The 72,089-nt window shown below is 40.2% G+C and overlaps 1 long non-coding RNA gene across 2 annotated transcripts; it reads left to right on the top strand.

Annotated features, from left to right (window-relative positions):
• The first annotated feature begins 15,289 nt into the window (after window positions 1-15,289).
• LOC141585042 (uncharacterized) lies at window positions 15,290-69,510 on the top strand. Of its 2 annotated transcripts, XR_012518311.1 has the most exons (8): window positions 15,290-15,558; window positions 26,774-26,957; window positions 37,427-37,533; window positions 38,330-38,380; window positions 40,049-40,188; window positions 56,357-56,500; window positions 66,155-66,204; window positions 66,427-69,510. It is a non-coding gene; the product is annotated as an uncharacterized LOC141585042 (long non-coding RNA). The 2 variants fall into 2 exon arrangements; XR_012518312.1 differs by lacking the exon at window positions 26,774-26,957.
• Window positions 69,511-72,089: the final 2,579 nt, after the last annotated feature.

The raw sequence follows: 72,089 nt of genomic DNA, 5'->3' as shown, positions 1-72,089 counted from the left end.
GTACAGCCTGGTCTTGAGCTCCTGGACTCAAGCAATCCCAAGCCATGGGGGGCCATTATTCTGACACACTTACCTAAACTGCCTGTGATACTCAAGCTGGGCAGCGTATCTGAGCTGCCTGAGCTTAAATTCAGGGATAAACTTGGCTCTGAAACCCAGAGATGTCTGGGATGATTTTCTGCAGTCAAAACTCATTGGTAAAGAGAAAGTATGAGCTGCGTTATTGTAAACAGCTTGCCCAGGTTAGCTAGGTCATCATGATATAAGGACCTCCATTATGCCTTGACCACATGGGCCATTTAACAGGTCTGCCAACAAGGACAGAGGAGAGAAACATGGCTGGTCACTGATGTCATCTGGAGGCCCACTGCAGTTTTTCAGCCATGGAACTGGGGTGGGGTGAGACCAGCGTCATGCAGATCCTGTGGTCTGAACCTGGGAAAGTCTCAGAAAATATTGATTCTCTTACCAGAAAGGGGAATTGGATTGATCCTCGGCAGGGACAGACCACAGATAATCACCTGTTACCAAGACTTTGCAGGGACCACTTTGGTCTTGAGCATACTATATGTCTCCTTATGGATGCAGAAATATCCCATGGCTTCATGAGATTTTTGCCTCCTACTGATTCTCTGTGTTTCTAACCACACTTCCCCATCTTCATAAGCTTTCTGTAAGCAGTCACCATTTCCTCTCCCCTCACTCTGTGCTAAGGCTTTGTGGCTCTAAGTGCAGTCTTCTCTGCAATGGTCACTGCTATTGATGTTTTTCTGTTTTGTTTTGTTTTGTTTTGTTTTGGGGCTAGAGTGCAATGGTACAATCTCGACTCACTGCATCCTCCACTGCCCATGTTCAAGTGATTCTCCTGCCTCATCCTCCCTAGTAGCTGGGATTACAGGCGTCCACTCCCACGCCTGGCTAATTTTTGTATTTTTAGTAGAGACTGGGTTTCACCATGTTGGTCAGAATGGTCTCAAACTCCTGCCCTCGTGATCTGTCCACCTCTGCCTCCCAAAGTGCTGGGATTACAGGTGTGAGCCCCCATGTCTGGCTGCTCTTGATGTTCTATGGACAACAAGCCCCGTGTTTCTCCTCTCATTCTGCACTATTGAATGCCACATTTAAATTTCCTGGCCTGGTTTATAAGTATTATTATTTATTGTCTTATATACTGTTATATCTCTACACTGTACACATCAGAGGTTTTAAATAAATATTTTTGAATTAGTCAAAAACTTGTAGTTGTGCTGGACAACTCCTTTCTGATCTATGCTTTCTCTAGGGGCACCTGTCTCGTAAAGACAGACCTGAGGCCGCCTGGACATCTGTGGGTCATTCCCCTCCAGAGGGCCTCCAGTTGACCTCACTGGTGGTGTTTCCCTCTGCTGTCCCTGTTGATCGTCCTGCTAAATGGCTCACATGGCCAGGGCATAATGATGATCCTTATGTCATGCTGGCGTCACTGCGACTGCTCTGACTCAGCACTTCTGCATCATTAATAGCAAGCTGCAGTTTCCTCATTCCCCACTCAGCATCTCATCTTTCTAAGTGAATGCACCCGACTATATATAAAGCACTGGTCAAGGAATGAAGGACAAACCATGTAGCTTCCGGTATGGATTGCCACATGGAAAGCATTATTTTTCTATTTCCATAGCTTGGTCCAGACTAGGATGAATTTGTGCCAGAGTGCCATGGGAAGGCCATTTTCCTGTGAACACAAGAAAGGTGGAGGGGGAGTGTTATGGACTAAATTGTGTCTCTTCAAAATTTATGTCTTGATGTCCTAATGCCAAGCATCTCAGACTGTGATTGTGTTTAGACATAGGATCTTTGCAGAGGTAAAGAAAATAGGGCTATTAGCATGGGCGACAATCCATCCCCTTTCTTTTCTTTCTTTTCTTTCTTTCTTTCTGTCTTTCTTTCTTTCTTTCTTTCTTGCTTGCTTGCTTGCTTTCTTTCTTTCTTCCTTTCTTTTTCTCTCTTTCTTTCTCTCTTTCTTTCTTTGATAGGATCTTGCTCTGTCTCAAAAAAGCCTGGAGTGTAGTGGTATCATCACAGCTCACTGCAACCTTGAACTCTGAGGCTGAAGCAATCTCAGCCTCCTGAGTAGATGGCACTACAGTTATGCATCACTACACCCAGCTACTTATTTTTATTATTTCATAGAGACAGGAGTCTCACTATGTGGCACAGGCTGGTCTCCAACTCCTGGGCTCAAGCAATTCTCCTATGCCAACATCTCAAAGTTTTGGGATTATAGGCACGAGCCACCACGTCCATCCACAATCCAGTCTTACTGGTGTCTTTTCTAGAACAGGTCAAGGTACACAGAGAGCCACGGGCAGTGAGTGCACAGAGGACGGGCCACGTGAGAACACAGCAAAAAGGCCACATCTGCTCTCCAAGGAGACAGCCCTCAAGAGAAATCAAAGGTGCTGACACCTCGATTTTGAACTTCCACCCTCCAGAGCTGTGAGAAGGAAACTTCTGCTGCTCTAGGCACCCCCATCTGTAGCATTTCCTTATGGCAGCCCTAACAAACTAGTACTGCTTGGTACATATTTCTCCCTCGTTTGTACTGCTAGGTCTACCCTGCTCTACAGAAAAACAAAAGCATGGCATATATTTTTTTAAAGGAAAACATTAATAAAAGGTAAGGGTATGATTCCACCTTCAGTTTTCTAGGGAGATGGTGTTTACATGCTCAAAACAGAGAATCCAGAGCAAGCAAGAGGATAGAGCAAGAGAAAAGCTGCTGTGCTCTGCCTTTGAGTCTAAACTCTGCTTTAGTGATGAGAATTCTCTCAGAGTGAAAAGACGCTTTTGATGGAAACCCTTATGCCCATCACTTTCTAGAAAATAATCTTGTCTCCTTTTAATCTTTTCTGTATAAAGGTGATTCTGATAGATATGAGTCACTTATGATTGTTTTCTATGCCATGGGTCTCTTGCATTTCTGTATGAATTTTTTTGTTTGTTTGTTTGTTGAGATGGAGTCTCACTCCGTTGCCCAGGCTGGAGTGCAGTGGCACAATCTTGGCTCACTGCAACCTCCGCCTCCTGGGTTCAAATGATTCTCCTGCCTCAGCCTCCTGGGTAGCTGTGACTACAGGCACACACCACTATACCCAGCTAACATTTTGTATTTTTAGTAGAGACAGGGTTTCACGGTGTTAGCCAGGATGGTTTCAATCTCCTGACCTCGTCATCCGCCTGCCTCAGCCTCCCGAAGTGCTGGGATTACAGGCGTGAGCCACTGCGCCAGGCCATTTCTGTGTGAATATTATAACGGTGGTCTCTCCAACCAAACCAACTGGAATTTTAATAAAGATCACATTGATCTGTAGATCAATTTGAGGATCAATTTCAGGGTTACTCTCTCAGTAATATTAAGGTCTTCTTATCCACTCACATGCACTTTTCCATGTATTTATGCCATCTTTCACTATGTTCAATGTTTCCTAGTTTTCAGTGCAATAATTGTATTCATCTTTTACTAGATTTATTGCTATTTTTGATGATATAATAAGTAGAATTGCTTTCTTCACTTCATTTTGGAATACGCATTGCTAACTGTAGAAATGCATTTGAATTTTGTATATTATCTTGTATTCTGAAATTTTACGGAACTCATTCATCAATTTGAGGTAGCTCACCTGCGAATTGGTTAAGATTTTTATATACATACAACATCATGTCATCTACAAATAAACATACTCAGTAATTATTTATTCCGCTGATGATTATTCCATCTGCACTATGCACTGGGCATTGTGTTAGGCACTGTCAGCAAGGAAGACAAAGTCTTGGCACACATGGAGCTAACACTCTGGAGAAAGACAGAAAATCAGTAAATGGATGCATAACCAACAGAGTGAGTTAATAATGTGTGCTATGCCCATAATCCCAGCACTTTGGGAAGCCAAGGTGGGCAGATCACAAGGTTAGGAGATAGAGACCATCCTGGCTAACATGGTGAAATGCATCTCTACAAAAATACAAAAAAAAAAAAAAAAAATTAGCCAGGAGTAGTGGTACGTGCCTGTAGTCCCAGCTATTCAGGAGGCTGAGACAGGGGGATCACTTGAACCCGGGAGGCTGAGATTGCAGTGAGCCAGGATCACACCACTGCACTCCAGCCTGGCAACAGAGTGGGACTCCATCTCAAAAAAATAAAATAATGTGTGGTATGAAGAAAATAAAAGAGTCATGTTGTAGAGAGTGGCTGAGGATAGAATTGGGGCACAATTATAAGTTGAGCATCAAGGAAGGCCACTTCAGGAGTTGAGACTTAGGAAAACTGATTTGCTATGAGTGCACCTGGGTGGGGTGTGACGTGGGGGCTGCTCTAAGACATCTGCAAGCAATGGCAACGTTTCCAGACCATAAATAACCGTGACTTGTTGTAGAGACAGACAGAATTATTGGCTCAAGTGGAGAGAAAGGGAGAAGATAAGAGATGACCTCAGTGGGGATTTCCCATTGGAGAGAGACGCGTAACTACCTTGTCCTGTGAGTTACCTGGTGTGGTCTACTTCCTACAGATCAGCCACCTGAGACTTGTTAAAGGGAAAGTTTCTTAACAACAGCTCAGCAATAACTATTAAGCTTTAATGTACATCCTTCGACTCAGCCTGTCTCTGTTTACATTAATTCCACAGATAATATAGGAAATGGTTCAACGAAGCACTTGTTCAGGGATACAGGTTACCTCATTATTTGTAGCAGGAACAGATTGCAAACAATGTAAATGTTCACCAGTAGGAGTTGCCTGGGTAGAATATGGAGAAGCCAGTTCTAAAACAGAGGACCAAAGAGTCATTTTAAAAATTCTATATCTATCTATCTATCTGTCTATCTATCTATCTCTCATCTATCTGTCTGTCTATCTATCTGTACTGATACTTGCCAAGAAAGTTTAAGTACAAAAAGCAAGTGTAGAACACTATAAAATTGGAAAGCATTTATGTTAAAAATGGGAGATATTAGTATGTGTGCATTTTTATGCATGAATCTCTCTCTTATCTGTAAACAAATGAGGAGGTAAATTGTTATAAATTTATCATATAAATTATATAATACTGGATTCAAGAGTAATAATAAGATTTTCATACATACATGCATGCATACATATATACCTATTACACCCCACATAAACATATATGATGATATACATACAGAAAGAAATGAGAGCAAAATAAATACACATTTTCTTACAACCTAGCTTAAGAACTAGGATATCACCATCGTGAGCCTATTTTTTATGGGATGATTGCTAGCGCTTTTATTTTTTTCAGCATATATATACATTACCTTTCAAGAATTCAAACATCAAGAAATAAAAAGAAGATAATATGAGACTTTGTAATAGAAGGCTATGTCCCTTAAAACAAAAACAAAATAAAAATTCAAACATACATGATATTTTAAGATGACGAGTATCAGAAACGTATTTCGGACCTGCCTCTGTGGCACGAGACTCAGCTGTGTTTCCACCGCTCGTGTTGCTGGCTTGAGGAGGCCAGGCGCCTTCTTGTGTCAACAGCTCTTCAGACCTCTGGGGTAGATGCTTCATCCTGATGTTCATCCTGGAATGAACATCACTGTTGAAAAGTATCGGTCAGGCAATGACCACCCGTCTAGTAAAGCTGCTGGTTGAAGACATGTGTTAGAATACCTTTGCAGGTTTTACTTTTGATTCAATGATGAAAGAACAGATGAGTGAGAGAGAGAAAAAAAAATCCTGAAAAAGCCTGTGTATTCTGAAAATGTAACAGCATATTTGAGCAGGGTGAGCAAGGTCTGTCCTGGCCAGTACCTCTCTGGGAAGTTCCAGCAGGAAGGTAGGTAAGGATGGGAAATGGTGCATCATAATTTTTGATATGCTTTAAGTCAGCTCTTTGTGTTCAATTAAACATGATTTCTGTATGTAGCACATAGATGTATAGAAACCCAGACAGAAATGTCTGTAGGGGAAACAGCAGCTTCTACTTTAATACTTAGCAGGTGCACTGCCAGCATGAGCTGCCTCAAGCTCAGTTATTCCATCACTGGCTGTTTCCTTGTGCTGAAGGCAAAGAAAGGCAGATTACAAAATGGATCATCCTGCCTGCTGCTGCTGAGAACTGGATGAAGGCTTCTGGTCCAGTTGCCACTCTGGCTATCGTCTGCCTCTGAGCAGAGGAGGTTGAAGAATAAACATGCTGGAGGAAAAGAAGGAGACCACTGTTAAGAAAATTATATCGTAATTTATGACAATCTAGATCGAAAGGAGGCCAAGTCAAGGAGATGAGGTTTGAGAAAGGAAGCATGACATGTCTTTGACGACACTTGAGCTCCAGGATCCAGCTGTTCCTGAAACTGGCACTGTTTCAGACATTTTCAGTTATCCAAGATGCTAAGTGTTGTTTTTTGCTTCGGCTTTCTTGACTTGGTGCTCTATCACTTGCAAACTCTTCAGCTCCCTAATCCTGACTATTGCAACCCCACTACCCTGCCAGACTCCCATTTGCCCTAAGTCAGGAACATTTAATTAAGGGCAAATATAATCAAAGGCCTATATTTGGCAATCTTTTACATCCACCCCTATCTCAGAGTGAGTTTATTCATGTTAATGAACTGTGGAATCCGTGCAGCCCTGCACTGAAGTAAGAAATGGGTGGGGTGGAGTTTGATGTCTCTCTAGTCTAGGGTCCATTGGGCTGTATCCAGGACACATTTCACTTTACAGAAATGTAAAGTGAACTGAAAGTTCAATAGGGCAACTTACCCAAGCCATATTATCACATTTAATTTTTTTATGACAATATTTGCATGTATTAGCCATATTCATGGCATTGAAGGACACAATTTTAATCTTGGAGCCAGAATTTCACAAATCTATATAAGGTAAAAGAGTAATACAAAGGCAAAAATCAATACAAGCAATAGCCTGTGGGCACATAAATCAGAAGAGAAAATTACAGTTTTACGGAACTCCAGCCTATTAGCCCAAAGCCAAGAGCAATGGACTTTCAGAGAAACCTTGTCCTCAGGTGCAGTGGAAATAGTTCAGGGGATAGAATTCAGGAAATTCAGGACTTAATAACTCAGCTGTGTGGTATTAGGGAATTCACATACACTGGCTCTCATATTCTGATGTGTACGTGGAGGCAAGCATACCAATCTTTACACGTTTTCTAGGGTTTCATAAATATTACAATGAGATATTACAATATTTGAAAGTTCTCTGACACATCGTCAGTTTGCTATAGAAATATTGCATAATGTATAAAGTAAATTTGCATTTAAATAATGCCATCAGTGTTCTGGAAAGACCTTTACAATTTATCAAGTAGGTTTGACCCACAGTAAGAAGTGTATTTTATATTATCCATCAGTTAACACTCATTTAATATTAGAATACAATTAAGTAGTAAAGAAACATGCTAACAGTTATTATCTAGGGAAGCACTCTTCTGGTTGATTGTTTTCTGCTTTGTTTTTCCATTCTACTGTTGTCTTATTTTATGCCATTCTTATATTGCCAAGGTAAGCTAAATGATGCTGTATTAATAAACCTCCCAGTGTCTCAGTCAGATAAACAACAGCTTTATTCCTCACTTGTGCTGATGTCTGTCACAGGTGGCTGGGGCTGTGCTTAGCATTGTCGTCCTTCTAGAAGCTTCAGGACCATTCTGGAAACTTCAGCCAGAGTGTCAACAGTTGTTGTACCAGAATGTGAGAGAGCTCTCCCTAGGCATACTGGCATGTGAATGTTCTGGTCTGGAAACGAATCCCGTTATTTCTTTATCCATTCTTCAGCCAGTTTTAGTCATGTGATTCTACCCAACCCTAAAGTGATCAGTAAGTGGCGTCAGCCACGTGGCCTGATGTGAACTGAAAATGCCTGGCTCCTAATGACCATGCCTGGTGATCACCACCTCTCCATTCTGAGTTAAGGAAGGTTCTTTTTTAGGGCTAACGTTGATCTCATTACTCACTAATGGTTGTAATCTATGGCATTCCATTTCTTCTCTGTGTCAACCTGACTTTTAAGCTAAAACTGAACTGCTGAGAAGATAATCTTTTGTGAGACAGAAAGTACCCGTGAGAGTGGGAGCAGGTGTGTGAGAACCCAGAGACAGACAAAGGACTTGGCACATGCCAGAAACCACAGAAAAATGGAGTGGGAACTGGGCAAAGTCATTGGAAATTAGATTGCAGAGACAGGCAGGATCTCAAGCAGTCAACAATATTCTCCTAGGGTAAAATTACTGAAGGTTTTTGTGTATTGTATATATTTAAAGTACACAACAGATTACTTGTTGATACATTTGTACTTACACACTAAAAAGGTTACTACAGCCAAGAAAATTAGCATGCCCATCATTTCACTCTGTTACCTTTTTTTTTTTTTTTAATGGTAAGAGCACATAAAATCTGCTCTCATCAGTTTTGTTTCTTTTCATTTTTTTTGAGATGGAGTCTGGCTCTGTTGCCCAGGCTGGAGTGCAGTGGCACAATCTCAGCTCACTATAACTTCCACCTCCTGGATTCAAGTAATTCTCCTGCCTCAACCTCCCGAGTAGCTGGGATTAGAGAGAGGCATGCACCACCATGCCTGCCTAATTTTTGTATTTTAGTATAGACAGGGTTTCACCATGTTGGCCAGGCTGGTCTCAAACTCCTGACCTCAGGTGATCCACCCCACCTCAACCTCCCAAAGTGCTGGAATTACAGATGACATGAGCCACCATTCCCAGCCTTCTCAGAAAATTTTTAGTACACAGTATAATACTCTATTACTAACCATAGTCCTTACACGATACATTAGATGTCTAGATTTATTCATCCTACATAACTGCATCTTTCTACCCTTTGAATTACATCTCTCCTCCCTTCCCCACCCCTGGTGACCACTTTTATATTGTTTTTAAATATTCAACTTTTTAAAAAAGATTCCACATGTGAGTAAGATTATGCAGTATTTTTCTTTCTGTGTCTGGCCTATTTTACTACTTTTAAGTAGGGGAGAAGCATGTTCTGATATATATTTACGAAAAGTGATTGGGGCTGGGTGCCATGGCTCATACCTGTAATCTCAGTGCTTTGGAAGTATGAGGAGGAAGGATTGCTTGAAGCCAGGGGTTCAAGACTAGCCTGGGCAACAAATCAAGACTCTGTCTCTACAAAAAATTTGCAAAATTAGTTGGACACTGTGGCGAGCTCCTGTAGTACGTGGGAGGCTGAGGCAGGAGGATCACTGGAGCCCATGAGTTTGGAGGCTGCAGTAAGCTATGATTGTGCTACTGTACTCCAACTACAGCCTGAGTGATACAGCAAAACCCTGTCTCTAAAAAAATAAAAATTAACAAAAAAAGAAAAAAAAATTGGACACCTGGTAGATGTGTGGGGAATAGAATGGAGATTGCAAGGGAGGCTGGGGTAACCATTCAGGTGAGAGATGAAGCTGCCTGTTGGAGGAGGAGGCAGGGGAAGTGTCAACAGGGCAAATGCTAAGAGCCCTTCTTAAGGCACTAGTTCACATCTTGCTGTAACCTCAGTTGACATGAGAGTAAAGCCTTTATAGACTTCAGATTAAACTGTAATTAGAAATAAAGCACCATTGGTCTGTTATGTTTATATTGAGGATTCCCTCTGTGTTTGTCCAATTTCATTCTGCTGATAATGACATATCTGAAACTGGGTATTTTGTAAAGAAAAAGAGGTTTAATGGACTCATAGTTCTGTGTGTCGGGGGAGAGGCCTCACAATTATGGTGGAAGGCAAAAGGCACTTCTTACATGGCAGCGGCAAGAGAGAATGAGAATCAAGCAAAAGGGGTTTCTCTTATAAAACCTTCAGATCGCGTGAGACTTAAAACCACAAGAAGAGTATGGGGGAACCACCCCCATGATCCACAATTATCTCCCTGGGTCCCTCCCACAACACGTGGGAATTATGGGAGCTACAATTCAAAATGAGATTTGGGTGGGGACACAGCCAGACCATATCACCCTCTATAGCTGCCTTCAGCCAACAGGACATGGTTAGTCCCAGGGACGATTCTTTCAAAAACCCTCCTAAGATACATATGGAAACTCACTGCATAAAACACATTTTGGTAGCTGTTGTGACATATTATTTATCATTTTGAGTCTTTAACAAAAATGCTTGTCATGATAACAAGCCGTCTGCTGAAACGGTTGCCAAGAAATGTTAAGGTTAACCTCCTTTATTAATGAAGAGAAGTGCTTCTCTGTGTGCCTGCCTCCCTCCATCTGTGACAGTACAGCTGAGGAAGTTCAGAATCTCAGAACCACCCAAGAGCAAGCGTCTTCCTTTCAGATCCCGAAACTCTAGCCATTTGGTAAATCCTTTCAGATAAGCAGAGTTCCATCAACTGTAGAATAAGAACAGACAGAATAGGGAGAGAAAAACAATCGCATGAATAGAGTTATAGAAGAGCTTAGGGGAATTCTTAGAAGAGATCTTAGACGTTAATTTCAAGTGCATTTTGGGAGCACTTATTTACATATCCCTAAATGGACTTCAATTTTGTCACAGTCAATTCTCGTTTAATCCTGCTTGATTTAAACAAAACACTCAGGTCTTTAGCGAGCTCTATTTTAAATGCGTACAAGACGACCATTCTTTAAGGTGATTTAAGGTATTACAAGAATTTAGAAGAAGAACCACTCCATTTAAAAATATCTGTTAATGCAACATGTTGGCTTTCAGAATTGAGTGAACTGTAGAATCACCAGATGAGCTAATTTTGCATGCAGATTCCTGGACTATCAACTCCTAGAGAGTGATTTACGAAGTCTGTGTATGTCCTTGAAATCTTGCATGGTGTTAAAACACCCCAGGTGAGTCTGATAGAGGGCTTTCCAGAACCAGAACGAACACACTCTGAAAACAATAATTTAGATTCACAATTGGTTAGTGTTTACTCAAAACATTATTGGTGCTATTATCCTCATATTGTTACTCTGTGGCTAAAAAAAAAAAAAATACAGACAGATGATAAAGAAAGGAAGCAAATCCATCTCTATTAATTTCAAATCCCACGTCCTTTCCATAAAACTCCAGTTTTTTTCTCTATGAAGGGACCATTTTTCCATCTCTATCATTACATAAGTGAAGAGGGAATCATTTATTCAAGTAAAATAATTTCATTCTTCAAAACAAATATTTTAATTGGAAAATAGATGCCAATCCATTGCTAAAATTGGTTAAATGCAGATAAGCACATAGAAGATAATAATTTTTACTTAATATCCTATTACCTAGAGATAATCGCTGTTAACTCTATTATAAAGTAATAATAGGTTGTATCTGTGAGGTTAAAATGGAATGAGCAATTTCTACACTAAGGAGACAGTAGAAATGTGACCTTCTACAGAGAACGTTGGCCATGTGTAGCAAAAGCCTTAGAACACTCATGAGTTGTTACACCTTTACCTCCAGCTTTTCTCTGTGTCCATTCCTTTATTAACAAGATGAAATTCTGGTATATCTGCTACTTTTAAACATGATGGTTTTTTTTTTCTTTCAATTTACAGTACCTTGTTCACTTTCTCCATGTTACTCAATTGTCTCCTAAAAAAGATTTATTTTATTACTATTATTATTATTATTTTTTGAGATGGAGTTTCACTGCACTGCTGGAGTGCAGTGGTGTGATCTCAGCTCACAGCAGCCTCCACCTTCTGGGGTCAAGCAATTCTCCTGCCTCAACCTCCCAAGTAGCTGGGATTACAGGTATGTGCCACTATGCCCAGCTACTTTTGTGTATTTTTAGTAGAGACGGTTTTCACCATGTTGGTCAGGCTGGTCTTGAACTCCTGACCTCTGGCTTTGAACACGTGGCCTCAGGTGATCCACCCGCCTTGGCATCCCAAAGTGCTGGGATTACAGATGTGAGCTACTGCACCCGGCCTATTATTACTATTATTATAATTACTATCACTTAGAGACAGTATCTCACTCTGTCACCCAGGCTGGAGTGCAGTGGTACAATCATCGTTCATTGCAGCCTTAAACTCCCGGGCTCAAGTGAGCCTCCCACCTCAGCCTCCCAAGTAGCTGGGACTGCAGATGTGCACCACCACGCCCAGCTAATTTTTAAACTTTTTGTGGAGACAGGGTCTTCCTATGTTGCCCAAACTGGTCTCACACTCCTGGACTCAAGGGATCCTGCTACCTTGACCTCCCAACGTGTTGCAATTACCGGCATGAGACACTGCACCTGACCTCCCTTCTGTGTCTTCCTGCGTGAAGAAGTAACTCACATCTTCTCTCCAGAGCTACTCCACAGGTCTTGTCACTTGAGAGTGGATACGAATATCCAAGCTCTTTCAGAAACACTGTTTGATCCAATAGTTTGTATGATTTACTTCCCAGCCAGAAAAGTAAAAGCAATGATTGCAGTATTCGATAATGGCATTTGTAGCCAAATGTATAACCTCCCAGTGAGAATGCTGAGAGTTATTCACTTCCCAGGGAGACTCAGATGAGACAGGCACCCAGCTGGTGTCTCTCCCCAGGGGACTTCAGGCTTCTCAGCGTCTGCAGGCAGGGGTGCCAGTGGGGAACTGGATGTTTCCTCAGTACAGAGTGAGAGGTCTCTCCATGTCCGATGCGGGGAAGGTTGGAAGCAGGCGAGGGTAGCACCACCTTTTTACCTGCTGGCTCACTGTCATGTCATAGCAGCAGTAAAATTCAGAGCTGCAATCTAGGTCAGGCATCCATCAGCAAGCTACTGCTCCCGAGCCAGGTCCTGGCAGGTCCATTTGTACAGTATCCTCTGTGGCTGCTTTTGCAAAACAGAGGCAGAGCTGAGTAGGTGTGGCTGAGATTACATGACCCCAAAAGCATAAAATATTTTTTATTGTACTTTAGATTCTGGGGTACGTGTGCAGATCACGCAAGATTGCTGTATAGGTACATTCATGGCAAGGTGGTTTGCTGCCTCCAGCCTCCCATCTCCTATACCTGACATTTTTCCCCTCTTTATCCCTCCCCGCCCTTCCTCCCACTTCCTTCCCCTAGTGCCCTGCAAGGGACCCCAGTGTGTGATGCTCCCCTCTCTGTGTCCAAGTGTTCTCATTGTTCAACACCAGCCTGTGAGTGAGAACACGCGGTGTTTCTGTTCTTGTGTCAGTTTGCTGAGAATGATGGTTTCCAGGTTCATCCACATCCCTACAAAGGACACGAACTCATTGTTTTTTTATGGCTGTACAGTGTTCCATGGTGTATATGTGCCATATTTTCTTTGTCCAGTCTATCACTGATGGGCATTTGGGTTGGTTCCAAGTCTTTGCTATTATAAACAGTGCCTCACTAAACATACACATGCGTGTGTCTTTATAATAGAACGATTTATAGTCCTTTGGGTGTATACCCAGTAATGGGATTGCTGGGTCAAATGGAATTTCTATTTCTAGATCCTTGAGGAATTGCCACACTGTCTTCCACAATGGTTGAACTAATCTTTTTTAAAGCATAAAATATTTACTATGTGGCCCTTTATATTAAGTAAGTTTAATGTAAATTTAAAGTAACGTCGTGTTTCTTGACCTCTGATCTAGACAAAATAATGTCCCTAAGCCACAGAGATTTGGGGTGTCATAGAACAGAATCAGAAGGGAAACGCCAAAAGTCACCCATCCAAAACCACCACACCTCCCTCCCAAATCCCTCCCCGTGGCCACAGAGGCCTCTGTGGGAGAGTTTCCTCCCTTCCCTGAACTCCTTTTACTGACAAAGTTGCAGACTCATTTCTCTGCAAGATTTCCGTGGGCCTGCTTTCAGACTTGGCATACCGTTACAATAGAAATTATTTTCTAGTTTATTAGTTTCATTGATTTATTTGCTCTATGTTGTGTGCTATTTTTGTAGATTTAGAATCTGAAATTTATCAGGAGATGAAGCTCCCTGGATATTGCAAGGGTCACAGTGGGTACAGCACAGAATGAGTGGCCACTGGAGGCTACGTGAATTTTTCACGTAGGTTGGAGCAGAGGATTCCCCTTGGGCAAAGTATGTCTAATAAAAGGTCAGTCGAAGGCCACAGAGTACAAACGTTCAACTGAGCACCAGCCCCCGCTCCCACCAGGTGGGTGCCCAGTCAGTAGGTGGCTGAACACACTCAGGGCTGCTGAGAACAGTTGAATATGTGGGGCAATGCAAGATACTCCCTATCCTGTAGCAGAGACCATAGACTTATGTACTCAGTAGGATGCTGTTACAGCAGATGGCAATAAAGTATCTGTTTAAACCAGTCAGTCACTTTTAATCATTTTCTATTAAGTGGAAACAAAGTATTTTGAGACAGAGGTATCTTTTGCTAATATGCACAAGAATATATTGGTACTAGTTTGCGAATGGATGACTACCTGAGTTGGCCCAAGTAATAATTCATACAATAATATTTAGCATGCGTTTTCTGTGCATCTACTATGTGCCAGTAACTCAGCAAGGCTGTTGGAAGACAGTGGAGAAAAAGCAACAAAACACTCATCCCTGAAAGGGGTGAGTCGGGGGCGTCTGGCATGGATGGGTCAGGGGAGATAGAGTATGATCATGAAAATTCATAAAGGTTTGGCTGAGGAGTATGAACTTGATCTTAGAGTCCCGTGTTTCCCAAAGTGGAGGATGTGCATCTCTGGTGCTATGGTGATTTCCGATAGGATGAGAGCACAGTGCTAATTAGTACTGAGCAGTGCGGGGAGAAAGACAGTCCCTTTGCAGACCTCTTTTACTCTTTTGGATAAGTCAACTAGAGGATCTCCCTTGGGTGTTCCAGTACCTTGACTAACCCTCTAATGTTTGCAATCACCTCCTTGTAACAGAGAAATAGCAGCCCTTAGGCCCAGGGCTTTGGCAGAGGGAAGTATCTACCTACAATTAAAAGTCCGTAACAACAAGAGTGTGTGTATGTGGGTTTACATGTTAAATATATTTAATTAAAATATTTAATTAATACAAATGTTCATTAAAGTGTGATCTGCTTTAATAAAACAAATGAATACGATAAAATGAAGGTGACACAAGGTTATGGGGAAAAATGGGTGAGCTTCATGTGTGAATGATTGCAGCTGGGGGAACAGTACCAAAGGTTATTTTCAGTGCGCAGGTGTGATGAAGCTCCTTGAAGTTCTGCCTGTCTGGAAATCCAGGCATCTCTCCCCTGAGCTCTTCTCCAGGAGCTCCCAGCAGGGCCACATCTAAGCTACATCCAGGGACATCTGTTTTCTGGCTCTAAGATTTAATTCTCCAGCTTCCTGCTCTGGAAATGCAGTGCACATTGCTGCTCTGAGCTCCACCTGCCAGCTGCTCAGCCTGGTTTTAGCTCAAGTGGGAAAAGACGTTCAGGATTTATGATGTTCCGAGAGAACATTGAGAGCCAAAATCTTCACTTGCCGGAGGGCTGTGGTGGAATGATGGAGATGAGAGATTCTCTCCTGAGAAGGAGTGCCTTGCTTAGCAGAGGAATTTCCAACGGTCTGAGAGTGTCCAGCGCATGAGGGAGGTGTTGCTTTCCATGCACACGGAGAGGGGCAGCAGGTGAGTAACTTTTCCTCTTTTAGCTAATCTTCACGGTCACACACCTTCTCCAAGACTATTTGAGCCCCAGGAAGCAGGTGGAGGAGGCTGCCTGTCATTTTCTTACTTTACCTGCCTTATTATCCTGGGCAAATCCTGCCTTTTCTTTGGGTCTCAAGTCCTGATCATATAAAATGGAGAGGTTGGACAGATGCGTCTTTTTGTTTTGTTTCTTCAGTGGCTGTTCTTTTTTTTTTTTTTTCTTTTCCTCTGCCTCCTTCTCTCACTCACTTTTATACTCCCACCCTCTATATCTCCCACATTTTCCTCTCTCAGTCTATTTATGTATGTATGTATCTAGCTAGCTAGCTCTATATCTATTTATCCAATGTATCTAACATCTGTCTATATCTATCAATCTATCTGCCATCTATCAGTCTATCTATTATCTATCTGCCTATCTGTGTATATCTATCCATCTTCCTATCTATCTATATCTATCATTTATTTATCTGTCTTTCTACCTATCTACATCTATCAGTCATCATCATCTATCTGTCTCTATCTATCACCTATCTATATATATATCTATCTATGTCTCTCTATATGTCTACATCTATCTATTTATCATCTTTCATCTATCTATATCTATCTGTATCTATCTATCTATATCTATCTATTATCTATCTGTCTCTATATGTCTATGTCTATCTATCATCTATCTATCCGTATCTATCTATCTATATCTGTCTATCTATATCTATCTATCTATCTATCTATCTATCTATCTATCTATTATCTATCTGTCTCTCTATATGTCTATATCTATCTATTTAACACCTATCTATCTATCTATATTTATCTATCTATATCTATCTATCTATATCTGTCTATCTATATCTATCTATGTATCTATCTATCTATCTATTGAGTTTAGGGATCTGGGCCACCAAGAGGGCCCTGCAGGTAGCATTTGCCATTCCTGGAACCTGCACCAGGAGCTGACCTTGTGTGTTCCATGAGTCACACTAGAAGGTTGCAGCCTGCTCAGGCGTGGTCTCTGACCTGCCTTTCCTGCCCTACAGCCTGCAGCCTTCTCAGAGAGCACTCCACAGAGAAGAAAGCCCTATGAAGCCAAAGAAACCCCATATATAACCTCAGCTGACCCCTGTAATTTTCTTAATTGCAGGTCAGATGGCTCCTCCTTTTAGGGGTCATTAAATCTCATCAGGCTTCTCAATTCACAGGATCCATTGAAGAATTAGCTGGCAGAGCCTTGGGGGGAGAGGAAGCTGTGCACTGTGCACAGTGTCTTTGCGTTTTGATAAGATTAGAGTTTATCAAAGCGCAATAAGTATCCATGCCTGGTGGCTTATGTGGACAACTTCAGGTGATGCATAGGAAAGTGGATTCTGATATTTAGTTGGAAGTCTATGTGAATGCAAGGCAAAGTCTAGATGTAGGCAAGCAAGCCATTAGGGTACAAAATTACACATGGTTTCCACTTCCCACATGTGTAACCCTGAGCATGAGTAGAATGAGCGTCGCCTTAGATCCTGAGCCATGGTCCTCACCCTGCCTCACTCTGTGAATGTGTGTGTCCATGTATGTGTGTGTGCATGTGTCTAAGTGTGTGCGTGCATGAGTGTACGTGTGTATGCATTTGTGTGCATGTGCATGTGCGTATGTGTGCAAGTGTGTTTGCGTCTGCATGTGTGTGTGTCTGCATGTGTGTGCATTGCGTGTGTGTCTCTGTGTGTGTGCATGTGTGTGTCCACTGGCATAACTAATTAGTTATTCCAGCTCTATGAAGTCCATAACTAGTACATCAGCATTTTGTGAATATCACTCTTATTACTTAGGAAGGTGGAAAGACCAGAGTTTTGATTTAAAGAAAATTATTAAGTAATAACATCTGAAGACTTCTTAGGTAGAGAAAATTACAGATGCACAGTGAGGGGGTTGGGAAGCAATATGCTGAGTGGCATGTTTCCTGCAGACTCGAAGGGCGGTGCAGCCTCCCTGGCACGATGGCATCTTTTTTTTTCCTTAACGGACTCCTATCTAATCCCAAATCACAGGAATTCTGTTACTCAAAAATAGCCCTACAGTGCCATCCCACTGTGCCTGAGAGGTCTGGAACCTTTTTTTAAAGGCAGGAGGAGAGATGAATGTGTCAAAGGATGTTTTCTTTTTCTCTCAAGTACATCTGTTCTCGTTGAAAACAAAAGACTTCCTCCTCTGGCAGTGGACCTTCAAATACAAGCTGTTTCTTTACAAGTTATACATTTAAATGATCTTCAACTACCCCAGACTTTTGACTTTGTCACTGAAAACTAAAGAGGCAGCATTTTGGCTGGAGGTCAGAGGACTGAAGATGATGGCCGAGATCACTGTCGTCGGCAGTAGTGATGTGATTCTTGAGATTCGTGCTGAAAAGCATTAGCGGAAACGTGCTCATCTGCTGCTGAAACTGTGTCCCTGTCATTTTAGAGAAAGACTGGGAGAAAAACAAGTGATTACCACATCCCTTTTGGGAGGGTACACTAGAAAAATGGTATCAGGCAAGATAAAGGGCAGCGATTACTTCACAGGCGTCAGTTCAAGCACAGGAATCCACTGCACTTGAGTAGGATGATAATTTAGAAGGCATAATATACGGTAGATTTTTTCTGATGCTTAATATTTTCTTTAAAATAAGAAATAGCATGGGACAGGTACTAGGAAGGGACCAAAGAGATCCAGACAAGTATTAAGATACCAGGCACTTCTGAAAATTACAGGTACCTGGCGTCACATACAAAATTGATAGCAATCTGCTGTCTCTTTTCTGCTATCAAAAGAACATCAGAATCTTTGACTGCAGCTTATTTCAAGTACTTGAAAATCTATTACAATTTGAAGTACGAAGACTGTACAATCAGGATTTTTACACGAGCTGACAAACTTAGTGTATGTATTTATCATTAGGGGTCTCATAAATATAGTAGTGTTTTTTAAAAAAATGTTCCTTTTACCACCACTTCTGTAAACATTTCCAAAATGTTCCTCTTACCAATTCTTAGTTGGCAACTGACTTACCTCTCATTTTCTCTACCATTGTGCTATGTCACAAAAGGCTAATGTTAAATTGCTTCAGGTTTCTTGGCTGCCTGATTCTGGGCTTCATCGAGCTCCAGAAACATGGCGTCCATTGTGTGTTTTGTCTTGGCCTATGAATAGCATATACACATTTGAAATATCTTCCCTGCACTAAAAGAATATTCAGGCACAGTTACTCGAATAGATAGTTTATTATTCTTACAGGCTAAGGTTGCCTGCTGATAGACATGAGAGCCAGGGTCTCTGGGATATTTTTGTCATGTGCTCAAATACTACCTCATGGGGACAAGATGGCTGCAGTGGGCGCATCACCGCTCTATGCCACCCCAGTGGAAAGCTGATCAAAAAGCAATGGTTGAAGGGCCTTTCTCACACCAAGCTTCCACTGAAATGAGTTATGGAATACAGTTCCTAAAACAGAGCTTATCACAAGGTAAATGCTTTAAAGTATGACATATTACAATCACACAAATAAACATGACTACGCCTACGCACGTTTTAGCTAACCTTTAAACTTCAACATTTTCAGAAATGTAAATGCTATACATTTCCAAAACCTATCATTCAAACTTACTCTTTTACCTTCCTAGTATACTTACTTAGTTTTGAAAGTTTTGAAGAGTCATTTTCCAATTTCACATTCTATTTTCATCAACATTCACTTTCTGAAATCAGAGGAAATTGTATGTGTGTGTGTGTGTGTGTATGTGTGTTCACGTGTAAATGCATGTGTGTGAGAGATTATATAGACGTACACAGACCTTTATCCATCCCTGGGAAGAATAAAGCCTTCCCAGAACCTGGTTTCCTCATTACCTGTGTGTGAGAGAGATTATGTGTTATTTTATGTTCTTTTATTTTTTTTTCTCCATAAGATACTAATCAATCACAAGTTCTTAGCTGAAGAATATGAAGATCAGAAAAGGATGCCTTCCTTGCTGGGATTTACTCATTTATTCAAGAGATATTTATGGAGCCGACATCAGACCAGACCCTCCTGGCCCTTGCTGGCAGGTGTGGAAAGCACACATAGGCAGATAGTTCAAAGTATGCACAGAAACAGTCCCTTCATTGATAAGTGCCATTGTAACTCAGCTCAGGCCAGGCTGCTCTCAACTTGCAAAGAATATCCCAGAGGCAATTCGTGGTGAAGGAAAAGCAGCTTTATTATTCAAGTGCCAGCAGTGGAGGAGAATGGCCAGACTCGAGTCTCAAAGAAACATCTCAACTCTTTCAGCTGAGTGAGGGGGTTTAAGAAGAGAGACTTGGTGTGGGAGACACGCAGGAGTGCTGCAGAATGCTGGGTCCGTGGGTCTTGTTCCAATGGCTATCTTGAGTAATGGCTCTTCCAGAGGTCCGCTTGTTAATACCTCAACCTGGGCCTGGTGGTGGTAGACTAATCATTCACGAGTGTGTGATGGGGAAGCCTGTGTAGGGGTATTCTGCAGCTGGGTTTCTAGGCCTGGTTTGTTTCAAAATTAGCCCCTAGAATTTCCAAGCAAGCATATAAGTAAATAAATGAGCACAGTGTAAGGGAATGCCTGGTGGGAAAGGGAGGGAAATAAAGGGTTCGGAAGTCTATTTCAAGACTGTAGTCTGGGATTCAGAAAGAAAGTGGGAAAAAACTTCTAAGATGCATTTCAAGGCTGAGATACCGGGTTATACTGTAAAATAAACAAGCAAGATTGAGAAAGAAAGCATGGCCGGATGGATGCTCGTTCAGCAGGTGGGTGGCTCAGGAGAGCTGATCTATTGTATGATGTCTGAACGATGATCTAAACGGGGGTGATGTCAGAAGGAGTGGGCTAGGACCATTGATAAAAGATCTCTGTCAAAGTGGCCTGCAGTCAGATATAAACTGTGGACTCTGGTTCCTGACAATGAATGACCAAGGTCAATTTATGGACGCTGTGAACCGAGACAACTGGAGACAGGTCTCAGTTAATTTAGAAAGTTGATTTTGTCAAGGTTGAGGATAGATGTCCATGACACAGCCTCAGGAGGTCCTGACGACATGTCCCAAGGTGGTCACAGCACAGTTTGGTTTTATACATTTCAGGGAGACATGAGACATCAATCAATATGTGTAAAATGAACATTGGTTTGGTCTGGAAAGGTGGGACTTCTCCAAGCAGGAAGGGGGATTCCAGGTCACAGGTAGGTAGGAGACAAGTAGTGGCATTCTTTTGATTAGCCTTTCCAGAGGAGGAGATCAGATATGTATTCATCTCAGTGAGCAGAGGAATGATTGAATGATTGAATAGAGTAGGAGTCAGGTTTGACCTAAGCAATTCTCTGCTTGACTTTTCCTTTTAGTTTAGTGATTAGAGGTCCCAAGATATTTTCCTTTTACAATAGGATAGGTGGCAAATGATTGATTCTATCTGATATTAGGGTCCAATACCCTCGCCTCTCTATTTTTTGGAGGAAAAATGTTATCAGCCTTTTTACCTGTGCTTTTCGTATCTCACTGGATTTGGCATTGGAGGCTGTCAAAGACCCACGGACCTGCTAAGTGAACTGGGGCCATGCGTTTCTTTCTTTTTGCTCTGCTCGGCTGCAGAAAACTCAGTGGTCAGTTGTATTCTGTCCTCCTCTCAAGAAACCTAATAGGATAGTCTAGAGTTGAAAAAACTGATGTTTTCTATAAAGTCTGTGATATTGATAGAACTAGACAGTCTGACCTGAGGCAGAACTAACACTCAGAAAATAAACGTGATTTGAGTTCTTACAAGAGGATTTCATCAACCAGTTGGAATCTAGCTTGTTTGAGAATAGGGATTGGACAATTAAGATATTATTGTCTGCAGAAGTGTCTAAGATCTTGTCAACCACATTCACAGCTATACTAATTTTTTGAAGTCAGATCTTTGTGACATGGGGAAGTGAAAATACAAATATTATACCTAATAGTCACGGAAAACTCCATGTATTTCCACAGTCCAGATGTGGTCATTGATTTATCAAAGTGCTTGGAGAATTGTCAAAAGGATTTTGTATTGTTCTGTGGTTTTGGTTTGATGTTTTAATGTTTTCAGCAGCATATCAATCCATCTAAATTTCATATCTAAGGAAGATGAAAAAGAGAAGGACTCTTTAGTTGTCCTTACAGAAAGTGATGATTAGAAGAGCCAGAATTTTCATGTTTAAGGTACTTCGTTGTTAGAAGAACTTGGTGTTAACATCAAGTTATTGAAGACACCAAAAAAAAAACAACAACAACAACAAAAATAAAACAAAAAAAAAAAACCAAAAAACAATTAGTTCATCTACTGAGTGACCCATTTGTAGATTTAATTATCCATCAACCCATACATTCAATTATCCATTCATCCACCCACCTATCCATCCATCTATCCACACCTGCATCCATCCATCTATGCATCTACCTGTGCATTCACCCACCTATGCATCCATTTATCTATGCATCTACTGATGTGTCCAAGCCTCCATGTGTTGAGATTCATGTGTGGTGGCTGGCAAACAACACAGCCTAATTTTAATAACAAAAGAAGGGGGAGATGTTGGAATTCACTTGGGGTGGCTGGCAAAATATTAAGGAAATATCAGGGAAAGTTATAGATTATAGTCTCAAACATTTTGGGAGGCCAAAAGGTTTTATTGTGACAGGCCAAAGACAGCCATCCATTAAGTTAGGGAGAAGATAGAGATGATAAAAGTCTTTCCCAGTTTAGCTCTGTTTACCCTATGTCCCTTTGTCTCTACTCTGTTTACTCACATAAACTTTGTGCTGGATAGTCTTCTCAGGGGGATATCAAAAGGGGCACCACCTGTGACCTCGATCACATCGGGATCACCACATGAGACATTTATCAACACCTGTGGAGGTCTGGCCTGCAGACCCTGACTCAATGATGGATGAATAAAAATACTATTACACCTGGTTCAGTGATTCAAGTGGGCTGGACCGCTTTTTGAATTTTATCCACACACTCACCAACATCTGCTATTTTTATAGACTCTGGATATTAGACTTGGTCGAATGCATAGTTTGTGAAAAATTTCTCCCATTCTGTAGGTTGTCTGTTTTCTCCCTTGTTTCTCTTACTTTGTAAAAACTTTTTAGTTTAATTAGGTATTAAAAATTTTTTTTCTGTTGCAATTGCTTTTGAGGGCTTCAGTCATAAATTGTTTGTCAACGTCAATATTGAGATGGCTATTTCCCAGGATTTCTTCTAAGATTTTTACATTTTAACATCTTAAATTTAAGTTTTAATTTTTCCTGAGTTAATTTTTGTATATGCTAATAAGTAAGAGTCTTGTTTCATTCTTCTACATATGGCTACCCAGCTATCCCAGTACCATTTACTGAATAGGGAGTCTTCTCCCCATTGCTTATTTTTGTCAAGTCAAAGATCAGATGGTTGTAGGCATCCAGCTTTATTTCTGAGTTATTTATCCTGGTTCATTGTTCTGTCTGTCCATTTTTGTACTAGTGTCATGCTGTTTTGGTTACTGTAGCCTTATATTATAGTTTGAAGTCAGATAATGTGGTACTTCTGGGTTTGTTCTTTTTACTTAGCATTGTTTTGACTATTTGGGCTCTTTTATGGTTCCATTTGAATATTAGCACTTTTATTCTAAATCTTTGAAAAAACAACTTGATAGTTTGGTAGGAATGGCGCTGAATATGTAAATTACTTTTCCTAGTATTATTAAAATAATATTTTAATAATATTGATTCTTCCAATCCATGGGCACGGAATATTTTTTCATTTATTTGTGTCATCTCTTGATTTCTTTCAGCAGTGTTCTGTAGTTCTTCTGACATAGATGTTTCACCTCCTTGGTTATCTATATTCCTATGTATATTATTATTATTTGTTCTAAGTATTGTAATGGGGATTACATTCTTGATTTGTCTCTCATTTTAAGCATAATTGACATATAGAAATGCTACTGATTTTTGTACATTGATTTTCTTATCTATTAGTTCTACGAGTCTTTTGGTGAAGTCTTCAGGGTTTTCAAGGTGCAGAATCATATCAACAGTGAAGAGAAATAGTTTAACTTCTTTTCGTATGTGACAGCCTTTTCTTTCTCTTGCGTGATTGCTGTGGCTAGGATTTCCAGTACTATGCTGAATAGGAGTGGTGAGAGTGGGCATCCTTGTCTTGTTCCAGTTCTCAATAGGAATGGTTCCCTCTGTTGTCCAGTATGATGTTGGCTTTGGATTTTTCATTAGTGACACTTAATTGTTTTGAAACATGTTTCTTTGATGCCTAGTTTGTTGAGGATTTTTAGCATGAAAGGATGTTGGATCTTATCAAAAGTGTTTTCTGCATCTGTTGAGATGATCATATGGTTTATATCTTTAATTCTGTTTAAGTAGTGATTAACATTTATTGATATGTATATGAACCAACCTTGCATCCCATGAATAAGCTTTCTTAATCATGATGAATTAACTTTTTGATATGCAACTGGATTTTGTTTGTTAGTATTTTGTTGAGAATTTTTGTGTCTGTGTTCATCAAGAACAATGGCCTAAAGTTTTCTTTTTGGAGACAGAGTTTCGCTCTTGTCATCCAGGCTGGAGTGCAATGTCACAATCTTGGCTCACTACAATCCTACCTCCCACGTTCAGCCTCAGCCTCTGGAGTAGCTGGGATTACAGGCACTCATTGTGTCTCTGCCAGATTTTGCTATCAAGCTGATGCTGGCTTCATAGAATGAGTGAAGAAGGAGTCCCTCTTCCTCATTTTTTGAGAATAGTTTCAATAGCATTGGTGTCAGTTCTTTGTATGCCTGGTGGAATTTGGCTGTGAATCCATCTTTTCCAGGGCTTCTTTGGTTGGTTGGTTTTTACTACTGATTCAGTTTTGGAACTTGTTATTGGCCTGCTTGGGCTTTCACTTTTTTCATGCTTCAATCTTGGGAGATTGTATGTTTCTAGAAACATATACATTTCCTCTAGATTTCTAATTTCTGTACATAAAAGTGTTTGTAGTAGTCACTGAGGATCTTTTGTATTCCTGTGAGGTCAGTTGTAATGTCACCTTTGTCATTTCTAATTGTGTTTATTTGGATTTTCTCTTTTTCTTTACAAAGCTGGTAGGCTACCACTCTTTTTTATTCTTTCAATAAATCAACTTTTGGTTTCATGGATCTTTTGTATGGATTTTTACCTATCGATTTAACTCAGCTGTTCTCTTATTGTAGTTATTTATTTTCCTCTGTTACCTTTGTGGTTGTTGCTGTTGTGTTTGTTTTTCTAGTTCCTCTGGGTACAATGTTAGAATTAGTTTTTTATTGTGTATGTACTACATTTTCTTTTTCTAATCTGTCATTTATAAGCATTTAGGTTGATCATGAATCTAATCTAATCTCTATGTTCATTTGTCTTGATGGAATTTGAAATAGATTTCAGCAGTGGTGTTAAAAAATGCTGATAGTTGTATATCCCACAGAGAGAGAAATGACAGGGTGGCTTATTATTTTAGCATGGGGACATGGTGTACACTAGATGACTATGGTCAGGTTGGACAAGCCCCACCCCCAAATAAAAGATTTGAGATCTTTTTAAGTACTTGTTACAGGCATTTAGCACTATAAACTTCCCTCATAACACTGCTTTTGTTGCATCTCAACGATTTTGACATGTTTATTTTCTATTTTCATTAATTTCTTAGAAGTTTTTGATTTCTGCCTTAATTTCATTGTTCACCAAGTCATTCAGGAACACATTGTTTAATTTCCATGTAATTATGTGGTTTTAAAAGATCTCTGTCATATTAATTTCTATGTTTATTGTGCTATGATCCAAGAGAGTGCTTGATATAATTATACTTTAAAAAATGGTATTGAGAATTGCTGTACAGCTGAGCATGTGGTTGATCTCAGAATATGTTCTGTGTGAAGGTGAGAAGAATTTCTATTTCATGTACATCAGACAGAGTATTCTGTAGATGTCTCTTAGGTCCCATTGGTCTGGTGTTTTGTCTACTCCAGAATTTCTTAGTTTTCTGCCTCAGTGATCTGTCTAATGCTGTCGGTGGGGCATTGAAGTATCCTACTTTTATTGTGTGACTGTCTAACTCTTTTTGTAGGTCAATAAGAGTTTGTTTTATGAATCTGGGTGCTCCAATATTGGATATGTATATATTAAATATGTATCTGTGTATGACAGTTATGTCTTTGCAGAAGGGTTTTTAAATGACGATGAAGGTGATTGATTGGGGAAGAATAGATGGAGGGTATGCGGGGATTTGCAGAATTATTCCTAACATGCTATGTGACTGACTAAGCCTGGTGACCTCTCTGAACCTCAAGGACCTCATCTAGTAAAGGTCAATATTGTTTTTCCTGCCTACCTTCCAGGGTTGTTGTGGGACCCACAGATGTGAAGGAGGTTTGAAAGGTGTGATGTGTTGTAGGAACAAAGGAGAATTTTTATAAGAAGTAGGAGAAGATTGGCAGCATAAATAGGTTAGGAAATGGATCACAACAGTTTGTGTATGCCGGCATGTTGGTTATCCACAGCAAGCTCAATGAGGTGTTCTTGTTTGTACGTGAAACTGAGTTTCTGATGGAAGATTTCATTTTAAATTAGGCAGTGATTGAATTGAAGCCAGTGCTCATTACATTTTTTCTTGTACCTAGTGGTAACTTCAGTAAGAGGCTGACAAAATTGGTTTCCATGGTATTTGGAGACATTGGAAAAAATATGGAGCCCATCAGAAGCTGAATCTCAGCCTTAACACTCTCTGGCTGGGATTATCCCAGAGGTTGATTGGCCTTAGGTCTGAATTCCATGCTCTACTTCAGGAACTGGTCAGTGGTGGGAAGCCCCTGAGACTGAAGCAAGTCAGAGCATATTTGAGGACAGGACGTGTATAACCTGACCACAGTCATCTAGGTGTAGACAATGGCTCCATCCTGAAATAATAAACTAAACTGTCATTTTTCTCTCTGTAGGGTATATGACTATCAGCATTTTCAGCACCACTGTTGAAATCTATTTCCAAATTTCATCAGGACAAATGAATATAGAAAGTAGATTTATGATCAACCTAAATGCTCATAAATGACAGATTAGAGAAAGAAAATGTGTACATACGCACCATGGAATAATATACAGTCATCAAAAAGAATGAAATCATGTCTTTTGCAGGAAAATGGATGAAGATGGAAGCCATTATCCTCAGCAAACTAATGCAGGAACAGAAAAGCAAACACTATATGTTCTCACTTCTAAGTGGACATAAAATAATGAGAACTCATAAACATAAAGGGAACAACAGGCATTGGGCTCTACTTGAAGGTTCAGGGTAAGAGGAGGCAGAGAAGAAAAAAAGGTAACTCTTGGGTACTGGGCTTAATACCTGGGTGATGAAATGATCTGTACAACAAAGCCCCTCTGCAGGAGTTCACCTATGTAACAAACCTTCACATGTACTCCTAAACCTAAAATAAAAGTTAGAATCATATCAAATAAAAAAAATTTTTAAAGAGACTAGATTCACTAAGGGTGTCTGAGAGATTTCAGAGCATCACACAGCTTAAATTCCCTGATACTGTGACTTCATCTCATTTCTTCAGATACCTTTTACTCACCTTTTCAGCTCCTTAAATTGAAATATCAAGGGAGGGGATTTAATTCCTTTTTCTTACTCTCTGACAGCAGTATAAATTTAACTCAAGTATTTACAACTGCCTTTCTTCGCCTCCCCTTTTAATTGAAATTTAGTGTTTATGTCGACGAGCTTCAAATCTCACATCTTAAAAGCAACAAAATCATTAAGCATTATTTGCTAATCTGATCTCATCTAACCATAAATATTCTTATTTTCCTTCTCCCCAGGAGTTGGCAGAGTTAATATTCCTATAATTAAATACTGTTTAGTAATTGTCTCTCTTCCTCTATATACAGTACTATTAGAACATTGTAAAGCAGGTCTCTCAAACTAGAATTTTTTTTTTTGACCACTGAATCCCAGGGGTGGAATATATTAGAGATGTGTGTATAATTGGAAGCATTTGAGGAAACAGAAGTACTATGTGGGAAGAGATAAGTTGACAATTCTTTGCTCTCATAGGTATAGACAAGCATCAGCACCTGGATAGATCCTTTGAAAGCAAAATTGAAACTTTAAGATGCCCTGAAAAAAGGTACCAAATTTCAGTAAGACAAGAGGAACACGTTTTTGAGATCTGTTGCACAGCATGGTGACTAGAGTTAATAAGAATGTATGTTTCAAAATTGCTAAGGGTGTACATTTCAAATTTTCTCATCACAATAATGATATGAGGTGGTGGATATATTAATCAGTTTAATTTAATTATTCCACAAGGTATACATATATCAAAACATTACATTTTAGCCCATAAATATATGCAGTTGTTATTTGTCAAGTAAAAGTGTTAAAAAAATGCCCTGTGTGTGGGGGGGTCGTTGAATATTATGATTTCAAAGTACAAATAAGGAGTCTCAGATGATGAAATACTGTTTTACAATGTAATCGTTTTTGTAAAAAAAAAAAAAAAAGGAAAAACAAATTATTTGTCTAAATTAGTAAGGTACTTGTGAAAGATAAGGAAGATTAAAGTTTTCTCTTAATAATGTTGAGTGCTATAGAATTTACTTTTGGTTTTTCTAGCAATATAATAGTCAGGGACTTTTTATATCTTGTCTTGCTTTATGTAGCCATGCAAAAGAGTCCACTTGTGTGATTGAAGGCATAGATCATAAAACAATAGAGTTGAATGTCTTATAATATGGAAGAAATATCTTTGGAGAAACCAGCTATATATATAATCCTGAAATGCTATTCATAAATATTGGACTGCACATCAGAATTGTTTTTATTATAATAATATAATAGACTACCTAATTCATAATTTAAGCTGAATTAATGAACTTATATCACCTGATTTATTTGCCTGAAGAAAGACATGGTGAAAAATGTGTGAAATAAAGTAACAATAAGCTAAAAATTAAAATCATGTTATCAGCTTAAATTCACACTTTGTAATTGAAGGATTAGAAGGATAGATATTCACAAGCTCTGCTGTAGCATCGCTGTGTGTTCTTGGAGGATTTGTGTGGAGAAAAATTGCTAGAAATAGGCAAGTACGTTGTACAGAATTCTATTTCTTGCTACCTTTTGTCTGCCTTCTCTGATGCATAGTAATTACAAAGGTTTTAAGGAGAAGGGAGAAGCATTATTATTTTCTCTTTCCTGTCAGATTTTCCCATAAGGACATAAAGCCTTTATTTTGTTATATGTGCATGTATATGGAAGTTTTGAAACTAGCCGACCTGAGTGCTAGCTTGGGGGTGGGGGATAGAATTTTGGAGGTCCAGGTTCAAGGACCCCGAGATGCATTCCGAATCTGTCTTTCCAAACTCGTGTCTTCATCCTCCTCTACCCCTAAACTCACTTGACAGTTAAGCAAGACCACCCCGTCCAGCCTATAAGAGTTTCCCAATAGTTTAGAGTGTATTCATTAATCCATGCACCCTCTGTTTCATGCATTGTAAGAGGGTTCCACACACAAAATAAACTTAGATTCCTTCCTTGCACACAAGGAGATCTCAGTATAGCACAGAGACCGATCTCTTATACTGCATTTATGCTGCAAACCAGATGAGAACATCACTAAGGAAGCTACTCACCTGCCTAGGGCAGAAGGTGTGTTTTTGTTTTTAAGATACAACCTCACTCTCTTGCTCATCCTAAAGTGCCATCACAGCTCACTGCAGCCTCAAACTCTGAGGCTCAGGTGATTTCTTTCACCTCAGCCTCTTGAGTAGCTGGGACTACAGGTGCAAGCCATCATGTCTGGATAACTTTTTGCATTGCTTTTAGAGATGGGTTTTTACCATGTTGCCCAGGCTGGTCTCAAACTCCTGGGCTCAAGTGATCCACCTGCCTTGGCCTCCCAAAGTCCTGGGATTACAGGCATGAGGCATCACACTCAGTCTGGGAGTGAGGTTTTAAATAAGAAGTAGAAATTTGCCAGGAACAAATACAGGTAAAAGTAAGAAACCTGTATATGGAGTAGCTGCCATATGCCAGCCCCTGTCAACCTTCATTTCATTATTTGATTCTATGGATGTGACTATTTTAGATATCTCATATAAGGGGAATTACACAGTATCTGTTCTTCCATTACTGACTTATTTTGCTTACTATAATGTTCTCCAGTTCACCCATGTTGTTGCAAATGTCAGAATTTTCTTTCTTCTTAAAAATTAAATCCTATTCCATTGTATAAATGAAGCACAGTTTCTTTATTCAGTCATCAGTTGGCAGACACGTAGGTTGTTTCTGCATCCTGACTATTGGTAATAGTGCTGCAGTGAACATCAAACATGGGGATGCTAATATCTTTTTGAGATCCCAAGTTTTATCTTTTTGTATAAACACATAGAAGCAGGATTGCTGGACCACGTGGTACTTCTATTTTTAAGGTTTTGAGGAACTTGGACATTGTTTTCCATAGAGGCTGCCCTGTTTTGCATTCCCACCAATTGTGTGCAAAAGTTGCAATTTCTCCACTTCCTCACCAACCCATACTGCCACCGCACACACACATGCAACATGCACACACATCTAATCTATCTATCTATCTATCTATCTATCTATCTATCTATCTATCGATTGATCGATCGATCTATGTATCTATCTATCTATTCATGTTTATTTGCATATATATTAGCCATCCTAACAGGTATGAGATGATTCCTCATTGTAGTTTTGATTTGCATTTCTCCAATAATTAGGGACATTGATCACCTTTTTATATACCTGTTGGCTATGTGTATGCCTTATTTGAAGAAATGTCTATTCATGTCTTTGGCCCATTGTAAGAAATTAGATCGTTAGTTTATTTTACTTAGTTGAATTAGTTAGTTTGTTTTTTCTATTTATAATTTTCTCAAGCTTCTAAGCAAGTAGCCAAGGCTCTCACTGCTCATTTTAGTCACTAGCACCCACCTGCCAATTCACAGTAACCACACAGGAGGGTGAAATCATATTTCAAACTCATTATTCAGCTTGGATTTTAATAGTTTTATACTTTTTCTCCAGAGTATCCATCTCAGTAGAGCTAGCTAATCAGGTTTAGGTTTTAATTAAACAGCTGTCATTTGCTTGCCAGCTCTGTGGCAACTTGATGTTTTATTAAATTTTAATTTAGCCTAGGCTGGATAGAAAGTATATTTTAAACAACAAAGAACCACTGTTAGCAGGTTACAGTTGTAATTAAGCAGAGGCTGACTGACATACCGATAGATTCACACACAGAGGAATGATTAGGGATAAACACATAAAATCATTATTCGGTCTTGCAGCCTCGTTGTGGGAATAAGCAGGACACAGCTGAGTTGATAGAAGCTGAGGGCGGAAGAGGACAAAATAACTACTAGACCTTCAGTGTTTGTCTCCGCTTCTTTTGTTTAATCCCCTCTCTTCTTCTGAAAATCAATCTACATATACATCAGGATGCTTGAAGTGGCCCCGAATCTCAACCATGTCCTCTTCCTCCTCCTCCTTCTCCTCCTTCTGTTTCCCTCCTCCTCCTTCTCCTCCTCCTCCTCCTGTTTCCCTCCTCCTCCTCCTCCTCCTTCTGTTTCCCTCCTCCTCCTCCTCCTTCTGTTTCCCTCCTCCTCCTCCTCCTCCCCCTTCTGTCTTCCTCCTCCTCCTCCTCCTTTGGTTTCCCTCCTCCTCCTCCTCCTCCTGTTTCCCTCCTCCTCCTCCTCCTCCTCCTGTTTCCCTCCTCCTCCTCCTCCTCCTCCTGTTTCCCTCCTCCTCCTCCTCCTCCTCCTCCTCCTTCTCCTCCTTCTGTTTCCCTCCTCCTCCTCCTCCTCCTCCTGTTTCCCTCCTCCTCCTCCTCCTCCTCCTCCTGTTTCCCTCCTCCTGCTCCTCCTCCTCCTCCTCCTCCTTCTGTTTCCCTCCTCCTCCTCCTCCTCCTCCTGTTTCCCTCCTCCTCCTCCTCCTCCTGTTTCCCTCCTCCTCCTCCTCCTCCTCCTGTTTCCCTCCTCCTCCTCCTCCTCCTCCTCCTGTTTCCCTCCTCCTCCTCCTCCTCCTCCTCCTCCTCCTGTTTCCCTCCTCCTCCTCCTTCTGTTTCCCTCCTCCTCCTCCTCCTCCTCCTCCTCCTCCTCCTCCTCCTCCTGTTTCCCTCCTCCTCCTCCTCCTCCTCCTCCTCCTTTCTCTTCTTCCCCTTTTGTCCTCCTCCTCCTCCTGTTTCCCTCCTCCTCCTCCTCCTCCTCCTCCTCCTCCTCCTCCTCCTGTTTCCCTCCTCCTCCTCCTCCTCCTCCTCCTCCTCCTCCTCCTCCTCCTCCTCCTCCTCCTCCTCCGCCTCCTGGCTTCCTATTCTCCTCCTCGCCTCTGTTTTCTCTCTCTTTCTATTTCATTTTATCCTCCTCCTTCTACTCTTTGCCATTGCCATAATCTTTAAATTCTTTACTATTTTGTTTCATTTTAAATTGTTTCTATTGATGTGTCTTCAATTTTACTACACATTATATACATTTATATGAAATTTACATAAAATTATGTAAATGTACCATAAATTATATAATGCTTTCTGTGTTACCTAATCTGTTGTTAATCCTAGATACTTTTATCTCATATATTATAGTTTTTACCTCTGGAATCTTGATTTGTCTTTTTGTTTCTCTTCGTGTTTCCATTTAATTTTTAAAACATTTAAAATAAAATTATAATAACTATTTTAATGTCCTTGTGTGCCATTTCCTTCATCTGTGTAAGTTCTGGGTGGACTTTTAAAAATTTTTCTAAATTTTAGCTTTTATTTTAGATTCAGAGGGTCCATAAAGAATTGGTCCATGGGAAAATTGTGTGATGCTGAGATTTAGATATGGGCCCTAACATCCAGATAGTGAGTTCAGTATCTGACAAGTAGTTTCTTTAGACCATCTTGCTTACACCCTCTAGTAGTCCACGGCACCTATTTTTCCCATATTTTATGTCCATGTGTGCTTTTTACATCCACTTCTCAGTGAGAAAATGCACGACTTTGTTTTCTGTTTCTGCCATAATTTGTTTAGGATTATGGCCCCCAGCTACACCTATGTTGCTGTAAAGGACATCATTTTATTCTTGATCATTCATGACCTTGACATACAGCAACCTCCACCTCTCTGATTCAAGTGATTCTCCCACCTCAGCCCCCACCCCAAAGTAGCTGGGACAGCAATACACACCACTATGACTGGCTCGTTTTGCATTTTTTTTAAATAGGGACAGGGTTTCACTATGTTAACCGGGCTGGTCTTAAGTGCCTAAGATCAAGCAATCCATCCACCATGGCCTCCCAAAGTGCTGAGACTAGAGGCGTGAGCCACTGTGCTTGGTCAGTTTCATTCTTTTTTATTGCTGCATAGTATGCCATGGTGCATATGTTTCGTATTTTCTTTATCCAACCTACCATTGATGGGCACCTGGGTTAATTCTATTTCTTTGCTCTTGTGAGTAGTATAGTGATGAACATACAGGTGCATGTGTGTTTTGGTAGAATGATTTATTTTCTTGTGGGTATATACAAGGTAATGGGATTGCTGGGTTGAATGGTAACTCTGTTTTAAGTTCCTTGAGAAATCTCCAGACTGCTTTCCACAGTGGCTGAACTAATTTGCATTCCCACCAATAGTGTATAACCATTCCCTTTTCTCTTTAGCCTCATCAACATAGGTTGGCTTTTGGCTTTTTAATAACAGGTATTCTGACAGTGTGAGATGATATCTCATAGTGGCTTTGATTCACATTTCCCTGATGATTAGTGATGGCAAGTGTTTTTTAATATTTGTTGGCCACTTGAATGTCTTCCTTTTAGACATATCTGTTCATGTCCTTTGCTCATTTTTAATTGAATCTTTTTTAATTGTTGCTTTGTTTAAGTTTCTTATAAATGCTGAATATTAGACCTTTGTTGGATGCATGGTTTGCAAATATCAGCTCCCATTCTGTAGATTGTCTGTTTGCTCTGTTGATAGTTGCTGTTGCTGTGCAGAGGCCCATTAGTTTAATTAGATCTCACTCATCTATTGCTGTTTTTATTGCAGTGCCTTAGGTGACGTAGTCAAAAATTCTTTGCCAAGGCCAATGTTGAGAAGAGTATTTCCCAGTTTGTCCTCTGAGATTTTTACAATTTTATGTCTTACATTTAAATCTTTAATCCATATTGAGTTAATTTTCTGTATGGTAAGATGCAGGGCATCCAGCTTCAGTCTTCTGCATCTGGCTATCAGCACCATTTATTATTCAGCAATAGGGAGTCTTGACCCCATTGCTTGTTTTGGCCAGTTCTGTCAAAGATCAGGTAATTGTAGACGTACAACTTTATTTCTGAGTTTTGTATTCTTATCCATTGGTCCATGTGTCTGTTTTTATGCCACTACCATGCTGTTTTTATTACTGTGGCTTCATAATATAGTTTGAAGTCAAATAGTGTGACACTTTTGGCTTTGTTCTTTTTGCTTAGAATTGCTTTGGCTCTTTGCATTCTGTTTTGATTACATATACGTTTTAGAGTAGTTTCTGCTAATTCTGTGAAATATGGCATTGGTAGTTTCATAGAAATAGCATTTAATCTAAAAATTGCTTGGGCATTATGGCTACTGTAATGATACTGATTCTTCCAGTCTATGGACAAGGAATGATTTTCCATTTATTTGTAATGACTCTGATTTCTTTCAGCAGTGTTTTGTAGCTCTCCTTGTAGAGATCATTTATCTCCTTAACTAGGTGTATACCCAGGGCTTTTATGTTCTGTAATTGTAAGTTAGATTAGATTCTTGGTTGTGCTCTCAGCTTAAATCTTGTTAGTGTATACAAGTGCTACTGATTTTTTACATTGACTTTATATCCTGAAGCTTTACTAAAGTTACTTATAAATTATAGGAGCCTTTTGGCAGACTCTTTAGTATTTTCCAGGAATATAATTATATTGTCAGCAAAGAGAGATAGTTTTATATTTGCCTTTTATCCCTTATTCTTGTCCTATCACTCTAGCGAGGACTTCCAGTACTATGTTGAATAGAAGTGGTAAGAATGGGCATTCTTGTCTTATTCTAGTTCTTAGTGGGAATGGTTCCAGGTTTTGTCCATTTAGTATGATGAATGGTCTGGGTTTGTCATGAATGGACCTATTAGTTTGAGGTATGTTCCTTTGATACCTGGTCTGTTGGGAGATTTTATCATAAAGAGATGTTTGATCTTATTGAAAGCTTTTTTATGTGTCTATTGAGATGATTATATGGTTTTTGCTTTTTATTCTGTTTATGTAGTGAATGGTATTTATGGATTTGTGTATGTTGAACCAGCCTTGCATCCCAGGAATAAAGTCTACTTGGTTGTGATATATTAACATTTTGATGTGCTGCTGGATTTGGTTTGCTAGTATTTTGGTGAGGATTTGTGTGTCTATGTTCATGAGGAATTTTTTAATATTGATTTGAAGTTTTCTTTTTTACTCTGTGTTTGTTAGATTTTAGTATCAGGGTGATCCTGATTTCATAAAATGAGTCATTGTGGAGCCTTTCCTCTGATTTTCTGCAATGCTTTCAGTAGGATTGGTATCAGTTATTTTTACATTTAGTAGAATTCAGCTGTGAATCCATATGGTTCAGTGCTTTTTTTGGTTTGTAGGTTATCTATTATTGAATCAACTTTACAGGTTGACACTGGTGTATTTAAGATTCAATCTCTTCCTGATTCAATTTTGAAATATTGTGTGCTTCCAGAAATTTATCCTTTTTCTCTAGATTTTCTTATTTGTGTGCACAGTTATTCATAGTAGTCTCTAAAAATCTTATTTTATTTCTGTAAAATCAGTTGTAATGTTGCCTTTGTTGTTTCTTGTTGTGCTTATTTGAATCTTTTCTTTCTTTTTATTTGTTAATCTAGCTATTAATCTTATTTATTTTTTCAAATAACCAACTCTTAGTTTTATTCATCTTTTATATAGATTTTTGCATCTCTATTTCATTAGGTTCTCTAATTTTAGGAATTTCTTTTATTCCGACAGCTCTGGTGTTAGTTTGTTCTTTTTTTATAGTCCCTTTAGGTGCAGAGGTAGAGTTCTTATTTGATAACTTTCTAACTTCTTAATGAAGGCATTTAGGGCTATGAAGTTTCTTCTTAACACTACTTTGGCTGCATCCCAGAGATTTTGATAAGTTGTGTCCTTATTTTTGTTAATTTCAAATAACATTTTTCCTGTCTTAATTTAAATCTCCATTCAGGAATTATTCATGAGTAAGTTATTTTGTTTTCATGTAGTTGTGTGGTTTTGAGAGATCTTCTTGGTATTTTCTATTTTTATTGCTGTGTCATTCAAGTGTGTGCTTGATATGCTTTCAATTTTTAAATTTATTGAGGCTTGCTTTAAGACTGATCATGTGGTTTATGTCAAACTATGCTCTCTTCTTCAGATGAGAAGAATATATATTATATTGTTGTTGGGTGGAGTGTTCTGTAGATGTCTATTAGGTCCAATTTTTCAAATGTCAAGTTTAAGTCCAGCGTTTTTGTTTTTTGTTAGTTTTTTGCCTCAGTGATCTGACTAACGCCATCAGTGGTGTGTTAGAGATTTCCACTATTCTTATCTGGTTGTCTAAGTTATTCATAGGCCAAGAAGTTGTTTTAGGAATCTTGGTGCTCTAATGGTGGCAATCATGAGTGTATATATACACACACACACTCTAATGGTGGCAATCATGAGTGTATATATACACACACACATATATATGTATGTATACATATATATGTGTGTGTGTATATATACATATATATATATATATATACATATATAAAATATATATATTTAGGACAATTAAGGCTTCTTTTTGGATTATACTCTTTATGTAATTCCTTTCATTATCCTTCTTAATTTTTACTGGCTTAAAATCTGTTTTATCTACTATAACAATAGTAACTTCTGTTCTTTTCTGTTTTCTGTCTTCATAATACATCTTACGCCACCATTTTACTTTTAGCCTGTTGGTGCCACTATATGTGAGATAGGTCTCTTGAAGATAATTGGGTCTTGTCTCTTTATGCTACCTGATGCTCTATGCCTTTTAAGTGGAAATGTTTAGCCCTTTTACATTGAAGTTTAGTATTGGTACTGCCATGTGTAATTTTAATCCTATCATGTTGTTAGTTGGGTTTTACATAGACTTGATCATATAGTTGCTTTATCGTGCCTGTGGCTATATGCTTAAGCACACTTTTGTGGTAGCAGGTGTCATTCTTTCAAATCCATGTTCAGCACTCCATTAAAGATTTCTTGTAAGGTTGGTCTAGTTGAAATGTGTTCCCTAAGCATTTACCTACCAGAGGAGGATTTTATTTGTCCTTCACTTATAAAACTTAGTTTCTTTGTGTATCCTTGCATTTGCAACTGTGTTCTGAGGTGCGAAGGGGAGAGAGGTGACCCTCCCACCGTATCTCTTACGGGTCTGGGAGGAGCCGCTTCTGATAACTGGAACTGTACCCACAATTGTGTTGTTGTTCTCATGTTTTTCAGGCCATGGGGCTTCCTTGGGGAGAGGTCTGATAGGAAAATAGGCCACCTCTTTGCCACACCAGCCCTGTGCAGGGAGGCATGGGCTTAGATCCCAAACCAGCCCACAAACCTATGTGACTTGGACCTCTCAGTCACACAGGTTTCTGAGAATGTGGCCTCCTCCCTGATTCAGGTCCCAGCTCAATACTCTTGAGTTGCAGGCTGCAGCCATGGGGTAATAGAATTTGCTGACAACTCCCTCCTTCAGATGTTTTGTATTGGTTTTCAGGTGCAGTTGGAGATCTGAAGGGCTCAAGGCTACTGGAATGCACTCAGGTGGAGCAAATTTATCCAGGCTGGGCACTGGAGGCTGTACCATGTACATGCCCCTACAGGGTAGGTAACCAGGCAGGGTCCCTGGGAGGGGCTGATAGGCAGGCAGATCTACAGGATAGATATGCCCCAGCCCCACAGAGAAATGAATCCTTCTTTCTCTCTGGTGGTTAGTTGGTGCCTGGGCCTCTCAGAGGGAGACAGGCAGCCCTTAGGGTTGGGTGCTTATAGCTGGGCTCCACCAGAGCTCACTCACACTCTAAGGTCCCTGGCTGTGTGCCTGCCGCAGTTCCCACTCCATCTAATCTCTGAGCAGATGTCCCTGCCAGCTCATGCATTTGTGGGAGTGTGGACCACCTTACAGCAGCTATGATCCCAGAGGTCTGTGCTAAGAGCGAGTAGTTGCCCAGTCCCTTCATTAACCCCTTCTCCTGTTACTGTTTGAGGTCAGGAACTAGCCATAGCATTCACGCATCCCACACAGGGTCCCCAGCTTTATTTATCCTTGGTGACTGAGTCTTTTCTCCATTCACATGTGGCATTTTCTCCCTGAAGATCTGTGCAAATTATGTTTTGCACATGGTTTCTCTCTGTGGGAGCAGCACTCCCCAGTTGAACCTAGCTTTTTCCAATCTTGGAAAAAGTCTGGGTCGATTTCTATTGTGATTTTTCTCCTCTTTATGGATACTATTTTTCTTTCTTTTTTTAAACATATCTGGTAATTTTTGGTTGAATGCAAGACATTGTTGTTTTACCTTGTTTAGTGTTGGATATTTTTGCATTGTTGTAAATATTTTTACAATCTGTTTTGCAATGAAGTTATTTAATGATTTTTGAAATCATTTTTCTAATTTGGCAGGTAAAACTGGAGCAGCTTTTACTCTAAGGCTAATGATTTCCCACCACTAAGGTAAGAATCTTCTGAGCATTCTACCAAATGAACCATAGGCTCAAATCTTAGTTTGTGATCATTAAGGCAGTTTCTCTCTTTTGGTTAAAAACTTACATTGAAAAAAAAAATCTAATATTTGTATTTCTTTTCTGTTTCCTAATGCTTAGCTTGATGCTTTTGAATAGAATCTTTAGTCAAGAAGCTATTAGTTGCAAATGATAGAAAGTTCAATTCACAATGACTTAAACAAATTGGTTCACACATCACAGGGGTAACAGGCATCAGATTCAGTGTGATCCAGCATCTCAGGTATTGATTCACAAGAATGTGACTCTTTCTACCTCTTTACCCTGTGTCTCTTGATCTGAAATTTACTCCCAGAAATCCCTTTACCTTCTAGCATCTCCCAATCTGCATGCTTATAGTTTAGAAAGCTCAGGGGAAGACCGGGCACAGTGGCTCACACCTGTAATTCCAGCACTTTGAGAGGCTGAGGCAGGTAGATCACCTGAGGTCAGGAGTTTGAGACCAGCCTGACCAACATGGACAAACTGTGTCTCTACTAAAAATACAAAATACAAAGTTAGCCAGATGTCACTACAGTAGCATGCCTGTAATCCCAGCTACTCAGGAGGCTGAGACAGGAGAATCACTTGAACCCAGAAGGCAGAGGTTGTGGTGAGCTGAGATGGCACCACTGCTCTCTAGCCTGGGCAACAAGAGAGAAACTGTCTCAAAAAAAGAGAAAAGAAGAAAACCCAGGGGAAAGATAAATTATATATTTATTTGTCTTCAAAATAGTTCCAGGCAATGTTTTGGGATTTAATCTCACTACTATGTCTTGGGTTGCCTGATCAAACTTGAAGGAATCATTGTGGATATATGAAATATTCTGATATTTTTGTTTATCAGGCTTGCATCACCTGCCCAATTTAAAACCTGGGTAGGTGAAATGGACACAGTCTCATTTTGGATACATGTGTTGAAAATAGAAAAAGAATAATATCTGAAAAAAAAACCACAGTGATGTTATTAAAAGATACGGAGAATGAGAATGCATAGACAAAAGCAATCACTATTGCTAGGTATTGATTTGAGCCAATTACTGTGAGACCATCAGAACCTCCTCAGTTAATTATACACAGTATTTTTGTTTCTACGTTTACACCTTTGTGAAACATTTGGTACATTCCCAAGATCCCATCCTCCGCTAATATTCACATACGCATATACAATCTCCCTGGGAAGCCTGGACTATTAATGGTAAAGACCTGTCTTGTATTTTGTTTAGATTTGTCCTTTACATGCTGAGAATGGCTCTGGGCAAAGAATATATATATTCACAGAACATTTATTGTATAAAGGAATGAATGCATATGATCCTTATGCATGTACTAAATGTCAATGTCTTTCCTTTTTCAGCTTGATTGCCATTGTTTTCAAATATTGACTCTAAAACTGTTATTTGCTTTTCATAAAGAGTTGTTGATTGCAAGTTCAAAATCAATGACAAACAAATTATCTTCAAATTCGAGAATGATAATGTCTACCTCATCAAGGTTGTAAGAATATCAAATAAGCAATCAGGTGTAAAGTATTTAGATCAGCACCTAACACATAACACTTAGTATATTTTAGATAATATAAATATCTGTAAATCTGACACCTTCAATTTCATCTTTTTAGGATTTGAAATGGAGTAATAAAGGCCTGATTTGCAAAGTGGTATGGAGAACCTACAGGAGAGGTATGGAGAACCAAGAGGAATAAGGCCAGGACTACAAATGAGAAAGGCACTTCAGTATCAATCTGTTTTGTAAATTCTGGTGAGAGCACATTATTAAGTGTTTGATATACTGTCGTTTCTGTCATTCATGAGTTCTGTTGCCCATTGTATCTGGCTCTTTTTCTTTCCCTTCAGAAACATGTAAAGATAGGCACCTCTACAGAAATCCCTTCTTGAACCTATTTAATCATTCTTTAATTCATTTCTTGAGTTAACACTGTTGAGTGGCTATTATGATAATAGCTATAATCATTGAGTACTTAACTATGTACCAACACAGTTAGAAGCACTTTACATAAATTAATTGTTTTAATCTCCACTGCAACCCTATATGACTAGTGCTATTATTATCCTCATTTTTAAGATGAGAGAATTGAAGCACCTCTTTGTAAAGTGCATTGCCTAAGGTTACACTGGAAATGGCTTACGTGGAAGCTGTGGATCTACAGTGAACAAGTCATCCCTACTCTCTTCACTCTTCCAGACTTCCTTGCAGGCAGGGGTGGCTATGGGACAGAGATATGGCCAGATACGCATAGTCTTCAGTGTGATAAGCATGCTTCAGGGGAAGCTTTTACTTTTGCACTTCATGAGAACCAGCATACTCAGTCTCCCATCTGTTCTACACTTCTTCCTGCTTTGAACGTGAACACATTGCCTGGCGTAGTGATTGCCACCTTGTTACTATTAGGAAGTGTCCAAGCCAGTTGCACGGGTGCCACCTGATGTCCTTGGGTTGTGGAGCCAAAGCCTGCACCCACATTGCTCCAGACTTCTATTTATGTAGGGATAAAACATGACCTTTATTGGTTTAACTCACTCTATCAAGTTTTCTGTTACTGGGGTTAAACCTAAGTGTCAGTAAAACAAGTTGACTGAGCCTGGATTTCAAGCCAGAGAGTCTGGTTGCAGAGCCTGTAAGTGGGTGGCGGGGGTTCCCAGCTCCCAGAGCTCGTAGGTTCTTGGCCTCTCTAACCTGGAAGAATGGGGAAAGGGGCCCCTGAGGCGCCGTGAGCTTTCCGTTGGAATAAATGTCATGGACCCAGAGAGTTTTGTGGAAGAGCGATTTATTAGACAGAGAGAGAGAGAGAGAGAGAGAGAGAGAGAGAGAGAGAGAAAGAGAGGAGAGAGAGAGAGAGAGACAGACAGAGAGAGAGGCGAGAGACAGAGAGAGAGAGAAAGAGAGAGGGGAGAGAGAGAGGAGAGAAACAGAGAGGGGAGAGAGAGAGGAGAGAAACAGAGAGAGGAGAGAGAGAGAGAGGAGAGAAAGAGAGGAGAGAGGAGAGAGAGACAGACAGACAGACAGACAGAGAGGAGAGAGACAGAGAGACAGAGAGAGAGACAGAGAGACAGACAGAGAGAGAGAGAGGAGAGACAGAGAGAGAGAAGAGAGAGAGAGGAGAGGGAGAGAGACAGAGAGAGAGAGAGAGGAGAGAGAGAGACAGAGAGACAGACAGAGAGAGAGAGAGGAGAGACAGAGAGAGAGAAGAGAGAGAGGAGAGGGAGAGAGACAGAGAGAGAGAGGAGAGAGACAGAGAGAGAGGAGAGAGACAGAGAGAGAGAGGAGAGAGACAGAGAGAGAGGAGAGAGAGAGAGAGAGGAGAGATAGAGAGAAAGAGGAGAGAGACAGAAAGAGAGAGAGAGAAGAGAGGACAGAGACAGAGAGAGAGGAGAGAGAGAGAGAGAGAGAGAGAGAGAGAGAGAGAGAGAGAGACCGATTGAGAGAATGCGGCTCCCACGCTGGGGACCCCAGAGCAGGAAACCCTTCAGGTAGCAGCAGTTGCAGGTTCAACCCTTGAGTTATTCCCGCCCCATTCGTGTTCTCGTCCAATGAGAGGAGTTCTTTCAAACGTCCTCTCGAGTGATTGATGTTTGACCCTGATACCGGATTGGCTACTTGGCCCACAGCCCTGAGTCACAGCCCCCCCTCCTCCCAGAGCTTTCGGCGGGAATTTGGGGGCAAAGAGCCCCACCTGGCTTTCCCTACCTGGACCCCTGCGGAAAAAAACAGGCAAAGAATTGTTCATTTGAAACCTCTCTGGTCTCCGGATGGAGGCGTGGAGCCGGGAAATTCCTGCACTGGAAACCCCTCCCCTAGCGGACCGAAGCGAAGTCTCTTTCACACGGTCCCTGGAGCGGACCCTCTTGTCCTTCATGCTGACATGGCTCTCAAGTGGCCAACGCTATTCCAGGGCCTGGGGACTGATGGAGATCAGAAAGCACGAGGTGCATACCCTCATAATACCTGCAGTCTAACGCTTTTAAACGTTCGAAATTATAAAGCAAAACTATGGTTACAAACTGTGGCAAAACTATGTAGAGAAACACTGAGTGCTGTGAGAGAGGATAATTCAGGGCCACTCAGGATAAAAAGATACACTGACACTTGCTAACTTGTAAAGTTTCTCTGATGTGAGGGTTTAGGGGAAGGATTCCATAGGTGTCTGGCAGCAGGAGTGCTGGGACATTGCTGGTGGCAAATCCTGGTGTGGAGCTGTTTACACCCAGTGGTTGGCCTTTATGGGTGCTGCTGTCCATTTAAATCTGAGCAGTAAACAAGAACTTCCTTTAACTTAATATTCAGCTTAGACAAGAAGATGGCCGTTTCTAAAACAAATGTTCTGTGGACATTTTGAAAAAACATTAAATAATATTGGGCACAGTGGTTCACACCTGTAATCCCAGCACTGTGGGAGACCAAGGCAGGAGGATCGCTTAAGTACAGGAGTTCAATACCAGGCTAGGCAACATGAGAAAACTCTGTCTCTACAAAAAATATAAAAATTAAAAGAAATTAGCCTCACATGGTGGGACATGCCTTTAGTCCCAGCCACTGAAGAGGCTGAGGTGGGAGGATCACCTGAGCCTGGGAGGTCAAGGCTGCAGTGAACAGTGATTGGGCCACTGCACTTCAGCCAGAGAGAGAGAGAGAGAGAGAGAGAGAGAGAGAGAGAGAGAGAGGAGAGAGAGAGAGACAGAGAGAGAGACAGACAGAGAGAGAGAGGAGAGACAGAGAGAGAGACAGAGAGAGGAGAGGGAGAGAGACAGAGAGAGAGAGAGAGAGAGAGAGAGAGAGAGAGAGAGAGAAAGGCAGAAAGGAAGGAAGGAAGAAAGAAAGAAAGGAAAGAAGGAAAGAAGGAAGGAAGGAAGAGAGGGAGGGAGGGAGGGAGGGAGGGAGAAAGGAAAGATGAAAAGAAGGAACGATGAAAGGGGATATGGGAGAGGGAGGGAGGGAGAAATGAAGGAGGGAAGGAAGGAGAGAAAGAAGGAGGAAAGGAAGGGAGGGAGGGAGGGAGGGAAGGAAGGAGGGAGGGAGGGAGGGAGGAAGGAAAGAATGGGGGAGGGAGGGAGGGAGGGAGGGAGGGAGGAAGGATGGGAACAATAAGCCAAAGACGTGCTCTGATCGCGCTGGGTTAGACGTGTCTGTGAGTATTTGCTGGAGCCTATGGGCTGTGACACTGAGTAAAGCAGGAAACCCAGAGCTTGTAGTAACTGGCCCTGATATGCTGGGGGCCCCTGACACTGTCTTAGTCTAGCAAGCCTGCTTGCTCATCTCGGTTTAGGACAGAATGCCATCCAATGGCTCTTAATAGTCTATTTGCTGTGAATGTATCAACTCTTTCCATACCTATTACTTTTGAAATTGCATAGGAAAGAAAGTCAGTGCCGTAGCTGAGTTAGTAAGTCTCCTGCCTGCCATACGATGTTCATGTTTGCTATAATGGTATATTCTTTTTAGATCATAAGAGTCTTTGTCATGGCCATTGTCACTGGAAAAGCTGCCTTTGTTCCTCTCGATGTTGTGACAGTTTGAGAAGATAGTTCTGCCCTGTCACACTCTGTAATTCAGGCCAATGTCTGAGCATCTCCTGACTATCTCATGTGTCACTGTGTCCCTTCCCAAATCTGTTCTGACTGAGCACCCAATCTCTAAGTGGCTGGAAGCCAGAAAGATCTCACTGGGGGATGAAAACCTGCGGCAGAAATTCTCCTGGGATCAGCTTTCTTCTGCCCAGAATGGAGGAACCCTGGATCTTAATCTCAAGAAAAAGTAACTCTTGGCCGGGCGCGGTGGCTCAAGCCTGTAATCCCAGCACTTTGGGAGGCCGAGGCGGGTGGATCACGAGGTCGAGAGATCGAGACCATCCTGGTCAACGTGGTGAAACCCCGTCTCTACTAAAAATACAAAACATTAGCTGGGCGTGGTGGCGCGTGCCTGTAATCCCAGCTACTCAGGAGGCTGAGGCAGGAGAATTGCCTGAACCCAGGAGGCGGAGGTTGCGGTGAGCCGAGATCGCGCCATTGCACTCCAGCCTGGGTAACAAGGGCGAAACTCTGTCTAAAAAAAAAAAAAAGTAACTCTTTCGGGTCCTTCCTAGTAAACGAATATTTCCTAAACCACGTTCACATGCCACCACCATAATGTTTGCCAATTCTGTGGACCACTTGCATTTACTTTCTTGACAGTATTTTACAAGTAAACCAACTTTATAACATCATATGCTAGCTTAATTCAAAATCATAAAAACCATGCCATAATATCATGCTCTTTAGAATTTTCAATACATGCAAAACAATTAACTATTAAAATGAAATGCTTATCCATGTACCCCCTGACATTATTCTGAATATCGACACATTTTAATTCTGCCTTAAGAACCTGTCTCCTGCTTCTTATTCTAGTTGGCCAGCTTTACGTCTCTAAATTCAAGTCGAATCCAGCTTATGGTTCTCTCAATTTCTTTCCAAGGGTCTGTTTGAACCACAATCTTCTGTTTCTGCCTTATTTTTAAAAAATACATTGTGGTTGGTCTTTTCCTTTTGCAGCAGAGACCTCAGAGGTTAGCTCTTAGAGAACAAAGCTGAGTCCTCAGAAACATCCATCCTCCTTTAACTTGTTAAAAGGAGCCCCTCAGTCTCCATCTATTTGTTCATTTTGAAACCTTAGCAATGCTGAGTTCTGTGTTTCCTCACATTTCATTTTCTCCTAGTCAGGGGTTGAATTGAAATTTGCTTCTATCGTAAGAACTTCAAGGTAGATAGCAGAGCCTTAAAGTTTTCTCCAGTATGAAAGTGTAAGAGGAGTTCATTTCTTCTTGCAGTCTAAAATTAGACCTGGGAACTGTTGAAGGAGACTGCACCTGAAATACTTGATAGTTTTGACACAAAACAAATGATATTGCATGATAAATACTTATTTTTTTTTTAATTTGGAAGTTCCAATTAAGCACGACATGTTTCCTGGTTGTGGAGACCACTTTTTCAAGATGAATTAGCTAAATAGCTGCCTGGAATGTGAATGCGATCTGTGTATCGTGAGCCTTGCAGAAACTAAGCAAGTGGAAGGGCATTGGCAAAAAACTGGCGTTTGAAAAGAACTGCAGCAACTTATCCACATTTCGATGCATTCATATTCCTTTTCTCTGCAGAGGAATATGAATGCATTTAAAATGTTAATGGAGGAATATGAATACATCAAAATGTGGATGAGTTGTTGCCCTTGGTTGCCTTTGACTATGCACATTATCTGCTGTTCCTACAATTGTCATGGCGGAAGGGAGACATGAATCATTGCAGCTGGCGCTGGTGTCCTCATGTGTGTATCTTGAAGAATTGTCCTGGCAATTTCCAGGGTCTTTTCTCTGTCCTACAGAGCACCTAAAATAGAGCCCCATGAGCTGGGACCCTTACTGTCATATCCTGAAAGCCGCCATTCAGCCCACGGCGGGCTTTGTTCCACTGTTGCAGTCTTCTTGGTTGAGTTCACTGATGATTTATTTCATGTCAACTTGACCAGGTCACGGGGTGCTCCGATAGTTGACTAAACAGCATTTCTGAATGTGTCTGTGAGGGTATTTTTGGATGAGATTAGCATTTAACATGGCTGACTACAGATAACCTTCTTAAATGTGACTGGGTGGGTGTCATCCAGTCCTTTGAGGATCTGAATAGACCTCTCAGCCTGACTGAGCTGAGACATGGCGCTTCTCTTATCCTTGGGCTGGGACTCAGGCCTTTTACTTCAGATTGGAATTTGCACAACTAGCTTTCCTAGATCAACAGCTTGCAGATTGCCCATAGTCATGAAAGGCAGTTCCTCACAATTATCTGTCTGTCTATTATCTATCTATCTATCTATCTATCTATCTATCTATTCCATCTTATCTAATATTTGTTCTTTCTCTGAAGAACCCTGGTTAATACAAATTTTATTCATAGGACTTTATTTACATTCTCCCTTGCCTAGCCTGCTAAATATATCACTTTGGAAGACAATAGCCCTTGGCTCAGCTGTCACTTTTGCAACTGCTTGAAGATGACAGTTTCTTCTCAGCATATCATAACAGGAGGTTACAGTTTAGCTCATGTTCAGAGGAAACCCATGTGGTCTGCAGGTCACCATGTTCTGAGCAATGTTAATATTTTGCTAGGAGATACCCAATTCTGTTGCTAATCCCAGGACCTATGTAAATTGAGGGGATCTAATTAATTAGCTGAGATGTGCTTGTCATAATTTTAATGTCTACATTATAATAATATATTATACTGTGACTCCACAGAAGGGAGAATTCCAAGCAGCTATATTCCTCTTTGCATTACTTTGAAGTCATCATGAGGCACCTCTAAAAGTGTGAAGCACTTATCAGCATCCTCTATAAGGCCCTTGTTCTTAGTGTTATCACTCTTCAACCCCACAGGAAATTTGGTCTGATTTCCAGGGGAGGTCTTAAAAGGACTAGATTTCTACAAAGCACCTCTAAGAAATTATTTTATAGGGACTGGGCATTAGCTAAAGCTGCAGGTGTCAACTGAAGTGATAATATAAATTATGAGAATATAAAAATATAGTATCTCTTGAGTGTTTCAGGACTGTATGTCTTTTGGTAATAGAGAAAAAAATTTATTAGAATCCAGAATTTGGAAAAAAAAATAAATCATTGGCAATCTGGAACCCAGTGCCTAGTCAAGTAAAATCAGCATGGATGAATGTGAAGTTTTGTAATTAGGTCCAACAAGTAACTCTTCATTGTGAGAACATGGAAGATGTAGCTTAATAACAACATGTGAGTATGTGTGAAAAATTCTAACATGGTCTTCGGTATTAGTAATTAGTGTATGTCATTAGAACATCTTTGTTGAAGAGATTTTACTGAATGGAGACCTGTCCTGATACTTAGGGATTAGGATCTAAGTCTTCTTCAGATTTCATGAAATGTTTTTGGTCCAAATGTCTATATTGATTACCTTCTTTGCACAGGGCAATGTACGAAGACGGTTACGGTCATGAAATGTATGTGGTTCTTCCTAAGGTGATTGCAGTCTAACTGATGATTTTGAATGGCTAGCATTTAGTGAGTACTTAAGTGCCACATGCTAAGTATACTAGAGTTATTGACTGATTTCATCCACACAAGCTTTGAATTAGGTAATGCTACTTACGACACCACTTACGGATGAGAAAAAGAGAGTCACCGAGAGGTTACGTAACTCACCCAAGGCCACACAGTTTGAGCATGGTGAAGCCAGGGGACACGCTATGCTTTCTAGCTCCAGAGCTAACTCTATTCACCACTGACCATTAATAAAGTGCCTGCCACTCAGCACGATCATGCGGGGCTGGGGGTCATCGTAGGACCTGGGGGTTCCCCTTATCAAGGAGTAGCAAATACCCCTCCTCCATTTCTCCACAAAGGAACTAGTTTGCTGATGAGGTGCTAGTTCTAAACTTGCAAAATACTTTTCCCCTTCCGACAATATCACCTGGAAAGCACGATTTCTTCTCCTTGCCAAGTTTCTTTGAATGTCTTCACAGGAAGGAAGAACACAGCTATGACTTTCATAGCGTGGCTATAATGTGATCTATAAACATATACAGTTCTGGATAAGTAGTGGGTTCATGTTTTCATGTGTTAGTAATTGTATTGTTTATCAATAATTTGTGGCATCATAGAATCCCAGGAGCCTATCATACATTATCAGCAGGGGATGTACTTGTTCTTCTGTGAGACTAAGGAAAGTACAATTATGGTCACCTTGACGATAGTCCCTGCCAACTTCTCTCTGCAAGAATTTTGTTTTTCAGCCTTTAGTTTCAGCTGCACTAGGCACTAATGAGATGCTAAAGACTCATAAAAGAGATTTTACATTTGAAAGCCTTCCCTGCACCCAAGGAAACATCTTGTTTCCAAACTTAGTCTGTGATGAGTAAGGCGAGGCTGAGTGTGTTCTGACAGATGTGCTCTCAGAGGAAATTTAAAGTTACCTGCTGCTTGCCTGGAAATATGCAGGGAGCTCCTTTCCTAGAAATAGAGTCTGATGTCACCTCTGGAGAAAATCGCTGGCTTTGAAATAACAGTGAATTTCCGGGGTTAATATGCAACAGCTACAAAAAAAGAGCCCCAGTACCAAGGTTTCCTTAAATGGTAGAATTGACAAAGATCCCCCAGGGAGTGGTAGCTGAGCCAGAATTAGAATCCAATCGCACTTGACTCCAAGCTCCCTGCTAATCCACAATGGTTAGTATTGTCTTCTGGCACTGATATTCTCTGCTGAGAGATCACATGGGCTCCTTAGGGGCAGTGAGCACATGCTTTTCATCTTAATAATACTTACTGGATATTTATAAAGTATCTCCTAAGTGCCAGGCAGCCTGATGGGTGATGATGATACACAAGATTGACAAGTTCCCTGCTCTGCTGGACATGCCATCTTAAGAATAAGGACAAGCCAATAGGCCAACAAACAAACAGTTTATCACACACCCACCCAGCATAGAAAATAGCAGTGCCTTGCAAATCATATTTGCTCCCCAAATTCATGTGGGATAGAATTGAGTGGAAAGAGGTAGAATGTTAAGAAAGACTGATGCTCACTGAGTTCCTGCAGCACTTTTCCTGTGGCCATGATGATGTCATCCATTCATCCGTTCCGTTGACATTTGCTGAAAACATATAACTCACTGGACAGATGCTGTGAAAGGTAGTGAAGCTAAAGAGATCGATGAGACCTGAATCTCTCTCCAATGTACCGTCAGACAATTGTGGTGGTGGTTGTTATCATGCAACTAAAGATACTTAAGAATTAGCTTCAACTCAGACATGCAAATGTCATTCATTTATGGCATGAATAAGAAGAAAAATAAATGCAAATCTAGGTTACATTCTGTCCTCACAAACTTCTTGGTGGCATCGCAAGAAGAAAAGAAACACATACTAATCTGACATTTAGAATTAAGGGAGTTCAGCAGAAGTGTACAATCAGGACTCTGAAGGCAAGGGGAGGAAGTGCCAGGCATGGAATCTTGATTTCCTATTGTGCTGGAAGAAGTCCAACACAATAGAAAATTGTAGAAGCCTGTTGTAGAAAAGGTTTATTTACCTTTCCAAAAGGATCTGCCTCACCAACCCATGTGCTTCCCTTTAAGCAAATGCTTAGAAACATCAAGGGCTCCTGCTTCTTGGACCAAGATCAGGTGACATCTGGCCTGGTGGTCTGTGATCTGCCATTCTGCCTTAGCTCTATCATCTCAGAAGCCCATCTCCCACTCTGGATTTTGGATGTTCATTTCAGTTCATAAATCCGCAAGCTCCCAAAACTGGAAGGCTTTCCACGTACCCGACTTTCCACCTACCCGATTTTCCACCTACCCCACCCTGCTCAAGACTTCAAGTAGATTTTTAAGATGGGGGGTAACAGGCCTATGCTATAAAAACTCCTGAGTTTAGTTCTTATGTTGCAACTCATTCTGCCCATCTTTGGAGATAAAAAACAAGTAAATAACAGAAAGATTATTTATATTCCTAGAAGAAAAAACTCAAAAACAAGTAAAATTTAAAACCCAGCACTTAAAAACAATTAGAAAGTGGTTCCAAAATACATGTTGATCCCAAGCTGTCAACTCTTCAGAATTTAAAAATGTCTAGAGTTAAGCTCGTAACAAAATGGACCATACTCTCAGTGGAAGAAAGAATCTGACCTTTAAAACCACATCCCAACATTCCAAAAAATCAAATAATTCACTTGATCTAAATTAATTGTGAGCATCTCATTTCATATAATGACGTTGATGGCAATGGTGACTATAGTTAATGCTATTAATTTTTTCCTTGTGTCAAACACTGTGCCCAGAATTTCCTCACACATCCCACTTGACCTGTCAGATCATTCTGGGGGTCAGACTCTAACATGATCCTCATTTTACAGATCAGAGAGATTACTAAAATAAAGCCACTCAAAACGTTCTGGAGTTCTGAAGTCTGAAATCAGCTCCACTGGACTGAAATAAAGCAGTCTGCAGCCATGTTTCCTTTGGAGGCTCCATGGGAGAACTTCTTTCCTTTCCTTTCCATGCTTCTAGAGGCTGCACAGGTTCCTTGGCCCATGGACCCTTTCTCTGTCTTCAAAGTCAGCAAAGTCAGTGAGAGTCTGTCTCATGCTGTCCTCTCCCTGGTTCTGCTGCCTGTGTCCACTTAGAAGCACTTCTGTGATTACATTCAACTCATCTGAGTAATGCAGGCTAATTTCTATATCTCCACTGTATTAGTCCGTTTCCACACTGCTGATAAAGACATACCGGAGACCGAACAATTTACAATAGGAAGAGATTCAATGGAGAACTCACATGTCTATGTAGCTGGGGAAGCTTCACTATCATGGAGGAAGGCAAAGAGGAGCAAGTCATATCTTAGGTGGATGGCAGCAGGAAAAGACAGAGCTTGTGTAGGGAAACAGTTTTTTTCTAAACCATCGGATGTCATGAGACATATTCACTACCATGAGAAGAGCACAGGAAAGACCCACACCATGATTCAATTACCTCTTACCAGGATCCTCCCACAACATGTGGGAATTGTGGGAGTTACAATTTAAGGCGAGATTTGTGTGGGGACACAGCCAAATCATACCATCCTTGTCTGCTGATTAGCAACCTTAATTCAATCTGCAACTTTGCTTTCTCCATGCAAACAAATTCATAGGCTATGGAGATTAAGATGTGGTGGGGTTGGCATTATTCTGCATGTCACAGGCAGAGAACAACTGAGAGCTTCTAGGATTCCAGGTGAGCATACAGAATGAAGGCGGAGTCAGGTATCACTGGAATTGGAGAGTGCAAATCTGTCTCCCTGGGCTTCCAGGCTAATTGCCAACACCTTGCAGGGGGCTCACACACTCACTTTTCAAAGAATAGGTCAAGACTTTGTCAAATGTCAGCTAGTGTCAATTCTTGAGTTAGGAAAACTTAGCCTTCTGCAATCTTTGCTGTGTTCATTGTAAAAACAACCTCTTTACTGGAAAGAGTAATGTTAAAAACAGCTACCCTGAAAGGCTGGCCTGTCTTCTCTGCCATTTATGTGGCCATTTTTAGTCCACTGATCAGATGACCACTAGTCAGCCTTGCTTTAGACTGTCCATGTGCAATTGTCAAGACGTCAAGAGAGAATTTGACAGCCTCCATAGATGTGACTAATAGCACCTTATAAAGTCTGGTAAAAGAAGCCCAGTTATGGCTGAACACAGCTCAGTCTTGGCCCCCAGTGAGCACTGAAGAAGAAAGAATGATTTTATATGTCTTCAGTTCACTTTGGAAATACTGTCCTGGTTTAGTTAACTGACCCTTGCAGACTGATATGTAAGGAGCCTACCGAATGCTTGCCAAGAGCAAAGGGGAAAAAATTGATACTATCTTACATTTTAATTCTGTTTTGCACATTTCAAATGAACAAGATGATGCTCTTGTGCATTTACCTGGACATCTAGTGTCAGACATTACCTGGTGACAACATTTATTCATCTACTGAGTGTGAGTATTGAATTGTATTCTTATAATAATCTCATGAGGTTGGCTGAACAATTACTATCATGCTGTCTTAAGAGGGCTTTGTCATTTGGTGTGACTGACTTGCTGGAGGTCCCAGAGTTAGTGACCAGAGCAGGAACCATGGTCCCTGTATTAGAGACAGTGGTAGTTAAGTGCATGGGCCCTCAAGTCAACTCTCCTGAGTGCAAATCCCAGGTCTGCCACATGTTACCTGTGTGATCTTAGGCAGTGTTTAGCCCTTCCATCTCTCAGTGTCCTCGTCTATAATCTGAGGATGATAATAATACCAATCTCATTTTTATGGGGATTAATGACTAATATATGCATGGTACATAGAACTATGCCTAAAATATCCTAAGTGCAATATAAATATGAAATCTTCTTATTCCCCAGCATCTTTTATCCTGCATAGTATAACCTCTTTACAGAGATTCCGCATGGTGAAGTGAGCATTTAATATTCTTTCCTTGTATACATTTCCTCCTGTTTCTCTTTGAGAACAACTTCTCCTATACCTTATGACTTCTGAAGGGCTAGAATCCAGGGTGGCTCTAAGGTGAAACAGCACTCCATCTCCTTGGCCAAAGTGAGTAGCTCGGAAATGGACATATCCAGGTTTTACCATTATGATCTGAGAAACCGATGTAGACACCCCTTTATCAACTAAGATGGAACTGAAGGTTAATAAAACAAAAGTTACCTATGGTTCCGGGATTCAGGGCTTGGCTTGCCTGGCAGCTTCCTAAATTCCTAGGGCTCAAAAACAGACCACACTATTACTAAACTCCCTAACTACAGGAGCTGTCGGGTAAATTAAATCAGTGTTGTACCTAACTCTGATTTACAACGCAGACCTCCATAACGCTGATTGGGTGGAGGACTGGCCTTATAAACATTATTTTCTGGTAAGCAACTGCAGACTTTAGGCTGGTTTATAAAGGCTGCACATAAACTGTCATCAAGCCCTGTAGTTTAACTTTTGATATAAGAAGCCAAACTCCATGACATTTGGATGCTAAAACCCCTCTCTAAAGTGAACATGGGATATATGTGACATATATGCTTATCTATTGTACATCCATTCTGTTCCCTTCATAAATATGTGAAGCTTTTCCTGAAAACCTTCTGAATACATATGACACCATTGCGTGAGGTGTAAAAACCAACCTGCCCTTTCCCTCTTCTGAGAGGGAGCATCATTAGCACACGCCAGAGATATTTCTTCCTGGTTTGCAAATGGATATCACCAATAAAGCTCTCGTTTCTACTCTTGAGCCATCCTGGTGGGCTCTGGAAAACTCCATGCAAAGACCTTGCTAGGATTGCACTAAAATTCTTAGGAAAGGGGATGCTTTCTTAAAGCTGGGCTTTCTAATCTGAGAGGAGGAAAACCCAGGACTGCCAGGGCTATCATCGGAAGAGACGTAGCCCCGTGGTGATCCTAACAAATGCAAAGCAGACACAAAGGATGAAAAAAGATGAAAACCTGGGCCCATTGTGCAGGACCACGGGAGTGAGACTTGGGTGGAGACGAGCTGACCTAGGGCTTGGCCAGAAGAGGAAAGAGAAAAGCCCATGAGGACATTGAGTAAGAGATGAGGAAGCCTGGGAGGCTTGCAGGTTTAGAGTGACACATAAAAGAATGTGTGTGTGCAGGAACATCACTGGAAAATCAGTATATTGGAGATGACAGAGAAAAATTATTTCATTAATTAACCATGAAGTGATAAAATATATGATAGCAACAAAAGGCTAAAAATGTAGTCTAGAGGTCCAATGTACCATGTAAGAAACACAGTTAACCAAATTGTATTCTAAGTTGGAAATTTGCTAAGAGAGTTTAAGTACTCTGAACCACACACACAGAAAAGATAAATATAAAATAAAGTAAAGGAACTATAAATATATCTGAGGTGGATGAACCAATTTTCTATTTCTGGTAGAATCTACAGGAAGCCAACAAGCACTTTTAATAATGTTTGCATCATGATGGCAATAAAGCCAAGTTTTGTACCAGTTAATTTATTAGAATTAAACAAACAAATGAACAAACAAACAAACCCATATGTTTTTCTTTCCACTGGCATCTGGAATCATGTTGTCAGAAGTTTCTTTAGATTCTAAGTAGCAGCTTATGAGAATTGCCTGTTTTGGTCAATAAAGTGTTAATACATATGTATCATTAATTCATTCATAATTCCTGGCTGAAGTTGAAAAATTTGCAGATTTCAATGAAGGGGCCTCTTTCCAACTTTTCTTGAAAAATCAGAAGCTCTGCTATGCTAAGTGAAATACACTGGTCATAGCACAACAGGTACTCCATCGATTCTACTTATATACAAGGAATATCAAAAATAGTCAAACTCACAGAAGCAAAGAGCAGAATGGTGGTTGCCAGGGCCTGGGAGAGGAGAAAATGTGAAGCTGCTATTCAAGGGGGGCAAAGTGTTAGTTATGCCAGATGAATGAGCTCTAGAGATCTGCTATACAGCATTGTGCCGGCAGGTAATAATATCATATTGTATACTTGGAAAATTAAGAAGATAGGTCTTATGTCAAATGTTCTTACCACAACTTACACACACACACACACACACACAATATATATATATGTATATATGTAAATATATATGCAATATATATGTAAATATATATGTGTAAACACGTACACATATATTTATATGTATATATGCACAAACATATATGTAAATATACGTGCATATATTTACATATATACATATATATGTAAACATATATTTTGTATATTTATATATATATACATATATATAAAATACATCAATCAGGGAAGCAGATCTGGCAATGTAGGGTGTGTACCTAGCTGGGATTAGAATGTCCATTCCTAGGGGCAGCCAGCACTCACTAAAGGATGTTGGCACCAGTACATGCACATATATATATATATATATATATATATATATATATACGTCTATATATATATGATATATGCATGTACTGGTGCCAACATATGTGTGTGTATATGTGTGTGTGTGTGAATAGATATGTAACATATATACACACATATATAACATATATATTACATATATATGTTATATATGTGTGTATATATGTATGTATGTACTGGTGCCAGTGTGTGTGTGTGTGTGTGTGTGTGTGTGTGTGTGTACTAGTGCCAACATCCTGCAGTGAGTGCTGGCTGTCGGGTGTGCACTAGGGAGGAATGGACATTCTAATCCCAGCTAGGTACGCACCCTATGTTGTCAGTTTAATAACATCAGATCAGCTTCCCTGATTGATGTAACCTATCCCATCTCTGCAGAGATTTTTCCTTTTAACTGCTGCTTATTTATTTTCATCAGCACCTCATAAGACTGTCTGTGTATAAAATGGTCTTGAAAATTATGCCTATTGCATAGTTGTTAATTAAATGTATTTACACGTAATGAATAGTATTATTGTAATTTATCACCAGTGTGAATCTAGATTTCATATGTAAGTGTTGTTTAGAGTATGGAGTAACTGTAATGTTTTCATAACACTGGTGAGAGTTGGCAGTTCAACATCCCAGCTTGTTCAGGACAAAGAGTTTTATACCCATGAATTCCAAATAGCTTTCCTCACAGTAGAATGAATTCAAAGTCTAACAAAGAAGTATATTCTGTTGAACCACCGTCTGATATTTAAGGGATTACTTCTGCACCAAGCTTGCCTCCATGAACCATTTGAGCCTGGCTCGACACTAATTGCTTGGCTTCTCTTTGGAAGTATTCGCTAGAGAATAAGTTTTAAAATTCAACTTCTCTTGGCTGTGGGCAGCATTAGCATGCTTCTGCCAAATATTTTCAACACAGTCCCTTAAAAAATACTCTTCAATAAAAATTTGGAAAACGTGAATCCTATAGACCTTTTCTTTCCCTTTTTCCTTTGAAGAATTTCCTGTGCAAACCCTGAACTCTTAGGCTTGTTGTTTCAGTGTAGATGCCAATGGCACATAATTGAAAGTGTGTCTATGAGTAGGCTTTGTGTTAGCAGTGATTCAAAGAATGCGGAAGCATATTGGCACCTTATATCAGGCTTTACCAAGGCAAAGAGGTCTTGATCCCTTTTCTGGCAATCACTTAATGAATTAGGAGTGCCTGGATCATTTTCTAAGCTAACATATGCTGATGATGTCTCTTAATCTCCAAAAGTCAGGGAAAAAATGATAAAAATTAAGGAGCTCATGAGATGTGTCAGTAGCCAGTCAAGATGGAATAACAGGGACCAAAGTTAACCTTTTCCTTGAAATAACTAAAAAACTGGTTAAACTAAAAAAATAAATAAACAAGTGATTCAGTCATTGGGCATTAGATGCTGCAGTATATTAACCCTTGTAATAAGGAAAGCAAATTGAGTCCTATTATTCTTCCAGCTTATTTCCTGGTGAACATTTCCAAGGCACAGACAGAGGGGGGATTCAAGCAGAGCCCAGTCGTTTTCAGATTTGAGAAGGTAGACATGGAGGTCCAAAGAGAACAAGGCGTCTGGAGCTCATAGGATGGAACAGACGTAAGAGGTGGTTGTTTGTTTGTTTGTTTGTTTGTTTGTTTGTTTTAGATTTTATTTTACAGGGAGAGAAGATACATTTCTGATTCCCACCGAGGGCTCTTTTCAAGTCTTCAGCTAAGTGCTGATTAATGCACAAATACCGAGAAATGGTCTGAGCTGTGGAGAGAACCGAAGGGTAAGAGGGAAAGAGGATGAAGAGAGGTCGGTCAATAGATCCAAGAAAAAAGTTTGAAAAACTATGATTTAGTATTTAGTACAGCATGGTGACTATAGTTAAAAATGATTTATTGTAGAGTTCAAACAGCTAGAAAAACTGAAGTATTCCCAATGTAAGGAAAGAAATTGTTGGAGGTAATAGACATCATGATTACCTTGATCTGATTATTACATATTGTATGCATATATTAAAATATCACATGTACCCCCAAAGTTTGTTCAACTATTGTGTATTAATTAAAAACTGGAAATGATGGTTGCTATCTTATGGAGTTGATATAAGAACTTAAATAAAATAATGGTGACTAGTATATTAAAAAAGAGAGATGGAGGGGAAAATATTGTTCTCACACGGTGTCAGAAATGGTTTGTGTTTCCACCAATGAAAGTGGAGAAACTGAATACTACATGGGGCATCAGGTTGAGTATTAAGAAGGATAGTGTGTCAGCAGTGGGACCAAATTAGCCCTAAGCTAAAGTAAGCCTGGATCCTTTCTAACAAAAATTAAAAGCAAGTATTAAAAAGGTCAAAGTATCTAATAACAAAACTCATGAATATTTATACAATAAGAAGATCTCACAACAGCAATGTGACTTTTACATGATCTGGCAGAAAGTATGACATCAATGATGGAACTGGCAGGCAAAGTACTAAAAAGTTATCATTAATAAGGCTCATATGTTTAAGAAGGTAATGGTTCAGTAGGCACCTGAAAGGCGTTTCTAAAAGACACAAAACAAACCTTTAGAGAAGAATATTACAATAACCAAGAAGAAAATGACACGGGATGGGATTACCAGCAGAATACCTATTACAAAATCAAAGACATAGCAATAAAAAGTATCTCGAATGAAGCACAGAGAGAAAAACCAGCTGGGAAAAATAAAGGAGCAAAAATAAAATCAATAATACTAGACTCACAATTCATCCCATAATGAAAAGTGCTAAAAAGGGGAATGATATTGCTCAATTCAGGGCAGTGGTGAGGTTGAGAAAACATTCTATTAAAAAAAAAAACAACCGTACTTGAAAAATCTTCAGAATCAACAAATGGATCAACAACAGCTTTGGTGATTCTGAAACCCTGGGAAAAACCCTCACACTACCTCTAACTCAAATACTGCCCTAAATTTTTGATGAATTCTACAATGTTAGTGACTTTTGGCAGTGGCTATTTGCTGTTGAAAAGAGAAGGAAAGTAATGAGGTTAAGAAGTGGCATGCAGGAGTCTTCCTGTGGTGGTGTTTCTTAACCTTGGTAGGGTATATACATAGACCTGCTTTTATATTCTCTCGCCCCTCTTCTCTCTTGCTCCTCAAATCCTGATTTTGTATTTTGTAGGTACTAACTTCTTGCTCCCAAGGAAGAGGGCCTCCCTCCTTGGTCCAATCCTCAGATTTAAACTGGTCGTGATTGTATCTCTCTAATTGGTTAAGAGACTGGCAGTTCACCCAGTTTTAGCAAATGAGGTGCAAGGGAAAGCTTGCAGGGACATATGGGAAATCCTTTATTTCTGGATAACATGTGCCTTGATAACAGAGTGTCCTTTATCCATCTGCTTAGATAAGTATCTTGTAGCCAACAAGTTCAACATCACAAAGCAAAAGATCTTAACATGGCAGAATGCAAAGGCCGGAAGTGATGTCACTGAGCTGCTGAACCATTCGGGAACCACCAATCTCCAGACTTCCTGCTGTATGAGACAATGGGATGCCATCCTTCGTATTCCAGTCAGTCAGAGCACTGGCGGAAAGCTGACAGAGAAGCTTGCTGGTAGAAACTACCAGGTTTCTTTACGATCCTTGATGGTCAAGTGTGGAATTGCATGATAAGAAAGAATCCCTAGGCATCACAGACACAAGGGAAGTTTGCATATACTGACCATCTTCTTCTTTCTGATCTCCATCTAGTGCTTCTTAAGGAGATTGGATGCAGAGAAGGACACCTGAGAGACTCCCCCCACCACCCTACTTGATGGTTCAAGTAACAAGGTTTGAATGTAGGACACCAACATAGGTACCTGGAGTAGATAATCTATTCTTCAAGACTTGCATAGAGGCACATAGTAATGAGACGCTGCAAGTAACAGACACACAACACATGCCAAATCTGTACTCTTCTTTTACACAAAGCAAAATTCACCTGCCACTAGAAGAGGGGCCAGGAACCTGTCCATGAATGGTTTCTAATGCTGTTTTGACAGTAAGTCTGAAATGGTACATAACCTCCCATGGCTACATGTATTAGTTTGTTCTCACACTGTTATAAAGACATACCTAAGACTGGGTAATTTATAAAGAAAAGAAGTTTAATTGGCCCACAGTTCTGTGGATTGTACAGGCCTCTGCTTCTCAGGAGGCCTCAGGAAACTTACAATCATGGTGAAATGAAAAAGCAGAAGCAGGGACATCTTCACGTGACTAATAGGAGAGAAAGAGAGATGGAAGGGGAAGCTACCACACACGTTTTTACAACCAGATCATGTGAGAACTGTATGAGGAACAGCACTAGGGAAATAGTGCTAAATAATTAGAAATCACCTCCATGATTCAGTCACCTCCTAACAGGTCCCTCCTTCAACATTGAGCATTACCATTCGATGTGAGATACGGGTGAGGACACAGAGTCAAACGATTTCACTACATGTTAAACTTCAACACAGCACAGCTGCCTATATAGCGGAGTTTGATTGTTACTTTGAAGGCCATTTTCGAAGTCCATATGCAACTTCTTGCCTTCTAACTTTGTCAGAAAATTCTTTTCAGCAACAGCAGTTCACTTTTTTATTATAGTATTTTCATAACTATTATTTCAGAGAGATCATTCAAAAGAGCTACTCTGTGAACACACTAGAGGAGAAAAATAAAAAATAAAAATAAAATTTCTCTAAAAGCCATAAAGAAAAAAGTAATTAGTGCCCCCCACCCACCATGCATTGGCATTGGAAATAGTTATTGGTTCTAGAAATGGAATGTTTTAAGTCAATGGATTCCCCAGCATGTGGGCATAATGAAAGAAATGGAAACGGTGACAGCCTGGGGCTGAGTATCTGATTTCCAACACATAATTAAAGTTCAAATGAAGGCATTAGCCTGTCTATCCTATTGTGTACGCAGAGAACGAATAAGAAGTGAAGGAGCATATGTCAAATAAAGTCTTCAACTCCTGATTTAGAAGGTGGATTCTCAGAACACCTGGCTTGTGGCTGATGGCTGCTCTATCATCTTCCTGATTGGGTAGCTTGTCAAATTAAAAATAGCAATAATAATAACAAGGGAAGAAGAGAGTAGAGTCATGCTTGGGAATCAATCTAGTAAAAACTGGGATTGTGTAGATAATAATAGTGATGATTAAAAACCAATGCATTATGGAGTGCCCAAAATATGTCAACTCTAAGACGGTTGTTCTAAGCAATATTTTGCCTCAATTAACTGTCTTTGCTCCCTAGTCATTTTGTAAATCATTTTTTGACATTGTCATCATTTGGCAGGTGTGGAAATGAGTGCAATAAGAGTTTAGGTGCACAATTTGCATTATACAGTGATGATGGGAGTGTTTGAGACTCACACCCACTTCCTGTGGCCCAGCTCTAACGCTTTAAACATTTACATTTCTCGGAGAGAGATCCAAGATGGCTGATCACTAACAGCTCGGGATTGTAGCTCCCACTGAAAGCGCAAAGAATGAGAGGATGCCACACCTTCACATGAATTCTTGTTGCTCAAGCACCAGGAGATTTCCAGCGGAGGAGCCCCACGGGTCGCCAGCGCGACTCTTGTGACCGGCGAGGCGGTTTTGCCGGCGCCTTGGAGCGACGGTTCTTGGTGCAGAGTCGGAAAAGCACCATCAATCTTAACGCCGCTGATTTAGTCGGTGCAGTGGGTTGCTCAGATTTCGGCGCTGAGAATCATTAAGTTGGACGTCCACTCAGAAACCTAATTACAAAGACGGTGAATTCAAAGACCACAGATGGATAAATTTATAACGAAGGGAGGAAAACGGCCAAAAAAGGCTGAGAATGCCCAAGATCAGAACGCCTCTCCTGCAGCGGGGGATCACAGTTCCTCATCAGCAACGGAACAAGGCTTGATGGAGAACGAGTGTGTTCCAATTACAGAAGCAGGCTTCAAAATGTGGATAATGAGAAACTTCTGTGAATTAAAAGAACTTGTTTTAACCCAATCTAAAGCAACTAAGAACTTTGAAAAAAGATTGACGAAATGTTAATAAGAATACACAATTTAGAGAGGAATATAAGTGAATTGATGGAGCTGAAAAACACAATACGAGAACTTCGTGAAGTATGCACAAGTTTTAACAGCCGAATTGATCAAGCAGAAGAAAGGATATCAGAGGTCGAAGACCAACTCAATGAAATAAAACAAGAAGACAAGATTAGAGGAAAAAGGATAAAAAGGAACGAGCAAAGTCTCCAAGAAATATGGGACTATGTGAAAAGACCTAATCTATGCTTGATAGGTGTACCTGAATGTGACGAAGAGAATGAATCCAAGCTGGAAAATACGCTTCAGGACATTATTCAGGAAAATTTTCCCAGCCTAGTAAGGCAGGATAATATTCAACTCCAGGTAATACAGCGAACACCACAGAGATATTCCTCAAGAAGAGCAACTCCAAGGCACATAATCGTCAGATTCACCAGGGTTGAAATGAAGGAGAAAATCCTCAGGGCAGCCAGAGAGAAAGGTCAGGTTACCCACAAAGGGAAGCCTATCAGATTTACAGCAGATTTCTCAGCAGAAACCCTACAAGCCAGAAGAGAGTGGGGGCCAATATTCAACATCCTTAAAGAAAAGAACTTTCAACCCAGAATTTCACATCCAGCCAAACTAAGCTTCACAAGTGAAGGAAAAATAAAGTTTTTTGTGAATAAGCAAGCACTCAGAGATTTCATCACCACCAGGCCTGCTTTACAAGAGCTTCTGAAAGAACCACTACACATATGAAAGGAACAAACAGTATCAGCCTTTCTAAAAAAATTATCAAAAAGATCATCAATATAATGAAGAATACACATCAACTAATGGACAAAATAGCCAGCTAATGGCAGTATTAAACTCACATATATTATTATTAATTCTAAATTTAAATTGACTAAATCCCCCAATCCAAAGACAGGCAATTTGAATAAAAAACTAAGACCCATCAGTATGCTGCATCCAGATCCATCTCACATTCAAGGATACACAAAGACTCCAAACAAGGGATGGAGAAAGATTTACCAACCAAACAGAGAGCTAAAATAAATAAATAAAAAGCAGAAGTTACAATTAAGCAACAAAGATCAAAAGAAGCAAAGAAGGACATTATATAATGATAAAAGGATCAATGAAACAACAAGAAGAGCTAAAGATCCTAAATATATACGCACCCAATACAGGAATACGCAGACATACAAGACATAAAGAGACTTAGACTCCCACATAATAGTGGGAGACTTCAACATTAATATTAGACAGATCAATGAGACAGAAAATTAACAACGATATTCAGGACTTGAACTCAGATCTGGAACAAGTAAATGTAATTAACATTTATAGAACTCTCCACTTTAAATATACAAAATATACACTCTTATCAGTACCACATCATATCAACTTAGAAGTTTAAAAGAAATCTTGGTTGGCTCCTTGTTTGCTATTCTCTTCCCTCATTTTCTCTCATGTCTCCATTATTAAGGACAATTATAGGCATACCTATATTTAGACTGCATTCTAGCCCGGGCAATAAAGCAATACCCCCATCCTCTCTCCCTCTTCCTCTTTCTCTTTCTTCCTCTTCTTTATTCTTTTTTTTTTTTAAAAAAAAAAAAAGCTTCAGCATAATATATCATTCACAACCTATTCATACCCTGTGGTATATTTCAGGACTTCCTATACTGTGAAAAAAAAAACAAAACACATTTACATTTCTCTGCCTTAGTAAATCTGTTTTCCAGGGGAGCAAAGGCTTATTTCTGGGCTCATGAGCTTGCATTGTCTTGTGTCCCCTGCTAGATGTAGGTGGGGTTTGTTGTTGTTGTTGTTTTGTCTTTTTGAGACAGAGACAGTCACTCAGGCTGTCTTGGTCACTCAGGCTGGAGTGCAGTGGCACATTCTCAGCTCACTGCAACCTCTGTCTGCGGGTTTAAAGAGATTCTCGTCCCTCAGCCTCCTGAGTAACTGGGACCACAGGTGCTCACTGCCACACCTGGCTAATTTTTTTTAATTTTTGGTAGAGATGAGTTTTGCCATGTTGGTCAGGCTGATCTCAAACTCCTGGCCTCAAGTGATCCACCTGCCTCGACCTCCCCAAAGACTGTGATTACAGGCATAAGCCACTATATTCAACCAAGGTCTAATTTTAATGCCAGTGCTTTGCCTGTGACATTGATCCCCAAAACCAAGATAGAAAATAGCATTTGCTTCTTTTATCTAAACTATTTCTCAAGAGTTTGAGTGAGAAGAATTTAATACCTCCCTCCCTAGTCTTAGAGGACAAGGAAAGCGTCCATTGAGATTTGTTTTTCCATCATGCCCCAGAACAGTATTTCTCTAGCTTTTCCTGGGAATCCTGATGTTCCCCAACAAATAAACTTGATGCTCTGTCTGGATTTTTCAGGACTGTGGTTGAAAATCAGGAAAGCTGACTCTGATCTCACTTAAGCAATGTGGGCAATTTATTTTGTCATGAAGCCATGCTATGCACAGATAGATTTGCCAAGATAATAGACTCCCTTGGACTCTGGGACTTTAACAACACCAGACAACATTCACCTTATTTTTCCTGATCTTTCTTCTCTTTTTGTTTCTACAATTTGATTCCATTCTCTGAACTGCAGACGTGTTTTTTTATAAGCCAAAGGAAACGTGAGTACAGGAAGCCCTGAACTCACACTGTAGTAGTACATTCTATCTGGAAGGAAGAAGGGGTCATTCCTATCAGCTCTAGATTGGAAAATCCCAAGGAAGACCTCAGGAACCGGTGCTTAGATTATGTGTTCATCCTTCCACCAAACACTGCAGCTAGGAGGATGGGTGTATGGTCCTCCCTGCCTTGGGCCTGAGACTGGTCAGTGCACAGGGCTTGCCACTGAAGGAGGAAGCACAGGACAGGCCCTGACAAATGAGCAGTGCTCTACTGCCAAGCAGCAAAATGAAATGACTAACAGAAGATTTTAGTTATCTCCTGTGATAAGCAAAATAAGAACCACCCCCACCCTACCCAGAGATGTACACATCCCAGTACCCAGAAATTGGAAACGTGTTACATTACACGGCAAAGAGGTAGTAAGGTTGAAGATGGGATCAATGTTGCTAATAGATTGACTTTAAAATGAGGAGATTATCCTGGATTCCAGGCTGACCTGACCTGATGTAGTCAAAGGGTCCTTAGGTGTGAAGAGCAGCTACTCAGGGGTCTGAAGTGGGAGAATCCCTTGAGCCCAGGGAGTGTCATTGTCTGTGTTGTAAGACATTGACTGCACTTGGCTACCCATAAAGTGTGAACTGAGACATTTAGACACACTCACAGTTCAGGCATGTCTGATTTCAAGGAATTTAGTAGCTGTGATGGAGAAGGCAGCTCTAAGGAGCACAACGACTACCACAGCCATGTGATGCCTCAGCAGACTTAAGGCTTGGACCTAAGAGATTTCGAGGATCATGTTTTTCCAAGGTCATTTGTGAGATGGATGAGTAGACAAAACTTCAAAATTCTCTGAGCCTTTTATTATCAGTCAAATGAGAGTAAACCCACAGGTCGGTTTGACATCACAGGATTGTGGTGAGCAAAAACAAACTAACATCACTAATGTGACCTAATTTGTCAGGAAAAGCTCAGTGAAAACATAAATAAAAATAATATTTTTCTTCAAATATAATACCCATTTTCTGTATATTACTCATGGAAGACAAGGAACCTTTGATGATCTTTATTGTTTAATTCTGGAGTTGAACCATTGGCTGTACTTGGTGATTGGCAGTGAATGAAAACTTTTAAAAACATTTAAAATTTGATTTTTGGCAGAAAATATAAAATTACCAGAGTCTTGTGTTCTATTATTTCTTATATGACTACTGAAAATATTTTCTAGCTAATGCAAATAAAGTAATATTTTGGAGATGGATCAGCAGCAGATACTCTTAATGAAACTAAATTGTTAATATAAAGTGGTAGTCCAACAATATAGTTGCCTAACATTGATTTTCCCCATAGCTGCTTTAATGATGGTGCATTCCTCTTTAGAACTAAATTTCAAGTTGATATTGAATTGTATAGAATGATGCTTTTAGGCCATTAAAATTCCTTTTTCCATTTTGCCTTCCTGGATTCCCTAGGAATGTCTTCAGAGTCTACTCATTATCATTCCACAAATATCTGTGTCAGACTGGAAGTTAATGAAGTAGACAGGGACAGCTAAGCATTCTCCTTTAAACCATTTTATTACACTTGCTATATTATTATTATTATTATTATTATTATTATTATTATTGAGATGGAGTCTTGCTCTGTCCCTCAGGTGTGATCTCAGCTCACTGCAACCTCTGCCTTCCAGGTTCAAGTGATTCTCCTGCCTCAACCTCCCAAGTAGCTAGGATTACAGGCACCCGCCACCACATCTAATTTTTGTATTTTCAGTAGAGACGGAGTTTCACCATATTGTCCAAGCTAGTCTTGAACTGCTGACCTCAGGTGACCCACCCGCCTTGGCCTCCCAAAGTACTGGGATGGCAACCACCATACCCAGACTACACTTGCGCAATCAGCATACATATTAATTTTCTAGTGTGATGATTCATGCGCTTTGAATATTCAGCACCAAGATTGACATTATTTTTGAAATTTTAAATTATTGTCAACAAACTATAAAGATTTGCTTTCCATCTTTGTGGCCCAAATCACCAGAATTTATTACCTTTTCAAAGATCTTTATATAATATATACATAATATTTTACATACTCTCTGCCTTTATTTTCAGTAGGGCAAACAGGGAAAAACAGAGGCCTCCTAGGTATGTGCGTTCAGCCAGATTTCTATGTGTATGAACATCACAACCTAAACCCACATTTCCCTCAGAATTCATCACACTGATGACCAAGAAGTTCCCCCAGCGTTTCTTACTAATATCAAGTGTTGATGAGCAACGTATAATTCGCAGGTTCCAGGGTCTTGACCTTTAAACACAGGCACTCAGCTGATCCTTTAATTGTTACAATGGGGGTGAAGAATGGAGTCTGGTGACACTTGAAAATTTTTGAAGTTTGTCTAGAGATGAAGCATTAGCTGTAAAAAAAAAGTTTACAAAGAGATTGCTGATACCTAGTAGAAAGTTCCTCAGTTAGCCAAAGAAAACCACTGCTTTCTTCGTCTTTTCTTTTTTTATTGCTGCTATTATTATTTTTAATTGGGTTATTTGTTTCTGCCACTGTCGCTTTTCAAAGGATTTGGTGGAGAAGTAGCTGAAAACCCACTGCAATTCCAAGCCACACAGGTAAGTTCACCTGCATGTTAACTGAAACACAGTTAGCAAACTAGGCTCCTGCTTACTGAAAGGCATTTTCTGTTTTCTTTCCACCTGTATTCTCAACAGGAAAAAAATGTTTTTTTGTTTTTTTGTTTTTTGTTTTTTTTGTGTGTGTTTTTTTTTTTTACCCTGTATAATTTGAATTGCAATAGGGAATGAGTCTCTCTCACCCAGTTTCTCTGGTAACAGATACCGGCTGTGACTTCGGCTTGTGGGAGCATTGTCATGGATAAGAGACAGGACATTTCCTTACCCGAGAGCACCGTGATGAAAGCCACCTCTAAGGCAGGATATTCCCACGTTGCGGATGCGTGGCACGCTGAAGCCAGCTCAGGGTACTGCAGGGTACTGCATGCAAAGCTGGTTTCTCAATGGAGTGGTTAAAGCACTTCTGCCCTGAAAATGGCTTCAGGAAGGACACACAGATCCCTAAGTTACAGGTCACCTCTGTCTGCTCCAACTCAGCTCCAAGCAAAAACACAAATAGAGGAGTTGGATGCCCACTGTCAAATTAAACTGTTATACATATCCATAACTTTACATTTCAATGTAGTATGTAGCACGTGAAGGAACATTTTGATGGGAAGCAGTGAGGCCTTTTAACTAACCTTACATTTGCCACAGATATTAATCAGCCTAACAGAAAGTCGTTGAAGTTTCATCTGCTCTCTTTCCCTGATCATGGGACAGCAAAGGTCATAACAACTCTTGTTTTCTAGCTGATTGCTTTTCAACAAACAGAAGCTATGCCCTGTGATATGTAAACTGAAGAAGGGTTTGGGAAAGCACATAGATTATCAAGTCTAGCAATTCAGTTCCCTGGACATCTGTAGAGGTCTGTGCGGCACGTTGATAGGCACAGTTCCGTCCCAAGGGTTTGGGAAATAAGAGAGGAATCGATGCATCCAGCCTTTCAGAGATCATTATGCTGGGCTTCTGCTCCGAGCTTTCCAGCTGCTGAGAACAAGAAAAGGTAAATATCTGTGTAATTTGACGTTTAGATTTATGGACATGCATTTACTTTTTCCCATACTCTTCATGCTCTTTTTGCAGAAATTGAAGAAAATATAAACAAGTTTTTTTTAAAAAAGTTTAAAAAGGCACAAAGAAGTTGAATCTCTAAAAAAGTATCTTTCCTTCTTCCTACGAACCTCGGTAAAAGTTTATGTTTTTGTTTTTGTTTTTGCTTTTTTTTTTTTTCCAGATATCTCAGTTTGATGATAAGAGAAAAAGGACAAATATTTGTTACTTTCTAATAGGGAGAGCAAACTACCTAAAAACAGTGTCTTAGTGGCCGAGGCCATGGATCCCATTTTGTTCTTTTGCGTTAATGTCTTGATTATGTATATGTGTAGGGGCAAGGGCTTTATAGGGGGCCAGGAGTGAAAACATGTTACTGGCTCAGTCGTGCAGAGCCCTGGAGACATAAGAAAGACTCAAGACAACTGAGGATTCTGCTTGGATCCCTGAAGATTGCTGCAGATGTTTCAGGATCAGGGGGTGCATTATTTACTAAATTTTTTACAAGGCATCCTGTTGGCTATGGGGGCACTTCATGAACCTATCAGCATCATCTTTGCCATTTTGACAAATGTCATCCTTTGTCCTTGGGATGGAAAGGGGGTACCAGCTGGATGTGTCTTAATGATCAATGGCTCCCCTATTTCCAGACATCACAGGCATCGTATAATAATAGACATACAACTTTAAAACTGTCTTTGTGAAACTAACCTGTGAAGCTGCATGCTTTTCTGAGCCTAAAAAGCTGGCAGAAAATAAGCCAAAAATGCTTGGTGTGGTGACTCATGCCTGTAATCCCAGCACTTTGGGAGGCCGAGGTGGGCAGATCACAAGATCAGGAGTTTGAGATCAGCCTGGCCAAAAGGGCGAAAATCTGTCTCTACTAAAAATACAAAAATTAGCCGGGCGTGGTGGTGGGTGCATGTAATCCCAGCTACCTGGGAGGCTGAGGCAGGAGAATTGCTTGAACTGGGGAGGCGGAGGTTGTAGTGAGCCAAGATCTCACCACCATACTCCAGCCTAGGTAACAGGGGGAGACTCCATCTCAAAAAGAAAAAGAAAGAAAGGAAGAGACAGAGAGAGAGAAAGAAAGGAGGGAGGGAGGGAGGAAGGAAAATGAGCCGAAGTGCTTTTCTTGATTTGCACATTCAACCTTACCATCTATGCTATTTCTCAGCATTTTAAATAATTTCAATACATCCCTTAAAATTTAAATTTATGGCTGCACGTGGTGGCTCATGTCTATAATCCCAGGACTTTGGGAGGCTGAGTTGGGTGGATCAATTGAGCTCAGAAGTTCTGGCCAGCACGATGAAATACCATCTCTATTTAAAAAAAAAAAAAAAAGTACAAAAATTAGCAGGTGTGGTGGCATACTCCTGTGGTCCCAACTACTTAAGAGGCTGAGACACAAGGATCTCTTGAACCCGGGAAATGAAGGTTGCAGTGAGCCCAGCCTACGTGACAGAGAACCTGTCTCCAGAAAAGAATCTAACTTTACATAATTGCATATGTAAATATAATTATTTAAATAAAACGTGTTCCTCCTAGAATACAGAAAACTTGAGCCATAGATCCTGGCATTTTCTCTCCAGATCTCATCATGCATGTATGCCGTGTAGTAAATGTGGTTTCAACTAAAAAAAAAAAAAAAAAAAAAAAAAAATTTGGAAATAAAAATTGTCATTCATGAAAAAAAGTACACCTTTATTTTGAGTTTTGCTTGCAAAGTGCAAACACTACATATCAAATTTGTTTAATTCACATTGTTAGCATGCTTCAATGATCCCTTTATGAATTTGTAAAATGTAGATAAGTTATGATGCCATATTTGCTTGTTTATTTTTTAGATGTTTTCTTTTTTAAAGAAGGGAAATCTGGAGAAGGACATGACCTAGGCCTGTGTTTTATGGGGTGCCCTTACTTGAGACCATCAGGACACCATTACTTTTCAGATGGAAAATAACGATCCAAATGCGTCAACATCCATTAGGGAAATTATCCTTCCAGGCCAAGAAAGCAATCATGTTATCAACTTATAACACTGGGCGGTCTTCACGTTCTGTGAAATGTCTTCAAAATGTCATTGCTTCAGTTGGTCATTTGTTACACGTTTTATAAAAATTTTATTTCAAAATGTGGGCTTATCTCTTTAGGTTCTACAAAAAAATGAAGGTATAGAAAAACCTTTTTACATATTTTATTGCCTGAAGGAATAAACCACTTTGCAAATAGTGAGATGGATGTTGCGTCTTAATTTTTTGTCCATGTGATGATGGCTTTTTGCTCCTTTAGATGGTTTAATTCACTCTTTAGATGATGCAGTTCTCTTTGCTGCTTTCTTTGTACAAAACGAATGTGAAAATATAGAGAAAGAGGTAATTCACAGTTTTCATTTTTTATTGTTACACTTGGAACTGAAGTGACCCATTGCTTATTTTGAGAGAGATTGTAGACCCAAGTGCTAAAATTAAAAGAATAAAGCTTCTAAGAAAAAAAAAAAACCAGAAGATAAAATTATTTGCTATCTTGGCTTTGGCAAAGATTTCTTAATCAGGTCTCAAAATTGATAGCAATAAATTAATAAAATAATCGAGCATATAAACATTTTAAAAAACACTTTTCCTGATCCAGGAGAGAATTGACTAAGAGTGTGACACCTTTTAAAGTCTGATAAGAAATATTTGCAATTTATCCTCTCTGAAGCCTGCTACCTGAAAGCTTCATCTGCATGATAAGAATCTTGTTGTCCACAGGGCCCTTATCTGAGCCCAGACCCTCCCTTCTATGGATACTTGGTCTTTAGATAAACTCTTTTAACCAATTGTCAATCAGACAATCTCTGAATCCGCCTGTGATCTGGAAGCTTCCACTTTGAGTTGTCCCCCCGCTTTCTGGATAACTGATGTTTTCTGTGTTCCTGGAATGTATAAAACCAAGCGGTGGCCTGACCACCATGGGCACGTGTTCTCAGGACCTCCTGAGGTTGGGTCACAGGCATGTCCTTAACCTTGGCAATATAGGCTTCTAAATGGATCCAGTCTTGTCTCAGATACTTTTTGGTTTACAGTGTGAAATACACTAATGCCTCCGTTACGCTCATTATCATGGGATAACACCTCAAAAAAATTAAAAACAAACCAACAAAAACAGTAAAGACCTTGGTACCGTCTATTCTTTTTCTGTCCTAGTATTTGTGGCTGGGTCAGAAACAAACTAGACAGGGACCCTGAGGGAGGGAGATTTCTCTGACATCTGTAGGTAGGACGGGCTTCTAGAGCTGCAGAGGAAAGCGTTTCAATAAGATGAGGAAAGAGCAGTGTTCATGACCTTCATGGGTCCTCTACTGCAGGCTGTCTGGGCTGCGGTGCCCTGGCACATTTCTGTGCAGAGAAAGGACAGCAGGAGTGGGCTTCCTGATGTCCCTTCTGTGTTCTCTGAGGCCAGGAGGCGCCAGGGCGGCCTTTGCGCCCCCTGGTGGTCGTCCTGGCAGCACACAGCCTCATGGCGGTCTGGTTTCCCAGGTGGAATGCAAGAGAATGCTTCAGTAGAACTTCGTTACTCCGTAAAGCCTCCTGGTTCTCTAGTCCCCGGTAGTCTGTCCTGGTTGCCAGGTGCTTGTTTGCATTCCAAGCTCCACATTCCCCAGGGTCCAGTGTGGTCTTGTGTCTAATCTGGGTTCTAGCCACCAGAAGCAGCTGTGCAGGGCCTGGCCTACTGTGGCGGGTCTGCTGATGACTCACAGCTCTGCCTTAGCAGTGGTGACGTCTGAAGGCTCAGGGGACACACAGGTCCTTTAGGTTCCTAGGGAGATGAGGGTCAGTAAGCCTTCTTAAGAGTCTTTAAAAAATGCATAATTTAACATGGACAAAGCAAGCAATCAATAGACTATCTGGCAAGGTGAAAACATGGTAAAATTCTTAACAAGTTTAGTTAGATTATAAACCCAGGAAAGCCTTGAGCTTCCTTTAAGATAGGCCAGCTCTTTGAGTGAGTTAGATACACTGGGTTTGCCATCAGCTAATACTAATCTGAACGGGTCTATCTCTCTCTGTGCAATAATAAAAGCGGCCTTGTTGAAAACAAGTCAAAGGGAGCCCCCTCTCCATGATGAAGTGTGTATATGGGTCACTTACAAAGTTAGATATGATTTCTATAAGACGAAGTCCGGCCCTTCTAAGTCACTTGAGTGAAAGCAGCTTATAGTCCCGGCAGGAGAATGATTTACAACCTGTGAAAGCACTTTCTGGTCTTTAAAAACATCTGAAATTTATTTTTCAAAGAATTTGAAGGCTGGAAAGGGAAAAGGACTTGAATAGACAGAAAAAAATTATTGGAACCCTAATGAATATAAAACACAAATCCTAAATGATAAATTTGGTTTAAGTGTCTGATGGAAAGCTTTTTGAATATCACATATCTAAAAGCCAATGGAAGATAATGTAGAAGGTGGAAATCTGAAATTAAATATAAAGAGTGAATTATAAAATGAAGACCGCATTGTCTATTACACAAAGTCCCTTTTGAGAAACCTGTCTGTGTTTCTCAGGAAAATCCTTTCTCCTAGAGGGGGAAAAAACAAAACAAAACAAAACAAAACAAAAAAACAACTAGAAGACAGATAGTAAACCAAAAAAGAAAAAGAAAAATCTACTAAATAAATTTCTTAGAACTCAAATTGAAAATATCCTATGGAGGGAAGAATCTTTCTGTTTAGAAAATGCTCAAGAAGAGAGTGAGAAAGTTTCCACAGAAATTTAAAATCCCATTTGAACTAACAGATACATCAGGTATGGATTTACCATTTAACATTGGAGAAGAAACAGTCTGAA

The sequence above is a fragment of the Saimiri boliviensis genome, chromosome 7 (assembly GCF_048565385.1).
Source record: "Saimiri boliviensis isolate mSaiBol1 chromosome 7, mSaiBol1.pri, whole genome shotgun sequence".
Lineage (NCBI taxonomy): Eukaryota > Metazoa > Chordata > Mammalia > Primates > Cebidae > Saimiri > Saimiri boliviensis.
Note: the sequence above shows the minus strand (reverse complement) of the source record. Positions and strands in the feature narration are given on the sequence as shown.